The 72089-nt window shown below is 37.8% G+C and overlaps 4 protein-coding genes across 6 annotated transcripts; 1 reads left to right on the forward strand and 3 right to left on the reverse strand.

Annotated features, from left to right (window-relative positions):
- Positions 1 to 31566: 31566 nt before the first annotated feature.
- On the reverse strand, positions 31567 to 34449 carry LOC137749402 (WAT1-related protein At1g25270-like). The gene is made up of 7 exons (XM_068489495.1): positions 34241 to 34449; positions 34089 to 34151; positions 32877 to 32993; positions 32474 to 32735; positions 32166 to 32324; positions 31912 to 32063; positions 31567 to 31792 (listed from the first exon to the last, which is right to left on the reverse strand). Exons 1-7 carry the CDS (start codon positions 34447 to 34449, stop codon positions 31567 to 31569), a joined length of 1188 nt encoding a protein of 395 aa, XP_068345596.1.
- An 11712-nt stretch (positions 34450 to 46161) lies between these two features.
- On the forward strand, positions 46162 to 47600 carry LOC137708700 (F-box/kelch-repeat protein At3g06240-like). The gene has a single exon (XM_068447832.1). The coding sequence runs from the start codon at positions 46162 to 46164 to the stop codon at positions 47227 to 47229; it is 1068 nt and encodes a 355-aa protein (XP_068303933.1). The 3' UTR covers positions 47230 to 47600.
- A 551-nt stretch (positions 47601 to 48151) lies between these two features.
- LOC137708699 (probable sugar phosphate/phosphate translocator At1g06470) lies at positions 48152 to 57229 on the reverse strand. 3 transcript variants are annotated; one of them, XM_068447831.1, is made up of 13 exons: positions 57075 to 57229; positions 55775 to 56592; positions 55490 to 55659; positions 54243 to 54328; positions 54109 to 54158; positions 53318 to 53385; positions 52579 to 52679; positions 52429 to 52441; positions 50783 to 50967; positions 50212 to 50298; positions 49325 to 49419; positions 48836 to 48989; positions 48152 to 48406 (listed from the first exon to the last, which is right to left on the reverse strand). In XM_068447831.1, the coding sequence occupies exons 2-12, from the start codon at positions 56299 to 56301 to the stop codon at positions 48869 to 48871; spliced, it is 1503 nt and encodes a 500-aa protein (XP_068303932.1). In that variant the 5' UTR covers positions 56302 to 56592; positions 57075 to 57229; the 3' UTR covers positions 48152 to 48406; positions 48836 to 48868. The 3 variants fall into 3 exon arrangements, with proteins under 3 accessions (XP_068303932.1, XP_068303930.1, XP_068303931.1); XM_068447829.1 differs by having other exon boundaries at positions 48825 to 48989; XM_068447830.1 differs by having other exon boundaries at positions 48152 to 48533; positions 48825 to 48989.
- Positions 57230 to 61340: 4111 nt separating this feature from the next.
- LOC137708017 (heat stress transcription factor A-4c-like) lies at positions 61341 to 64911 on the reverse strand. Its single transcript, XM_068446978.1, has 3 exons — positions 64527 to 64911; positions 64173 to 64438; positions 61341 to 62653 (listed from the first exon to the last, which is right to left on the reverse strand). Exons 2-3 carry the CDS (start codon positions 64389 to 64391, stop codon positions 61550 to 61552), a joined length of 1323 nt encoding a protein of 440 aa, XP_068303079.1. The 5' UTR covers positions 64392 to 64438; positions 64527 to 64911; the 3' UTR covers positions 61341 to 61549.
- Positions 64912 to 72089: the final 7178 nt, after the last annotated feature.

Consider the following 72089-nt stretch of genomic DNA (forward strand, 5'->3'; position numbering starts at 1 on the left):
GAAGTTGAAGTTTATTGAGTTTCTTTGCTGTGTAGAAAATCTTGCAATGAAATCTTGTTTGTGTGATTACAAATCTTGAACATTTTCTGAGTTTTTGAATAGTTTGAAGTGATAAAATGGCATCTACAACTGTGAAAATTGATGGGTTATTAAGAATGTTAACAATCAAACTTGGTGATCAAAATTACACCAAATGGGCATTTCAGTTCAAGTCTATACTTAAAGGTTACAAACGGTATGATCATTTTGATGGAACTAATGTCTGTCCACCAAGATTTGTTCTGAATTCTAAAACTAGAGTAACCAAGGAAATGACTATATCATTTCAAGAATGGGAAGCAACAGATCTTGCACTTCTCAGTTTACTCATTACTACCCTAACTAATGATGTAATAGAGTATGTCATAGGATGTAAGACTGTTAACGAAGCCTGGATAAATCTTGAAGAGAGGTATGCTTCAGTATCTAAAACTGGAGTTAATCATTTGAAAACTGAACTTCACATAATACAGAAAGATGGTGATGCAACGAGCAAATACCTGTTAAGGCTGAAATCCTTGAGAGATTAATTAACTGCAGCTGGTGAATTCATTTCTGACAATGATGTAAACATTGCAGCTTTAGCTGGATTGCCTCGAGAGTATGCCACTATTACAGCTGTCATTCTTGCTAGGGACAACTCCATCTCTATGAAAGAATTCAAAGCATTACTATTAGGTGTTGAAAGAGAAAATAAAGTGTTGATTAATTCTTTGTCTCAAAGTATGTCTGCATTATATATGCAAGGTGCTGCAAGTTCTTCTATGGGATTTTAGAATCAAAATGGTGTTTCAAGCTCCTATTCTGTTGGAGTTGATTCTTTTACTAGAGGAAGGATTACAAGTGTGCCTCTTATGTCTAATGGTTCAAATCAAAATATTGATTTCTCACAGTCACAATCTTCATCACATGATTGTTATCTAATGGCACCTGCTAATAACTTTAGTTATGGTTTTGTGGGAAATATGGACCCTTCTTTAGATAACTTCTTTAAACAGATGTCTTCTACAAACTATAATGATGGTCAGTAGAGATATTATAATGGAGGTCAACAAAAAGGTAATGGTTCTTACAGGTCCAATTACAGAGGAAGAAACTCAAACAATTATAGATAGAATAATGGTTGGTCTAGTAATATTGAGTCTAGATGTGCTCCACAACCTGAGTGTCAAATATGTCAGCAAAGTGGACACACAACACCAAATTGCTATCACAGAAATGCTAATGGATCTTCATCTAGCCATATTACTGAATGTCAAATATGTGGAAAAAGAGGGGATATTGCTCTTGATTGCTATCATAGAGGCAACTATTCTTATCAAGCTCCAACACCTCCTGCGTCCTTGGCTTCTACACCTGCTCTATTCAATGCTCACTATTCTTGTCAAGTACCTCCACAAATGTACTAGATGCCAATGAATGTACCTGAAAATCAATATTAACATCCACTGACTGCATTGAATGCTCAAGGGTCTTCATCATACTCCAATCATACTCCCTGGATCATGGATACTGGTGCTTCTCACCACATGACATCAGATATCAACAATCTCAATCAAGTAACATCATTTGAAGGGTTTGACAAGATAAAATTGGCAATGGTCAAGGTTTGGATATTGCAAATGTTAGATCAATAACTATTAAAACTCACGACACTCTCTTATCTTAAAGAATGTTTTACGCCTTCCATTGCTGTGAATTTGTCATCAATGACTCAGTTGTGTAAGGATAATAGATGTTGGTTTATATGTGATGATACATTATTTTTTGTGCAAGACAAGGTGACAAAGGAGATTTTGTACAAAGGAAGGAGTAGGCTAGGCATATTATTTCAAATTCCAGTTTCTCTATTTCAGCATGCAAGAGCTTTTTTGGGATGGTTGGTGAAATCTTCTGTATGGCATCAAAGACTAGGACACCCGGCTAATGAAGTAAAGTCAGTAATATTAGCAAAGTCTCAAGTCTCTCATTCATTAGATGATACTTATAGAATATGTTCAAACTGTATTAATGGTAAAATGTCTAAGAGTCCTTTCCCTGTGGAAGCAAATAGATGTTTGTTACCATTTGATAGGATTCACATAGATGTATAGGGTCCATGTCTTGTAAAATCGATTGAGGATAACAGATATTATGTAATCTTTGTTGATTGTACTAGATTTGTATAGATATTCCCTTTATTCAATAATTCATAAGTATTCTCAATTTTTGTGAAGTTCTACAAGTTCACACAAGTTTAGTTTGGAATAAAGACTAAATGTTTACAATCTGATGATGGTGGAGAATTTATAAGTAAAGTAGGGCTGATTTGGTATTATTGTGCTTGGAAAAAAAACTGCTTCTGCTGTGCTGTGAGAATAAGTAGCTGTGAAATAAAGCAGCAGAGTGTTTGGTAAACTTTTTTGTAAAAGTGCTTTTGAAAAAAAAAAAACAGTATTATAGTGTTTGATAAATTTTTATGTAAAACAGATGTGAAAAAAAGTTGGGTTTTGCAGCTTTATGTTTTTGGCTTTTTTTCACCCAAAACTGTGAAAAAAAGCTGAAGCTGAATGTTTACCAAACATAAAAAAGCTCCCAGCTTTTTTTGATAGCCACTTTTTTCAGAATCATCTCAGTACCAAACTAGGGCTTAAAGAATTTTTGCAGATGAATGGAATGGTTCATATAATTTCCTGTCATTACACTCCACAATAAAATGGTTTGGTGAAGAGGAGACACAAACATATTGTAAAGACAGCAATTACATTGATGTCTGCAACTAGTTTATCACAGGAATTTTGGAATCATGTTTGCTCTCATGCAGTTTTTCTCATAAACAGAATGCCAAGTAGAATCCCACATTTGAACTCTCTATTTTTTTTTCTTATATGATAAAACTCTAACTCCATAAGATCTTAGGATATTTGGTTCAACTATATTTCCAAATCTGAGTTCTTATAACAACAATAAGTTGCAACACAGGTCATCAATGTGCATATTTCTAGGATATGCTTCAGGATACAAAGGAGCAATGTGTTATCACTTAGAGTCCAAAAGATTAATTTTGTCAAGGCATGTGTTACATGATGAATCTATCTTTCCTGCTAAGATTAATCCTCCATAGAGCTCAAAATAGTGAATACTAGTACATTTGCATCAAGTGCTCCAATAGTGGTAAGAATACAAAGCACACCATGTGGTACACATTTGAACTTTGGAAATAATCAACATGTGATTCTGATTATAGTTCAGTTCAAAATCAATCTTCATCTTTTGAGAATTCACAAGGGTCCTTATTAGCAATATCTCATAGTTTATCTCAAAGTTAAGCTCAAGAAAGAACAAGCTCTATAAATGAATTTGAAACAATGTTGCCTACCACTCAAGTACAAAATCAATCTCAACCTTTGTTTCCTGTCCTGGACCCTGCACAGCTTCAGGTAATACTTCATATTCCTCCATCTCAATCTCTAAGTGATGTTAATATGTCAACACCAATCAGAACTCACTCTATGACAATAAGATTACAATCTGGTGCCATTGATAAAAAATGGACAATGTTTATGTATCTGTGTTACCTGAACTCCAATCTTTGCAATTACATGATGATGAAGTTTACCATAGATGATAGGAGCATATTTAGGCGACTTACTTAGCTTGTTTTCGTGCATCTATGTTGTTAATTCATAGTTGTTTTAGTAGTTTAAGCCATTTTCGTGTGTTTTTAGGTTCATATGGCTAAGGAAGCAAAAAGATGCATTTTGGAGCATTTTGGAGCAAAATTGGGCTTGGAATGGATAGCATATGCTTGGAGCCAAAGTGTTGGACGAATTTGAAAGCCTTGTATGCACTTTGGACATAAAACAAAGGGCCTAGCCCAATCAAACAATCCTTTGAGCCATGCAAAACCTCTAGCCCAATCAACAACCCTTAGCCACATGCATTCACATGCATCACAACCCCAAAACCATCAAGAAACACCATTCACACACACATGCACTTACTCTTTCATCATTGCACCACCATTCACACACACATGCACTTATTCTTTCATCATTACACCACCATTCACACACACATGCACTTACTCTTTCACACACACATGCACTTACTCTTTCACACACACATGCACTTACTCTTTCATCATTGCACCACCATTCACACACACATGCACTTACTCTTTCATCATTGCACCACCAATTCAACACATGCATTCACACACCAACAACCTAGCTCTTTTTCCATCATTATTTCATCCACATGCACTCTCAATCATAACAACCACATTCACTCTTAAACAATCACCCACATATTCTCCCATTCCCCCTATAAATACCCTTGCATTCATTCATTCAAGCATCATCTCATTTCATACACAACACATTACAAACACATTCTCCCTTCCCTAGCCGTGAGCTTCCCATCTCTCCCCTTATAATCCAAACACCATTCCTCTTCCATTTCAATCATTCCCCAAACCATTCACACCATCAAACTATCCTTAGACCTTGTGCTACAACAACGAGGAAGAGAAGAGTGCCTAAACGTTCATACAATTCAAGTTTGAGTTGTTGGAATGTTTAGGTGTTTCTTTGATTTCAATGTTTAAATTCAATTCTCTTTGTTTGTACGTATGAGGAATGGAAGAGAAGAGTGCCTAAACGTTCATACAATTCAAGTTTGAGTTGTTGGAATGTTTAGGTATTTCTTTGATTTCAAAGTTATAATAAACTAAACCCCCTTTAGCTAGGGGGTGATTCGAAATATATGTTTATGCTTGCATTTTGATTTGATTAATTCTAATTGCGTTTCATAAGTTGTGGTTCAATTTGTTTAACCGTTTGATTGATAACATATTTATGTATGTTTATTGAGAGTGTACACTTAATTTTCATGCATGAATATGACGCTAGAATATAAGTGAGTTTCACCTAATAGTTACGAACTTATATTCACAAGTAGTGGAGGTTGCTTATAAACAATCGCGTTAAATGAATTCTTGGCATAAGTTTCATGCGTATTCCATAGTAAAGAATGCCTCGTCAACACTTAAAGTTTTCATGATGCTTAATGATCTTTGATTGTATCTTTATTGTGCTTTTCACGTAAAGGACTTTTGGAGAATGTTGTGAATTGCGTTGCGCTAACCCATCCAATTCATTAACTTAAGGAAAACTTGACGGTTAATTTAAGCGGACCTAATTGACCCGGGGCGTTGAGAATTAATGATTTGTTGAAATGCAATTGGAAATCGTTTTATTATGCAAATATAACATATGTGGAGATGAACCCCGTAGCTAACTTTCCATCCATTCAATTCCATCCATTTGTTCTTTCTTTTCTTGTTTTTGTTTTCATGTTTAATTTAACTTGTTGTTCAATTATGTTAAACATGTGAAACTAATTTCTTTTTAGTTAGAGGTGAATTTGAAGCCATGGACATATGTTGGTTATGATTTGATTTACTCCAGTTATGAATTCATGAACTTTAGATGTGGTTTACTTTTCTGTTTTGATTAAGAACTTGTTTATGTATGTGGGTTGAGGGTCGACACTTAATTTGCATGCCTAAAATTGATGCTAGGATATAAGGGAATTTCACCTAATCGTTATGAACTTATATTCATGAGTAGTAAAGATCGCTAGTCACGATTGTGTTTAGTAAACCCTAGGCTGGATTAACATGCGTATTCCATAGTTATGAATGCCTAGTCGATGTTTATGATTTCCATTGAACTTAATGATCCTTGTTGAATGTCTCTATCATGCGTATTCCATGGTTAGGGACTTTGATTAGGAATAATTTGGTTGTAATGCGTATTCCATTCAATCCAATGAATCTAGGGAAATCTGAAGGTTAGTTTAAGCGAACCTAATTAACTTAGAGCATTGTCATTCATCGTTTGTTGAAGTCATAACTGGGAGTCAATTTATATGCTTATGTTCATGTGTGGATAAGGAACCCTCTAACTAGTTTATCATCATTCAATTTCATTAATTTCGTTTTTAGAATCTGTTTTAATTCCAAGTTTCTGTTTTAGTTTAAATTCATCCAAAACCAATCCCCCATTTATTTTAAAAGTGTTAGATTAGTTAGAAATACATTCATATTGTTATTTTACGTTTTTGAGTCAAATCCAAGTGATTAACAATCCCTCCTAATCCCCGGTCCAGAACGATCCCTACTTATACATATACTACAATTTGACGAAAAGAGGGTTTAATTTGTGTGCGTATAAATATCGCATCAATAGACGTTTCTTTTTCATTGCTGATATTGTGGATAACGAGGAACCAAAGAATTTCAAAGCAGCTTCAATTCATACAACTTGGCAGCAAGCTATGCAAAATAAATTTGATGCACTTAAGTCATAAGGTACTTGGGAATTAGTGCCATAGCCTATTGATAGAACCATAATTGGAAGTAAATGGGTGTATAAGGTGAAGAAGAATCCAGATGGGAGTATAGCAAGATCTGAAGCAAGACTAGTGGCACAAGGATACACTCAAAAGTATGGTTTAGACTACTCAGAGACTTTTAGTCATGTGGTTAGGCATACCATCATCAGGTTAAAACTTGCTCTTGCAACTAATCACAATTGGGAATTAAGGCAGCTCTATATAAATAATGCATTCTGCATGGTGATATACAAGAAGATATATACATAAAGCATCCACAAGGCTTTGTAAATGCTACATATCCAAAGCATGTTTGCAGGTTGATTAAGTCATTGTATGGGCTTAAACAAGCTCTAAGGGCTTGGAACTCAAAGTTCATAGGGATATTGCCTTCACTGAGGTTCTCTGCATCACAATCATATACAAGTTTGTTTGTTAAGCAAGATGGTGTCATTATTCTACTCTTGTATATGGATGACATAATCCTTACTGGATCTAGCTCTGTGAAAGTTCAAGGTACTATCAATCCACTCAGTGAATGTTTTGAATTGAAAGATATGGGAAAGCTAACCTATTTTTAGGGCCTACATATCTAATATAAGTCAAATGAAGAACTCTTTGTTTCTTAAGCGAAATATGCAGAGAATTGATTAAAAAGGCTGGGATGGAAAACTGTAAACCATCTCAAACACCTTCAAAGCCATATACTCAATTACTTGTATTAAAAGGAACACCTCTTGCAGATCCTAGTTTCTATAGAAGCATGGTTGGAGCTCTTCAATACCTCACATTCACTAAACCTAACATTGCATATTCTGTCAATATAGTATGTCAGTTTCTGAACAGTCCTACTAATGGACATTTATGTCTAGTGAAAAAAATTCTCTGATATTTGCAGGGTACAATTGAGTGTGGACTCACTTATATGCCATTTATCACTATAATTCATGGATATTCGGATGTTGATTGGGCAGCTGATATTAACACAAGGTGTTCAATTACTATATATGTAGTTTTCATTGGTGATAATCCCATATCTTGGCAATCAAAGAAATAACCCTCAGTATCAAGAAGCTCAACTGAGGTTGAGTATCAGGCATTAGCTAATTGCACTGCTAATATATGTTAGATTCGCAATATTCTAAGAGATTTGCACGAATTCTTAGATTGTCCACCTTCACTACATTGTGACAATATCTCTGCATTAGCATTGAGTACAAATACTGTCTTCCATTCCAGGATTAAACATATGGACACAGATTATCATTTTGTCCGAGAACGAATGCAGAAGAAGGATGGTACAGTTCATTACATTCCTACAGAAAACCAGATAGCTGATGTGCTCACAAAAGGTTTACACAGTCCAGTCTTCATTAAACATTGCTGTAATTTCAGGCTTGGGCATCCTCGCTGAGATTACGGGGGAGTAACAACCATTAAAACTAAATATGCCATCTGTCACACTCTCATTGGATTAGTTAGAATTGGGTTGGTTGTGTAATGAGTTAGTTAGATTTGTGATGAGGTGTACTGCCACATCAGCCTAGGTTGTTACCATTAGCTATACATATATACCCCTTGTAATGATTCATTTCTCAATCAATGAAACATTTCAGATTCTCTTTCTCTCTCTCTTACTTCACATTCTCTCTCTAAAATCCTCTTTAATCTTTCTCTGTAATTTCTTAGTTGTTCATCAATGGCAGTATATCAGTACTGTTAGAATCCTCATCCTCCCTCCACTTTAAGCATCCAAATAACATAGGACTTGCAAATGAACTAGGAGCTTGATTAGTTAACATCCGCTTGGTTCAGATTTGGACAAAACTCTCGTTGGAAACAATCACAATTACATGTAAACTTTGGACAGTCCATCTATTCTGCAAGAAAGAAGGAATGGTGTAGACAGATCATACGAGAGGGAATAAGCTATGTACATAATTGTTCAAACTTTCAAACAAAAAAGAGAACAATGTGCATGAAGAAAATTTCCCTTCATTGATCAATTATCCGGTTTACAATCACACAATTACAGCTCATGAATAACTAATCCTCTTAACTAACTGCACCCTATAACTACAATTGAACAATGTTTACAACTATATATAAACAATGCCCTCCTTTTGAGATGTTTGCTTCTGATCTTTCTCTTTAACTGAGATTGTCTCTTGAATGCCTTGTTGTTGTTATTGGATGATAGGGTTAAAAGAGTCCTCTAGAGTCACAGTTCGCCATCCAGAGCATGCACTTGCACTTACAGTCTTCACGGCTCTGCTCTCGACGAACGTCTTGTCAATGTTGCCATTCTCTCATATATAGCAGAAAAGAACTTGGCGACCCAATTCCTGAAGGATGGTTCAGCGGTTCCACTGATATCCCAAACAATGATGTTTGTTGATCAGGGCCACGCTCTTCGAGTTTTTCATCTGTAAGTGTAAAAACATAAACTCATGTGGATGAAATTAACATATGAGCTGATCAAAGTTTTAATTATTATATATGAAGCATTAGCAAATTTATCACAGGTTTGTGAGAAAATTAAGATGAAGATCAAATTTTAATCAAACCGTGGATTCGATATGAAGAAATACATCTGCCTAGGATGAGATATGTTAGAATCCTACTAGCACCGTCATCCTCTTCATCTTGGTTTTCAGACGCTTCACAAACTTTCATCTCGCTCTCTGTGGAACCCTAAAACCTAATGAGTAATGAGTAATGAGGATCTCAATGGGGTCGGTTTTATAGGTGGAAAGGAGGCTGTAAATCGATGGGCTCATTTCGAATCTAGAGGCTGATGTCGCTGCTGGTATTAGGGTTTTGAAATCAGAATTGGATGTTGTAGTCAAATTTGGGAAATGCATTTTCTTTACCTTAAAAAGATCACAGATAATATTCCAACTTCTAGGTGCATTGTATAATTCTCGGCAGGAGTTGTGGAACAAATTAAATTTGGTATTTTCTCTAATAAAGTGGAAAATCGCAGCTAGAGACTAGAACTGAACTTATATGATAATAATTTGAACCGTTCGTGTTTGTCCAAAGTCATTTATGCGAACAAGGAATTAAATTCGAAATTATTTAGTGGATGACCATATAACAAAATGTTAAATAATTTAGGTTTCGCTAATCTTTTGCAAGGCCAATAATTGAATGAGAACATGATTGGTAAGGAATAAGGATATCATCATGAGAAGCGATTGTTAGATATATGCCCTAAAAGCAATCAAGATTAGTAGATTGCTCAAGGTAATGCATGGATTAGTCCATAATCTAACTATTGGGAAAGATCACTATAGGTAGATTACCACTGTAATCTGATTAGTGACGATTATGAACATATGTAAGAGGTAACTTATGAGATCATGTTAAGATACCTTTTCATATGTGTTTATCCTAAACGTTGTTTATGGTCGTTGGATTATTTGATTGGATATCTTATAATTCAGTACGACTGGTACACATTATGTCTGCACAATTGTAGGATGGGATGCATGACTAGTCTCAAGCCATTATTGAGAGTCGTTATGATAAGTACATAGGTGCTCAATAAAGATTAATTTAACTGAACGCTGTTGCATCAAGATCTTATATATGTATAGTAGATACATACTCATGTCAATAAGAACTCGATAGTTGCAGTAATGCAAATTAGTACTTGGACATGAGGCGCCACAATTATCTTTTAGTTAGGTCCTTAGTCTTAGATTATGTTAAGGGCACTCCAGTGTAACAGGGTGTTCACAACATCATTGAGGTTAAGCTAACTAATCATAGAGTCAAGTGAATGTACAACAAGGAATCTCTAACCTTCACAATTGAAGAATAATGCTCATCGACATGATTAAGAAATCTTTGGGCAAAGAATTGTGATTTGGAATGAAGTTCCAAACCTGTCGAGTAGAATTATGAGTTGATCACTTAGGCATTTGACATGATATAGCCTAAAAAATGTGACCGAGAGCATTATATTAAAGAAGGATTGTATTGCATTGTAATTGTAACAAAATAGGTTCTCCATATATAGTACATTGACTATGGGACCATACCATGGGCCTATGCACGTCTCTCATGGTCTATGAGATCCTCTAAAACGATCATAGTTGTCTTCACAAAAAAATAAATAAAATATGAGTTTTAAATCCAGCAAAAGAATTAGAAGAGTCTATTTCATCTCACAACCTCGTCAATGAGAACCTAAAAGATTGTGCGCACCTTCTTTATAGACATGCATGTGTAAGAGGTTGCCTCCCATTCATTCTTGAGAAGAGAGAGTTGTCTTCCACTCATCCTTATGAGAGATAGAAACTCTCATCCTCACATGCTTTCTCTCTAACTAAGAACAAAATGTGAGAGTTTTTCAAGTGTGAGTTTCTCTTTATGTCTCAACAAAGAGAAAACTGCAAGAGTGAAAACACCACCACAAACACCACAAAAGTCATCCTTCCCCTTTGAGCAAGAGTGTGTCCTAGTTTAATACTCTTGCTCCTCATCCATCCTCACCTTAGGTTTAGAGGTGAACTATGGCGGTTCGATCTTCGTTGGAAACGGATTACGTAGGCAACCTACTCATCCGATGACTTAGGTGCAACTAAAAAAGCTACAAAGGGTGTTCATCCTCATACAGCATGCAAAGGAGGAAGGCCATCCAAGACGTAAGAGTTTCCATCTCAAATAAGTGAATACCTCAACCCTAAAATTAAATTAAGATATTGAAGGAAGTTTGTACATATTTTGTTTTTCATCCTACAAACTCCAACTGTGAGACCATTTGCGTTGTAATGTGTATCATACTAGCTTATTAGTAAATGAGCTCATCTATAATTAAGACCTTCATGATTTTGATTCATAGTTCACTTTGTTTGAGAATATTAATCGTTCTACTTCTACCCATTCAATGACATGTTTACACCAAGATGATGGATAATAAATTAGTTATGAACTCGTGAGATTCAAACTGGTTTTGGTGTATTGATAAATGTTAAATGCACTCGAATTTGTGGGAGTCTTATCAACCACTTGATTGATAACATTGACCTCACAACTTCATCTATTATCGTACGCGAAACAGTTTTATGATAAAATTCATGCCCTTTGAAGACCTTTTATGTACTAAAGAGGACAGGAAAGACATTCCAACCGCACGTTTAGTCGTTGGCGACATTACGAAATCCTTGACCCTGGGACACAACCATTCGAAATAGATCTAAAAAATCCTAGTTAGTAAGTCATTCGAAATAGGTCTAATTGGGCGTCATAATTATGTCTCCACATGTCCTTGCCATTGTTATATTAATTCTCTCTCCCTCCTAAAGGTGGTAAGTGTGGAGCTTAAAATAATTCTAAAAATTATAGAGGCGACACGTGGATTTGTATTCAAGAAAAACAAGATTGCCTTCAATAAATGGGCACGCTTCTCAGATACTCTTATGCGCAGCTCACATCCTTGAAGGTCCAAGCAGTTGAATACGACTACCCACAGCTCACCTGCCATTGGTAAGGAAAAGTCAAAGTATTAAAGATAAGAATTAATTACACAAATCCTTACTTTAATACATTCCCAATTGAAAATTGACTCCAATCAAGTAAGTAATCCCAATTTAAATAAATTAAGAATGATTACACCATTATCTAAATATATTATTTCCAATTTAATATCTTGAGAATATTTCTCCATAACCACCTTGGCCAATAGGATGCCGCCACATGTAGGGGTAAAACCCTAACATTGTGGCCGGCCCTATCCCTATAAATACCCCATATTCTACCAAATTTTCAAAGCTTTTGCTACTCCTAAAAAGCCCTAAACACTTTACTCTCTCAGAGAAACTGACTTAGGCATCGGAGATACATTGGCCTAACCCCCTCCCACCTCGTGGGTGCGTCAGGCTTAGGCCTTTAATTAAAGGTGTTGATTGTTTTGCAGGTACATTTTCATCAAGACTGAAGACGACGGAAATTTGCATCGAAAAATTGGTGCTTACATTGAGAGCTGATTCAAATACTCGAAGAAGCCTCTTGCATTTGTTTCTTGAATTTTCTATTATGTTGAATTTCTCACAAGTTGTATCAATTAATTTTTCTTAGAAAAGTTTCTTGATCAATCCCTGGAGAAAGGATACGATGGTAGGAAATTTAGAAACTATGACGAACTGAACCCTGTACGTACAATGACTTGGACTAGAGAGTGAAGACAAGGACATAGCCCTCACGACGGCGATCCTCAAAGCTCAATGCGACAGCAAGAAGAGCCCTACCATCGCGGAGCCGCACCACCACCATTGTCGTGACCCAACAACCGCGGTAAGGTCATCAGGCCACGGCACCACTTTTACCGCCGTTGCATTTGCAGCGTCACACCTAACCAAACCCTAAGCATAAGGCCCAAGTCCACTTCCAAACCCATGGGCAAGAGGCCCAAAACTTGGCAGTTGCCACAACAGGCCTCACTACATAGCAGGCCCAAACCGAAGCCTAGAACACGGCAACTGCTGCCAGCCAGCATGCCACGATATGGCAACCCAACGGCCAAGAGGGCCTACAGCCATACGGGCCCAAGGCAAGTAGGCACCAGTCCAATGTGCCCCACGACCCGCTCTGGTAATCCAGCCCGTGACCCAATCCAATCCAAGGCCACCTTCGACGATCCAGATTCCAACCACGGGTCCCGAAATTGATTCAAGGGTACTTTCACCTCACTTTTTTCATAGGAATGTCCGCTTTGGGCTCAAGTTTTGTATCTACAGTCCACTATACTTCCACCACACATGGAGACGCTCATTATCCAAACTCTTCCAATCCAAATGGTGAACACTACATACCCCAACAGGTCACCAACTTGACAAGTGCCTTCGCGTAGCAAACCACTTTGGTGAACCAGCTCCTCGAGCGTATCGAGATGCAACGCGCCCCAAACAAGGTGTCCTAAAATAGGACAAGGGCATTAGAACGTATCTCATTCCAGCGACATCCTGGCAAAAAGCCGCTCAGCCCGGCACGAATCGTGTGTTCAGGTAGTGTGCACTCTTGCTTAGGCCCTCGAGAAAACGTCTTCTCCTGCCTAGATGCACAAAGAAACGTTCATTCTAGACTCGGCACACGAGTCAGTGTGCATTCAAGGTTGGGTCCACACTTCGACGAGCACCCAGAGTGTTCCAGAAGCAACTTCTACACGAGGCTAGGCCCACAAGGAGATCCTCTTACGAGGCAACAAAGTAGGCAACCATATGACGCCCAGAGGAGAACACAATAGCAATCCAGCTCAAGTTCCACTGGCAGCCCCCGCCAAGAGTTATGGGGAGCAGCACAGAATGAGCCATATGCACTGCAATTGTGGCACAAACGAGCAGGACATGCCGAAAAGCAACTTAGACCAGTATGACAGTACCAGAGACAGCTGGAAACTCCACTGCCCCTACTAGGAGGAAGTACAAAGGCTCGTAGTCGAGTAACTGCGTGGATTCCAGTGCATTGACACTACTGACGATGCCATTCGTAGAGATGTGGCCAACCTGAGTACGTCACCATTTACAGACGAGATCGAGTAAACATAACCACCATGAAAGTTTAGCTTGCCACATTTCACCTTGTTCAAATGAAATGAAAATCCAGGCAAGCACCTGATGCACTACCGAAGCGTCATAACCCTTTACACCAACAACGACGCCTTTGTATGCAAAATCTTTGCCACGACACTCCAAGGCGAAGCGCAAGATTGGTTCACACCCTGCCACCACGTTCAATCTGAAACTTTAGCGAACTTTCCTTGGTTTTCAATAAGGAGTATTCGTTCTACCGCTCGATCAAAAAGAAGTCTGACCACATCTTCAACATAAAGAAGGACCCGAATAAGTCACTTCATACATACGTTAAAATGTTCAAGGTGGAGAATACGAAAGATCATCGAATGCGATGATAGCATCGCATGCTCAACTTTCCTAAAAGGGCTCCCAGCAGGTCACCCACTTTTAGGAGAATTGATCATGGGTGAGAACTTGACCTTGGCAAACTCTTATGCTTTGGCAGAAAAGCACTCCCTCTAGGATGAGGAAAAACATTCCTAGAAGCCGCTTGAGCAATCATACAAAGATGCAGAGTTGACTCAGAAGAAGGCGAACGATAAACCACTCAAACATAAAAATAAGCCAGGGAGTAGACGCAGGGATCTATCCCCGACAAAGGGAGGCACGACATGCAAAACATACACCAGGTTCTCAGTCCTGATCAACTAGATCCTTCGAGACCTCAAGAACAAACCGTGGTTCAAGCCACCACCACCCATAAAGGACGACACCTCCAAGATGGACCAGATAAAGTATTGTGTATTCCATAAAGGTCCTGGGCACATAACCAACCATGTGGAAAAGGTACCTTGAACAGCTTGTGAAGAAAGGCAAGTGTGACCAATATATCGACTGACCAGCTACCTGGCCAAAGTGAGAAGCAGATGCCGATGTCGAACCCCTAACTAAGATAATCTGAATCAACATAATCTTTGCCGAATCCGAGCATCTGGGAGCCACCAACAACTCCAAGAAGAGGAAGATCCAGCAAAAGAGATCAGTTTATCAGGTTCAAGCCATAGATGTTGTACCTGGACCAATTATCGGCTTCACTGAGCAAGACGCTAAGGGAGTAGACTTTCCTCACGACGACGCTATGATGATTTCTATCCAACTAGCCCATACCATCATTGGCAGGATTTTGGTAGACAATGGCAGCTTAATCAACATCCTACAACTATCAGTCATCCAGAAGATGGGCCTGGAAAACACGATTCAACGCAAAGCAGAAGTCTTGATCGGATTCAACAGACTCACCTTAACTGCCATTGACACTATCACACTCGACGTAACCTGCCCACCAATCATCTCATTGCAGACCTTCATGATCGTCAGCGACCCATCTCCCCATAATAGAATATTAGTCCAACCTTGGCTAGTGAAGATTGGAGCTGTGACCTCCATCGAGTACCAAAAAATATGATTTCGCATCCTGGGATGAGCAGTCGAAAAGATCAAAGGCGATCAAGCCATGTCTCGGAGATGCATTATACAAGTTCTTAAGGAGTCAAAGAATAAGTCTTTCGCCCCAGTAATAGCAGCTGAAGTGCAGATGGATGACTCTACCTCTGCTAAATAGCAATTACAGCGGGCAAGTCAAGAAGATGGCGTCAAGCTTAACAATGCCCTAGAAGATGAATCAGGATGGAAACCCAAGGATGATGCCAAAGACATCATTCTTAACCCCCACCAGTTGAAAAAGATAGCTATAATTGTCTCATATATGAGCCCGATAAAGAAGCAGGAACTCACAGTTTTCCTTAGGGAAAATCGCCACATTTTCGTTTGGTCACCCTCTAACATGCCTGGTATTGATCCAGCGATAGCCTGCCACAAGCTGCACATCGATCCCACTACTAAATCTGCGATCCAGAAAATGCGATATTTCACACCTAAGCGAGTAACGATTATTGAGGCGAAGATTAACAAGTTATTGGAGGTCGGATTCATTAAGGAAGTGGCGCACTCAGCATGGCTAGCCAACGTCGTGCTAGTGATGAAAAAAGAGAAAGGCAAATGGAAAGTATGCGTGGATTACATCGACCTTAACAAGGCATACCCTAAAGACAACTAACTGGTTCCACGAATCAACTTACTCGTTGACTCAACATTTGGGAACCAGCTGCTCAACTTCTTGGACGCGTACATAGGCTACAATCAGATTGCCATGCATAAGCCTGACAAGGAGAATATCGCATTCGTGATCAAGCAAGGCATATACTACTACAAGGTCATGCCATTTGGCCTTAAAAACGCAGGAGCAACTTACCAATGACTTGTAAACACGATGTTCAAGAAGCAGAATCGGAGTCACTATGGAAATTTACATTGACGACATCATGGTGAAAGGCAAGCAGTGGTTAGACCACCTTTATAACTTGGCAGAAACTTTTGACATCATTAGATAGTACAATATGAAGCTCAACCTAGCCAAGTGCACTTTTGGCGTCCCCTCAAGTCAATTCTTAGGGTACTTATAACCCAACGAGCAATCGAGGCTCATCAGAGTGATCCTGGACATGAAACCGCCCACAGCTCTGTAAGAGATCCAAAGTCTAACCAGACAAGCAACCGCACTTAATCAATTTTTTTTCGCGATCTACTGACCAATGCAAGCCTTTCTTCATGGCAATCAAAAAGGCGCAGAAAGATAAATGGGACGCCAAGTGCAATAAAGTATTTCAAGACCAGAAGCAGTACCTGACATCACCTCTACTACTATCCAAGCCAGAAATATCGGAGAACCTGTACATCTATCTGGCAATATCAGAAGTAGCAGTAAGCTCTACCCTCATATGAGAAGAGTTGGGGGCCCAACTGCCTGTATTCTAATACATCCAAAGCTCTCCTCGATGAGGAAAGTAGATGCCTAAAGATTGAAAATCTAATTTTGGCGCCAGTTATTGCAGCACGGAAGCTTAGACCATACTTTCAAGGGTATCCAGTCATCATAATAACCCAATACCCACTGCGATCAATTTTGCATAGTCCAGACGTTTCTCAACGAGTGATGAAGTGTCAATGAAACTCGACCAATGCGTCCTAACATACCAACGCCGCACGACAATAATGGCCTAGGCATTGGCGGACTTCGTAGAAGAATTCACCCCAAGTCTGAATAATGCATCAACTCAGCCCAAAGGCACCACGGAGGCAGCCAAGCACGCCGTAGCTACACCAGCCCAGCCTATAGGAGATTTCTGGCGTTTGCACGTTGATGAATCGTCTAACTACCAATGATTGGAGGTAAGCCTAATTCTAACTACCGCAGACGGTTCCATGATCAAGCAGGCAATCATTCTAAGCTTCAAGGCATCAAACAATGAAGCAGAATATGAAACCTTACTAGCAGGTCTCTGATTGGCAAAAGACCTAGTAGTGAAAAAGCTCGCAATTTATTCCGTTTCCCAGTTGATCACCAGCCAAACTTCTGAGGAGTACGCAGTAAAGCATCCAAGGATGGCCCAATACCTCAAGACGGTACGAAAGGAGCTAGCGACGTTCCAGGCGTACACACTTATTCAGGTTCCACGAGCAGAAAATGCCCACGCAGACGTATTAACAAGCCTAGGCTCCGCACTAGATTATCAGCTTAAGCGCTCCATCCTAGTCGAGTATTTGGAAAAGCCAAGCATAGATAAGGAACCAGCAGTTGAGGTAGCGCAGATCAGCACAACCTTAAGTTGGTAAGATCCCATCATCGACTACATAGTCAATTGAACACTCTTTGCAGACAGACTGAAGTACAAGAAGTTTCAGATGAAGGAATTACGTTACTATATGTGGAACAACATGCTCGTTTGAAGATCTTTTTTAGGACCATATATCTACTGCCTATCGCCTCCCGACGAACTGAAGATTCTTAACTCAATCCACGAAGACGTCTAGAAACCACTCATGAGGCCACTCCCTAGCGCAAAAAGCCCTTAACACTAGCTATTACTGGTCAACCATCTATCAAGATGCCAAAGAGTATGTATAAAGGTGCGACAACTGCCTGCACTTCAAGCCCATGCCCGCACTACCTGCCAGCAAACTTTACCCGCAGACGAGCCATTGGCCATTCAAGCAATGGGCAATTGACCTAGTAAGACCAATGCTGCCTACTGCTAGGGGCAGAGACATGATGATCGTGGCGACCGACTACTTCACAAAATGAGTCGAAGTTGAACCCATGACTACAACAACCCAGACGAACATAAAGCGCTTCATATGGAAAAACATCATTTGCCGCTTTAGCATTCTACACTTCATTACATCTGCCGCGTTCGCAATTTGTGGGCAAAGACTTAGTGAAGTTCTTCAAAAAATATTACATCAAGCAGCACATGTCCATGCCCCGGTATTCGCAAGGAAACGGGCAGGTCGAGGTATCCAACAAGATCATCCTCGACTGCCTTAAGAAAACCCTCTCAGACAAGTAAGGCAAGTGGCCAGATGAGCTCCCTAGTGTTCTATGGGCATATTGCACCACCAAAAGATGACCAACTGGTGAAACTCCATTCTCCCTGGCTTATGGTTCTGAGGCGATCATTCTCCTAACATCGTGGTGCCAAGCATCAGCACTGTACTACCGAATTTTAAGCAGAACAAAAAGGATATGACCACAAACTTAAACCTGGCAAAGGATAAACGCGAGAATGTTATCATCTGCATTACGGCCTATCAGCAGCAACTCCTCTCTAGCTACAACAAGAGGGTGAAAATTCGCCAATTACAGTCGGGAGACTTAGTCCTTAAAAAGGCCTTCATCACCGCCCGACGGGAAAGCTAAAAAAAAAAGGCTCCTATCTGGGAAGGTCCATACAAGATCAGCCAAGTAAGCGAAAGAGGTAACTACACCTTCACCACCATGAGCGATAAAGAAATCAACAAGCAGTGGAATGCCTACAACCTGAGAAAGTACGACATGTGACCTCCCACTATTCCTTGAACCCCGTTCAAGACGTAAAAAGTTCGAAGACTCAAACAGCTTGACGAACAAAACCTCACATGTCGAGGATTATCCATTGTTATGCTATTACTGCCCATGAGCAAAGTTAATATAAACCTCTATTCTCAATGAAGATTGAAGGAATTATTCACAAGCCTGGGTCGAATGCATAAATAAACTGACCAACCCTGTGACAAGCAGAAGATGCATTCTGCCTTACAGACATGGCGTAAGCTTTCCAGAGCGAGAGGGTAAACTAATTCCTCAACCATTTATGTGGAAAGTAGAATACACCATCTTCCTTGCAAACATGACGTGTGCTCTCCAATAAGGAAAGGGTAAACTAATCCAGAATGTCCAGACATGGATGGGTGGCACGGTTACTCAGTTCCCCCTGAATGCAGCAACTACCTGAGCCGGACAACTCCCAGAATTAGCCAAGATAGTCATTCCCCTAGAATAGACTTAGCCGACTGAAGGATTCAATTCTGTGGGATCCCGGGTCTCCAACCGAAAGAGACGCTAAGTGTATGACACTTGCCCATGAAAGAGTTCGAGTAACAAGATGGTCCATCCTCGACATGCAAGTCTTTATGAACGTAGCTTGGTTTTAAAGTGTTGCAATACTAGTCAAGCGACCTGTGAAATCAAGTTGCAACTTGAAAAGATGTGGCCTCTAAGGTGCGATTCCGTCTACACCTCATGCTTAAGACGTCTCTGAGAGCCAGGGACGACACCTGAAATGGTCACGCGGGTCATCTTCTTTTGTAAGTAAGACGTTCGGCTGACGACTCAACGGCTAGCAGCCTAAGGCAATCCGTAAGCCGAGACTTACACCTGCTATGACTAGGTGAACCTATCTGTTTACTTAAAAACAGCACTTCCAACCAACGGTCTATGGTTTAAGTTTTGCTAGGACAAAGTCAAGTGTCATGACTATAGCAACTACATGGACCTCATATGCTTCCTATGAGAAGCATAAGTCTAGCTTACGACTCTATAAGTTAAAAATCTCGTAACATGCCCCGAGAATGCCAAGGCTCAAAAATCCACTAAAGTCAAATGTCAAAACTATAGCAGCTACACGGATCTCCTATGCTTCCTACGAAAAGCATGAGTTCGGCCGACAACTCTATAAGTTAAAAATCTCGCAACATGCCTCGGGAGGGCCAAGGCTCAAGAAGCCACTAAAGTTGAGTGTCGCGACTATAGCAGCTACACGGACCTCATTTGCTTCCTATGAGAAACAAGAGTCCAGCTGACGGCTCTATAAGTTAAAAATCTCGCAACATGCCCCGAGAGGGCCTAAGCTCAAGAAGCCACTAAAGTTGAGTGTCACGACTATAACAGCCACGCAGACCTTCTCTGCTTTCTACAATAAGCATGAGTCTAGCCGACGGCTTTATAAGTTAAAAATCTCACATTTTTCCTCTTGCAGGTAAAGCTTTAGAAGACCCTGAAGACAAAACTAAAACCTACGTGGTGACGTGGGATCGGCTGCTTTCTTAAGGCAGCTGACCAGACCGACCGTCTAGAATAAGGTTTTGCAAAAAACACGGCGAAATAAAAGGATGAAGCAAAACAAGGAAAACTGTTTATTAAATTTCTAGCAAATTGATAAACCGGCTTGAAGGCCAACAAAGTTCAAATAAAGCATAACAAAAAGGAAAAGAAGAAAATTCTTAAGTCTAAGCAAAAAGATTATTCCTTGGTAGCCTGCACAACCATTGGTTCCTCGACTACCACACCTTCAACAACTACACCGCTCCTAACAGCGAAAGCTTTCATTAACTCATCCTCAGCCATCTCTGCCTGGACTGCCTGACCATCAGCTGCTCTGCCAAAGGTAACCTCAAACAAGAAATCAAGTAGATCAACTGGAGAAATGGACAAAGTCTCAAAGTCCTTCTCGGAAAACTCATAATATGATGACATGCCCTGAAGATGGTCTACATAGCCAAGCTTGTAGAAATCAGTCTAATAAGAAGCAAGCACCATTTCGTGACCAACTTTCTCATTCTTCAGCTGTATATTTGCCTCAACAAGCCCAGTGTGAGCACCCTGCAACTCATTCAGTTCCTTTCTCAGGTTCTCGCTAACAGACAACGCACCTTGCAGATCCACTTTCTTGGACTCAAGCTTACTAGCAACCTCCTTGAGACAAGGCACTTCAACATGCATGAAGATAAGCTCCTCATCATTGGCAAAACAAGCAGATCGTAGCTTCGAATTGACAGACTCAAGGTCCTCGACCACTGAAGAAACACGACTGACTTCCTTCCTTGCAGCCTCCAACATCGCTTGAGTCGCACTAAGCCTAGTCTTCAAGTTGACGACCTCTTGATGAGTGATCTCCAGCTGCACAGAAGTGAAGGTAAAAACATCAGACCCCTTCAAACCGGCGAGTTTAGATTCAAGTTTCTCGATCTTTTGAGCAGGCGAGTAAAGCTGAGCCACCAACCCTACTTCGGCCTCCTTAGCACACTTGACAACATCTTGATCAATGCGCATAGACTCAGCTGCCAAAATCAAAGTCTTATCCATTGTGCCAATCAGGAATGACCTCATCAAGTAGGCAGGACGCTTCACAAAGAAGTCTGAGCAGATAACAACTTTCCCAACACTATCAACAAACTTGGCTCATACATCAACATCTTCAAGCAGGTCAGCCTTCAGCAGTGCACAAACCTCTGGAAACTCTCCAGTCTCAGACTTGTCAGATCTCTTACAAATGCCTGTGTGAGCAGATTTCCCCTTTTCAGCAGACGAGTCAGTCATGGCAGAAAGAGAAACAAGCCCAAGTGCCACTTTAGCAGCAGAATCCACATTTTCGGTCTTTATAGCGGCGAGCCTCTTAGACGCTGAACCAGACTTAACTCCCGACAGATACTTCGACACAAACCCAGACACCAGGGGCACCATCAAACCCTTCCGCTGGACAAGTCTCTCAACAATGGATGCGGTCACCTTCGGAGCAGCAGGTTTTACAGGCTCAGGCTCAACGGTCTTCTTCACCTCTTTGGGGGAAGTTAGAACAATTACCAGTTTCTCGATAGCAAACAAGCTCCCACGAGCAGCAAAATAAGTCATTGGCTTCTTCTCGACCGAAGGCTCACAAACAGGTGAAGAAGATCTCTTATTTTTACCCTTATTATCGGCAGGCTCTACAGCAGCGATCTGACAAGCCAACGCCTCGTCCTTTATCTGCTTTATCTCTTCCTCCGAGGACAGGCCATATTTCTCCCAACAAAGAAAGCTGAGCAGCTAGCGCCACTCACAGTACTCAGCAGGAATGCTCAAAGCGATGTGAACTTTCTTCATATCTTCCGAAGTGCTTAGAGTTAAGCCAAACTCAGAATCTACACAAAGTAAGAAGGACAATCAATAAATTAAAGTCATGGAATAGCTCAACAAAAATTCAAGCAAGACAAGAATGAAGCAATTCACTTACCACTGATAAAGGTAGTCGAGACATGCATCTTAGGAGAAGAGTCAGACTCCCACTCCCCACTTACCTCTAAGATGTCTCTCGCCCATTCATGATCACCTTTGCAAGAAGCATCGAGCAGCCTATGACGAGGCCTCAGCTGCCTTACACCTTCCTTGTGGCCAATCTTGAAAAAATACCATAATTCATTTATGGTCAAGCCAAGATCAAAGAACCTACTTAAGTTTAAGAATCCCACCATCGCACGAACTGCATTTGGGGAGCATTGAGTACGCGCACATTTCATGGAGCAAATCACCTCCTAGAAAAGACACGGCATGGAAAAAGTAAATCCTAACACCAAGTAGTACGGATGGAATTAGATGGCTCTTTTCCTCGCAGTGGTGCACTCACCACATGGTTTATGGCTGCTGTCATCTTTCACCCGCTTCACGTGAACCCCTAACGGAATCGCATGCTTAAACACCTCAAGAAAATCCTAAAATAGCTCGTCGAAATTGATCTTGACATGCACAACCTTGAAATAGCCCACCTTGCCGGAAGAACCAAGGATGGAGGATATTTGCCACTCTTGCGATCGGAGGAATACATCTAAAAATCTCTACAAAAAGTACGAGGAAAAATATTTAGAAGGCAGCTCATGAGAAAAGAATAAAAAAACAAAAACAAAAACAAAAAATAAACATAAAAGGACCTTGAGCCCAGCACCCCTACGCCAGGCCCCACGAGCCTCACCACTTTTCTCAGCCTAGGCCCCAGCTATAGGAGCTCGACCGCAAGCCAGGCCCCACAGCCTAAGACCCAATCTCTCATTCTGTCTCTCTCTTGTAAGCAACTCGGCCCAGTCCGGGGGGAGGCCCACGCCTCATCTCCCCTTCTATTTCATGCTCAGTTCGCATCGCAGAAAACCCAAGGCCTTTCGGCCAAGCGCATTAACCAGAGAGATACGGACTGTGCCAGTCTCTCTCTCTCGCCATCCACTTGCACGGGTCCCTACCTAGCAACCGTGAAAATCTGGCCCAAGCCAACCTTATTGTGCCCTAACGTAGCCAACACCTCGACCAAGCTGAGTTGACCTGTGTCGCCCCACCAAGCAGTCCCAAGACTCCCAAAAAAATTCAAGAATAAGAAAATTCAAATTTTTGTTACCCTGCTGCATCACGGAGAAGAAGAACAATGAGAGACAACTCTTTGCAAGGACAAGAGAAGGAAAACGCTAAGGGAGGGGGAAGAAAAATTTCATGTGGGTTATCTTCCTTGTTGGAATAATGATAACTCTCCAAATTTATTTAATCCCCTGCTTAAGGCATAATTAAATAGGTATTGGGGGTAATTGGTTTCCTTTTCTTGGAAGAAGTCTATCTCTAAAACAAAAAAGGATATTAACTTCAAATTGGGAAATAACTCTGCAAGCCTAAGCAGCTTGGGATTTCTACACCTACTATCATTTCCTGCGTGCAGCCAAGTAGGTGTGGGGGTATTTGTGAAGCCTAAAATGATCCCAAAAATTCTAGAGGTGACACGTGGATTTTTATTCAAGAAAGACAAGATTGCCCTTAATAAATGGGCAGGCTTCTTAGATACTCCCACGCGCAGCTCACATCCCTGAAGGTCCAAGCAACTGAATACGATTTCCCACAGCTCACCTCTCCTTGGCAAGGAAGTGTCAAAGCATTAAAGATAAGGATTCATTACCCAAATCCTATCTTTAATACATTCCCAATTGAAGATTAACTCCAATCAAGTAATCCCAATTTAAATAAATTATGAATAATTACACCATTATCTCAAGATATTATTTCCAATTTAATATCTTGAGAATATTTCTCCATAAACACCTTGGCCAATAAGATGCCGCCACGTGTAGGGTAAAACCCTAACATTGTGACTGGCCCTATCCTTATAAATACCCCATATTCTACCAAATTTTCAGAGCTTTTGCTACTCCTAAAAAAGTCCTAAACATTTTATTCTCTCAGAGAAACTGACTTAGGCATCGAAGATCCATTAGCCTAACCCCCATCTCCCACCTCGTGGGTGCGTGAGGCTTAGGTCTTTGATCAAAGGTGTTGATTATTTTGCAGGTGCATTCTCATCAAGATTGAGGACAGTGGAAATTTGCATTGACAACAATGACAAACCATTGTGCAGAAGGTGGAAAGAATTAAGAAAGAGCTAGGTAGTTCCTGGAATTGATATATGGAAGAATATATGGAGGAATAATATGGCTGAATATTTTCTATGTATTAAACAGAGGCTATTTAGCCCATATATACACAAATACAAATAGTAAAATCAAATCTTGATTCTAATCCTATGAAGCCGTGACCCGCAATACATGGAATAGCATTTCCTAGCTTAGACAAATACGATATCATACATTAATTACAATATTCTCTTAATACTCCCCTCAAGTTGGAGAGTGAAGATTACGAACACCCAACTTGTCTCACAACTTCGTAAATTGATCCTTCCCTAAAGCCTTTGTGAATATATCAGCTAACTAAAAAGTGTAGGCACATACGTAGGGCGAATTATACCAGCTTGTAATTTTTCTCGAACTATATGACAATCTATCTCAATGTGCTTGGTATGTTTGTGAAAAACAGGATTTGATGCGATGTACAAGGCTGCCTGATTATCACAAAACAATGAAGCAGGAGTTTTCTGGGGAATTCGTGAATCTTGTAATATGTACCGTGGCCAAGTTATTTCCAGGCCAGTATTTGCCGTAACATAATATTATTCCTCAGCTGATGACCTAGACACATTATCTTGCTTCTTGAACTTCCACGAAATGAATGAATTACTAAGAAAAACATAATATCCCTTAACTGATCTTCTTGGGGCACGACATCTTCCCCAGTTAGAATCACAAAAAGCTTTCAAGTCTAGATTGTTGTTGGTAGAAAATAGTAAACCTTGACTAGAAGTCCTTTTGATATATCTAAGGATTCACAAAGCTGCATCCCAATGCAGTTTCCCTGGCTCGTGCATAAATTGACTCAAAGTACGAACAGGATAAACGATGTCCGGTCTAGCAACAATGAGATATATCAATCTCCCAACTAACCTTCTATATTTAGTTGGGCCATTCAACAGTGCTCCATTTGTGGATATAAGTGCCAATTTTTGTTCCATTGGAAAAGGATATGGCCATGCACCAAGTAACCCTAAGTCTTGTAGAATATCAAGTGCATATTTTCTTTGTGACATAAAAATTCCCTTTTCTGAGCGGGCAAACTCAATACCCAGAAAATACTTTAGATAGCCAAGATCTTAGACGCGGAAGCATTTGAGAAGAAATTCTTTGAGTTGTTCCATCTCTTGGATATTATTTCCTGTGACAAGTATATCATCTACATAAATAAGAATGACAGTGATTAAAGTACCTTGATCCTTGGTGAACAAAGAATAATCCACTTTCGATTGATGATATCTGGCTTTCTAAATAGCGTTCGAGAAAGTGGTGAACCAAGTTCTGGATACCTGTTTGAGTCTATAAAGAGACTTTTTGAGTCGATGTACAAGATTCTCTCCTGGTTGGTGAAGACCCATAAGGGGATCCATGTAGTCCTCTTCATGGAGAGTGCCATCAAGAACAACATTTTGATCAAATTCTGTTTAAATAGCTTGCTGCCAATTCTGTTTGCATCTAATTATGTTTGCTAGCTTGTTGCCAATTCGGATCAAGGATAGCTTCAGCATATGTGGTGGGCTCAGATAGACCTGTAATGTTAGCTAAAAAATAGCAATTAGCAGAACAAAAATGAGAGTTGGAAAGAAAAGTAGATATAGGATAACAGGTACCTTTTGCAGAATGTGGTGCCAAAGAAGAGTGAGTGACTTGGTTAGACATATGGTAGTCTTTAGTCTATACCCGTGGCTGTTTGGGACGAGTGGACTGCATGAGAGAAAGGATAATAGGTGGTGAAGAGGTGGGAATATTAGGGTCGGGATGGAAGGCATTAAGATGGTTAGGAGAAGGTGTGGGGGGTTCATGAGGGGTGGGGACGTCTAGTAATGGAGGAGAGGTGGGCATGGGTTGGGGAAGGATATCGCGTAGAAGGGAAATATGTAGGATATTTTGAGTGGGAGTGTCAGCCTGTGAGAGGGCAGGGGTGGGGTTAGCACTATGTGGTTAATGGGTTAAGGCATGCAATTGATCGATGATGGTGTCAGATGCATGAAGCGGTGGAGTTAAATGGGAAATGGGAGAAAGAGAGGTGGGGTCCTGATTTATGAGGTTAAGGGCAAGGGAATGAGAATCATGAGATGAAAGATTAGAAAATGGGAATGAAGTTTCATGAAATTTTACATCACAATTGATAAAAAACTGTTTAGTTTCCAAGCTATAAAGTATATACCTTTTGTGACCTATGGGATAGCCAACGAAAATACACTGGTGAGCTTTAGGTTCAAATTTGTGGGTAGGATGGACAACGGTAGCATAACTGAGACATCCAAGAACTCTTAGATGCTCAAGGGATGGTGGACGTTTGTATAATAGTTCAAAAGGTGATTTGTTGGAAAGTAGGGGTGAAGGTAAACAGTTGGTGAGATAGACGGTAGTGAGTACGCAATCACCCCAAAAGATGATGGGTATGTTTGACTGAAAACGTAAAGCACGTGCCATTTTAAGCATAAGGCCATGTTTGCGTTCAATGACCCCATTCTGTTGAGAGGTGTAAACAAAAGTGGTTGAAGTTCAATACCATTAGATTGAAAATAATCCATCATTGATAGGAATTCAGACCCATTGTCTACTCGATGTTTTTAATTGTGGCATGGAACTGAGTGTGAGCAAAGGTGATAAAAGACTTCAAGAGATTTTGTGTTTCAAATTTTTTAGACATTAAAAACACCCCAAGTGCATCGACTAAAATCGTCCACAATTGTAAGGAAGAAACGAGCCTTAGAGTGAGTGGGAATTTTGTAAGGACCTCATATGTCACAATGTAATAAAACAAACGGTGCATGAGTTGATATTGAACTTAAAGAAAATAGAAGTCTTGTCTATTTGGCCAAATGACAGACATTACAGTTATTGTCAAGGGAAACAGCCTTAGAAATTAACAAAGAGAAAGCTAATTTAAGACGAGAAGGGGATGGATGCCCAAGTCGTTAGTGCCATAAATTGGAAGGATGAGAGACTTGATGAGAGGCATGTGTCTGGTGGATAGGTGACATGTAGTAAAGACCACCACGCATTTTACCTGAACCAATCATCTTCCCTGAAGCCAAGTCCTGCAAAACACAAAAAGTGGGAAACAAAATGGCACAACAATTGAGAAAGTCAGTGACTTTGCTGGCAAACATGAGATTGAGATTAAAAGGCAAAACACACAAGACATTGGCTAAAGTTATATCATAATTAAATGGTATTGTACCAGTGCAAGTGATTGGGATTGAAGAATCAGTGGGCAAATTAACAATGGGTATAGACAAAGGTTTGGTGTTAGTAAATAAAGTGGAATCACAAACGATATGATATGTAGCTCCGCTATCCAAGATCCATGGCTTAGTAAACACAAAATTAATGGAAGTAACAAAAAAAGAATTCGGACATGCGACATTTGCATAAGTGTTCCCATTACCAGAAGAAAGCAAAGAGAAAGCATGAGTTAACTATTGAATTTGATCTGCAGAGAGTGCACTCAACAGATTGGTGAGGGTAGGAGGATATGTTGGCTGCAGCATGGATAACCCTTGAGAGTTTGAAGTTGTTTCCGCTGCATGGGCAGCAGGAAAAAGACGTGAAGAAGAGCCTCCTTGATGGCATTGCTTTCGACCATTTTTGTTGACATGGCCTCCATTGGGATTGGGCACCCATGTTCCATTTTTAATTTTGCACCTGTCCTCTGTATATCCTATTTTGTCACAAAAGTTGCAATGGTATTTTAGAGTGCAACAATTGTCGATGGTGTGTCCCTCTCGGTTGCAATGATCACAGCACTGGTCATAGAAGGTTTGTGTTGCGGCAGCAAGGGAAAAATTATCGTATGGCAATTATTGGTGTTGTTCCGACAACAACTGGCGTTGTTGCTCATGATTGCTGACAAATGAATAAGCTTGATGAATATTGGGCAATGGTGTCATCATGAAAATGTCGATGCGAACGATGTCATGAACATCGTTAAGGCTTATAAGAAATTGCATAATTCGGTATTTTTCTCGTTGCTCATGATGCTTATCCATTAGGTTACGAATGATGGGGTCTTCATACGCATCGAGTTGAGTCCAGAGATGCTTGAGTTCTGTAAAGTACGCTGAGACGGTCATGGAGCCTTGTGATAGAGAAGCAATCTGTTTCTGGATTTGGTAAACTGTTGGTGTGTTTTGCTGTGAAAATTGATGCTTGAAATCCTGCCAAATCTTGTATGCAAATTGGGCATGGACAACTCCTTTAGAGAGATGAGACTCTACCGAATTCGAAATCCATAATAGGATCATGATGTTGCATTGTGCCCATAGGGCATAGTCACTTGGTTTTTCGTCTTCTGAAGGGGGTTTTATGAATCCATCGATGAACCCAATTTTATTTTTGGCTCGTAGGGCATGAAGAATAAATTTGCTCCAAGATGAATAACTAGTGCCATTCAGTTTTTTTAGAAACAAGGACACGGCCAGGGTGATCTGAAGGATGAACATAGTATGGAATTGATAAATTCATACTAGGGTTGCTGGAATTGTTTGTGTTGGGATTGGATGTTTGGTTGTCTGCCATGGTATTTGTATTTTGCTAGGGTTTGATGACGTGGATCGAAGAGCCTATGTTGATACCAAATTAAGAAAGAGCTAGTTAATTCCTAGGATTGATATATGGAAGAATATATGGAGGAATAATATGGCTGAATATTTTCTATGTATTAAACAGAGGCTATGTAGCCCATATATATATACAAATACAAATAGTAAAATCAAATCCTGATTCTAATCCTATGAAGCCGTGACCCGCAATATATGGAATAGCCATTCCTAGCTTAGACAAATACGATATCATACTTTAATTACAATATGTTCTTAATAGAAAGTTAGTAGTGTCTCATATGGAGTCATGTTCTTCATTTATATTAATTCTTGTATAGACCATATGACACCCAATTAGAGTGTGTTAAGTGGATTGCGAGCTAAATATGACGGAATTACCACTAACGGGGTGAGCAGACCACTTGGCCCACACGTAGGCATCACGACCTTCCCCGAAGGAGTTGTCACCTCTTGCAGCCCTACCCACAGGCACCTCAGTAAGCAGTGGAACATTCTACAGAACCTCCATCAAGGTCAAAGCTCTTACTTGCCCTACTCCATGTCCAAGATTAGGTCGATCGACCACCAGATGCCATCAACCAATGCATCTTTCAGAGAGATATATCCTCCACCCATTTAGGGAATTGCTCTACCAATCGGCTTGCCTAGCCTTGCCCTGCTATCAGACGACTTACATACTTTGTCCCCATAAATATCCACGACAATGAAGTAAATTGGTAATGAAAAATGCTATATATGCAATACTCACTCTCTTTAAAAAAAACTAATAAAGTAGGTCGTTTGGCAAATTTTCCGTTTGATTATTTTTTTTGTTAATTTCTTTCGTAATATATATAATTTAGACTTTGATAAATTTTGCCAAGATTGCCTTGGTTGGTAAGGTCCTTATCTTGTGTGTCACCCACTACTATTCGAGTCTCGTTGCCAGTAGTCCTCATTGACATGCAATTTGTAAGTTTTCATGTAAATTCATACCAGTAGCGACGGACAGTTAAGTGTCACACATAAGTCTGGCAATTAGGTGTCACACATAAGTCTTTCTAGCTTAAGATTGTGGGTATGCCCTGGCGCTGGTGGAGAGAGCAATCATTCTCTCCCTAAACTTTTGTTCATTAGAGACTTTGATAAAAAAATTTCAAACTCATGCTTTGTATCGCTACGCCCAACTTAAATAACAGAAATTATCTTTTCTACTATATTATACAGTTAATGCAATTAAAATATAAATTCATGAATACACCCTAGTAACGAAACCCTCACGTAAGTGGCAACAAGGCCCTTCTCATGTGCTCCTTTAACACTACAAACCACTACATTGATCTTGATCAACAGGTTCTATTTCCTTTGGTCCTCTGATACTACAAGAAAACGAATATTGTTATTACATAAGTATATCTCCTGCGACAAAATATTGCTGAAAGCATGCCATAAGGCAAATTTCATTGTAATTATTTGTGGAATTAATTCATGTGTTCAGACAATGTGGAATTAATTCTACGATAATTAGTCCAAAAAAATATGAGTCAAATATTTCGAGGTTGTAAATCTTGTAATTGGAATTTTTCATACCTTTTCGAATAATCAATTCGGTTGAATAACATGTCTCAAGTTATTGCGTGTTATCTCTAAAACATGTCGCATGTGCTTATTAAAGAATCTGCAAATGATACTTACACACACATAAGAGATGTTTATGTTCATTTCAGTAAGAGGCATTACAGTTGGCTTGTAAGTAGTTGTTGATCTTCATGATTATACGCTATATATCTTCCAAGAGGCTTGTTCCTCTTTTAGTTTGAGTCTTTGGGTTACTTACAGAGTCAAGAATGTACAATATAGGATATTCGACCATCATAATGCAAGGAATTTGTACTTCTAGATTAGCAGTCTCGGGTCATAGCATTTAGTGGTTACAAACAAAGTTCTAAATCACAAATAAAGAATCATTATTGTATCACATGAGCACTTGACATGCAATAGCTCAATCCACTGTAGAACAGAATACATTGTAATTTCAACTGAGTAGATTATTCGACCGTTCTATCTTATCTTGGGTGCTATGATACAAAGTTAGGTGTCACTCCTAGTTTGTGAGATCTTATGTGAATTATATCATATTCACTTGGGTGGATTGAAAAGAGGTTTCAATCGTACTTCACAGAGATCTAATTATAGATCTCACTGCCTCGTCAATTGAAAGGTAATATGGATCACACGCTATTCTAATTAAGTATCAAGTGAATAGTCAAATGAAGAAGAGATCAGTGAGAAGAATAGACACTCTGGTTTTTACTTCTAATTATTATTATTTTCTTCTCAATATTGTTTATTAATGGATATAGGTACGTAGTACACATTTGGAAAGGAGTCTTCTTCCGATCCTCTTATTAAGTCTTAAATCCCATTACTTATCATTATTCTTTTGAACTAGCTAGTTAATGCTCAATGTTTTCTTTGAGATTGTTCATTGGAGCATTTGAGATTGGTCGTGCATTGCTATCGCAAGTAGTAGTGTGAACTGCAGATGTTGCCATGTCAATGGAATGGGAGTACTGATCTTGAAGTGGTGGTTGTGGCAGTTGAGTCATCATCTTCATCTCCTTGCTTTTACCCCAAAGCACCGTGTATAATCCACATACAACTAGAAGCCCTCCTAACATGCTGCAGTTTGAATACATAGAAACGTTAAAAGAACTTCCGTTATTAATTTTCTCCTATACAGTTAACCAGCGTAATATATATTAAGCGTTTTTAGTGAAACCTCACTAGGTAGTTGGTACCTTCCTAGGTATAACTTTTCATTCAGCAAAAAGGGCGCAGCAAAGGTTATCAGCAAAAGGCAAAGTGGGTTGAAAATTGACACAAACAACGGCCCTCGCGTTCGTACGCACCATGCAGTTAGAGTCACTACGAGTCCAGTCGTCACCACTCCCTACATCACACAAACCAAGCATAGAAGAACACAATTTATTTGCCTTGACAAATTAGTTATTCCTCGATCAAGGCGAACTGTGTATATAGATCTCGCGTATACCGTATACAGAGCAGCAAGAAGTCTGATATCCCAACCCAACTTCCATTGATTCCAATCCCTCTCCTTGCAAAGCGCAAATATGACAGACTGAATTGATGCCATGAGAGACATTAGAGCAGTGCTTGAGTAATGGCAAGGGTATCTCTTCGTCATTTTCGTCTGAATATAGACACGAAATTACTAAAACACAATATTAAGCGAAACACATGCATGCAGTATGCAAGGTTACTCAATATCCCACACACGCACACATACATATATACACACATTTACAGATATGATGAGGACTGTGTTGTGTGAAATGGAACCTGAAATATCAACCAACACGCAAATGAGGTGCTACTGCAGAGTGCCAGAAAGGAGCCCAACAACTGAGTGTGAGTGTTTTTATGCAGTGATGCCACGTGGCTTTTTTCATGCAAATGGTTACGTAAAAGGTTAAAGTGTGTTGACCACATGGCAATAGGCTTCCCTTTGTAGAACGTGAAGAGCATGGTCCCTCCTATACATACTAGTGTCCCGGCAACCTTCGCCCTTCCTGCATGTGTTCCAAGTGCTAAGCTCTCCAGCCTGATATTTAATTATAATATTACCAGCATATTTTCCAAACTAATCAGTTAAATTAAATGAGTTTAATCTCAGAAATTTATTAATAAAACTACATTACATTAAACCTGAAAACGTGGTTTAATTACTTCTGTGTGCAAGTACCTAAAACATACTGCTATGATGAGGGTGATGACTGGAACAAGATTATTGCAGGCTGCAACATATGTTGTTGATGTTAAGGCTAAGCTCTCTATGTAAAAATTTTGTGCCATTGTTGCCCTGCAATAATTCAACACAAACGTATTTATACATTTGTTTGAAATAAATGTCAAAAAAAAAAAAAAAAAAAAAAAAAACTCAAATACATCAAATTAATTAAACTCATCACACTAATGTTTTAGTTCGTGTCCATTCGGGAGGAAATTATACAAGAACAAAATAAATTTAAAGGAAACTTTGTCACATCTTGGCCCGAGACCCCACCACATCCCGGGCTAGACTTCACTGTAGCACGATATTGTCCACTTTGGACCCTGACCACGCCTCACGATTTTGTTTCTGGGAACTCACACGAGAACTTCCCAATGGGTCACCCATCATAGGAGGTTCTCTCGCACGCTACTCGCTTAACTTCGGAGTTCCGATGGAACCCGAAGTCAATGAGCTCCTAAAAGGCCTCATGCTAGGTAGAGATAGGAATATATATATATATAAAGCTTACAAGATCCACTCCCCTGGGCGATGTGGGATGTCACAATCCACCCCCCTAGGGGCCAGACATCCTCGTCGGCACACTCGCGGCCAGGGTTAGGCTCTGATACCAAATTGTCACATCTTGGCTCGTGAACCCACCACATCCCGGGCTCGACTCCACCGTAGCACGATATTGTCCGCTTTGGGCCCCGACCACGCCCTTAGGGTTTTGTTTCTAGGAACTCATACAAGAATTTCCCAATGGGTCACCCATCATGGGAGGTTCTCTCACGCGCTACTCACTTAACTTTGGAGTTCTGATGGAACCTGAAGCTAGTGAGCTCCCAAAAGGTCAAATGCTAGGTAGAGATGGGAATATACATATAAGGCTTACAGGATCCACTCCCCTAAGCGATGTGGAATGTCACAAACTTTGGTTACGATCTTGGTTTACCTATATCTTAAATTGAAACCTTATTAGTTTGAAAATTGAAAGATTAAAAATAAATAAGATTTCAGTCGAAAAACAAACATCTTAATTTCCTCTAAATCCATTGTGATTACGTGAAAAAACAATATATGTGATAAAGAAACACAGGTAAGGTTAGGATATAAATCCAAATCCTAAGAAATGGGGAAAGTAATAAATAAATAATTTTGAATATGTTTTAGCACTCTTACCCCAATAATCCGGAGAGAAAACCTTGAAGCAGTATATCTAAGGTAAGTTTGGGCCTGCTCTTCCTGTTAGTTTATAATTAATTAAGGACCACGATCATTAGATAAATGAAAGGGGGAAAAATAGAAAGAGAGAGAGATCGTGATTGATGAACCTTTCACATATAAGAGCAAGAGGAAGCATAAGGGCTGCCGAAAACATGTTACGGTAGGCAACGAGGACAGTTAAACTCATGCCAACCTCCGCTACCAGTTTGTAAAATATATTCATCCCTGTATATGCCGTCTGAACCATCAACATCATCAGCATTGGCTTCAACCCTTGTACTACACTGGTACTACAACACATCTGTTTCCGCGCCATCTCTCTGTATCTCTCTCTAGATCTACCTGTCAATGCATGCAATTGGAATTGAGAGAGAGAGTATTAAAAATCTCAAACAGCAACAAATTAATAATAGCAATGCGAGAGATTTTTGACGAGCATTGAACTGACCTCAATTTTGAATGTTATTTTTGCCACAGAGAGAGAGAAAGAGAGAGAGAGAGAGAGAGAGAGAGAGAGAGAGAGAGTATAATTGGAGTTGTGAGAACCAGCTATCTAGTTATTGCTCTGTTGTTATCGTTTGTCTTATAAGTACGAATACCTGACAGATATATGCCAATATCCATCCCACTTGTACGGTTGAGAGAACCATGCAAATTGAACTCCTTCTCAACGATTACGCGTGTATTCTACTACTCTACTACTGATGGTCAGCAATATTTCTACTTGTTAGGTAGGACAGATTTTTTTGAAGTACTCATACTGCACTGCATTTCATAATATAAAACTAGGGACACATAAATACATATTTTCTCTCCAATTATATTATGATACATGGTGTATCCGTTCGTATTCTTAATACTTGGAAAAAATCTCTCATTACGTAGGAGAATAACTTACATGACATGTTGGAGTTTTTGAGCTCCTTTAGTCCCACATCGGGGAACTCAAGGGAAATTAAGGTCCTTATATTAAGTCAGTCACCTTCATTAGTGATTAGGTGTTGGACCATTTGGAATGAGGATTGAAGTTTGGGCCACTAATTGTGTGGATTAGACTTGATGATTATACCATAATATTAATATAATTTAATATTAATTAATCAAGACAAGGGCCTTGGGGTATCATGGGGCCTAAGAATTAAAATTAATCAGATCATTAATTTTAAATTCGAATTAAGTTTTTAATTAAAATTAATTAAAAATATTTTGATTAATAGACACAACTCTTTAATACATCCAAAAGGTATTTGAAGAGGTATGAAAGAGCCTATATAACTGGAGTCTCAGTTCCATCGTAGATCATCTTTTCTTCCTCCTTCACTTCCATACAAACTTTCCGGGGAGTAAACACACAAAAAAAATTCGCTAGAATTCTATAATCCAGTGCAGGTTGTAGAATTAGGTAGTTGTATCCTGGTCGAGTAGACGTTGTAGAACCACAAGCACAAGAGTGGGACGGAAATACTGTTCGAAGGACATAGCTTATGTGCTAGCCTCTACCTTTGATTCATTCAAGTTAGTATCATTATAATTTCTGTATTTATTGTGTAATTTCATTCTGTATTGCAAGTATGTTTTTCGTAATAAAGTATAAGTATTTCAAGTTATGTATTTCTGTTATTTTGTTTCTAAATTATTCTCCAATATGACACGCGTACATTGCCAAGTCCCGTGCCAATAGAATAAGAATACGTGGACAAAAACTTACACATTCCTTTCTTTATCGATAATGCTAAGAAGACTAAATTTGTAAGAGTAATGTTAGGGAGACTAAATTTATAGAATTTTTTTAAACCAAATTTGCAAAGCAAAAGATGTGTCACCAATATGAAATAAGCATGTTAATCAACACTTAAGTAATAATCCAATCATCAACATTCACATCATTTGATTTACAAAGTTTGATTTAGAAATTTGGTCTCCTTAATTAGCATTACCCTTTCTTTACCATATTAGTAGCATTACCCTTTCTTTACCATATTAGTATGGAACACCACCATAACTGTGTCCCTGTTTCGTATAAAAGTTGTTCTCCTTACGTTGGGTAACAATTCTCTAGTTTTTAGTAGTAAGATATTAAAGCCTACCATAGATTCTTGTGAGGGTTTCTGAACTTAATAATCTTTGAAAGGTTTCGTAATTTGTAAATTTACTTTGCAAAACCTTTCCAGACAAAAAGAGACCCCCAAAGAATATTTCTATTGCCCGTTTTGAAAATTTGGAAGGTTGTATACTGCACTCAAAGTTCCATCTATAGGATTCAATTTAAACTAGTGAATGCCAATAATTTGAAATTTTGGTTTTCCTTTCTTTTTCACGTCTGGTGTCTGTATAAAGCTAGCTTTTGGAGTTAATATAATCTGGGAGACGTGCATCATTAGGTATATTGCGTATCGTCCTCAATTTTTCCTTAATCTTGTTATCTAATGTGTTATAAAAGTAATTCATATAAATGTATAATGCTACAAATGCAGAGAGAGAGAAGTGGCCATTACAGCTAGGTGGAAAGTATTTATAGTTTGAGGGCATGTTTACATTTTTTTTTAGGTCAATGAGGGCATGTTTACATAATTATATGATATAAGGATGAGAAAAAATGATTATGAGATGAACAAACCCTTAGTACGATTTTTTATTGTAGGTAAACACATGAATAAGGGGCAGTTTGGACTTTGGAAATATGTTGCTTGTTTTCTTTTAAGTAAAAATATTTCGATTGTGCTTAAAGAATAATCAACTATAAAATAAAGTAATTGAGTGTTTAATAAGTTGTATTTTTTTTTATAAAGTGATTTGGTATGAATTTATAAAGTGATTTGGTATGAAAAACCGTATAAGAGAGCTTATGGTAGTGGAGTGGTGGCGGCGACAATAGTGATGGCTACAATGATAATGATGGTAGTGGCAATGGTGGGGGTATGGCAGTTATTTCAATAGTAGGGTGTGGTGGTTGGGATAGAGGATGATTTGGAATTTTGAACGCCTAAAATGGAAGATTCAAAATACCCAAATTAAATTACTCACAAGTGCACAAATCAATAGTAATATAACTATGCAAGCACGAGATCGTATCCACTAGAATTGTTTTAAAACTAATTTAAAAAATTAATTACGCATAATTTAGTTAAAGTACAAAAGTTGGTTTGATTTGAAAGATCTGATTTTTTTTTTTTTTATAACAAACAATGTTATCTATATTAAAGAAAAAGAGGTGGACTTAACCTCATAATGGGCTAGCAATAATATAGTTCGTCTTTGAGAATAATTGAACCTAAGATCTCTCACTTATAAGTGAAGATAAATATCATTAGATCTTAGTACTAAGTGGCATTTGAAATATCTGATTTAAGAAAACTTAAAAAGAATGATTATGTAGAAAACGAATGAGATTTTGAGAAGTATTATGATAATGATGTGAGCGGTAGGATATCGAGTCCACCATCTAATACTCCTAACCGTTATCGTAATTACCGTTTATTGAATCATTACACAAGTCTTATTGGTCATGGTCATGTGTCATGGTTACGAAAGTGAATTCAAACTTATTGGTCCCATGGGGACTCGTGTAACCCTACCAACTCCTACTTCATTTTTTTTTTGTCTGGTTCAAGCAAAACCTATAAAATTCCACTATTAGCATAGAGAACAGGAAACATGCAAATAAGAATATCCACTTCTTTCATGCTTTTACGTGTCCTAAGTTTACAATCCTTAATCACGTATGGCACTTGGGAAAACTTCTACTCCTAAGTAAAGCACTAAGCAATTTTATCAAATACTCTACTTACTAAGCTCCGAAGATTATGAAAGTAGATTTATAAAATGGTGATTAAGAATTTAACAAAAAACCAAAACTATATAGGTTAGCAATTAAAATTAAAAGATATTCATGTTGGGGGCTTCATCAATGCCCTAGCAAAAGAAATTAGGTTCCACAGTCATAAAAGTAGAAGAATGATAAAACATGGAATCTATGGGAATGCTATCCCAGGCTCTTCTTCTCTCCGCCAGTATTGTGTATAAAGAGTCTTTTTATTAATTATTTATTTATTATTATTTTTTGTGGACAACTTAGGCTTGCCTTATATAGTAGAGAATAATAAAAAATGAGATTTTGGATGCAGTTTTTAACCACTAATACTCATTGATTAAAACCTTAGTAGTTTTCAATTTTTGATCAAAGTCCTTTAACTTTGTACACCTCAACATATTAATATTAATATATTTCCATGTCAACGATAAAACTTGAAATTTTATGGTATTTAAAATCTCACATCTAATGAGCTATAAAAAAAAAATAAAAAAAATAAAAAAAGGGCCAACAAAAAATATGGAAATTTTTTCAAAATTTTGATTGAATAAAAAATCAATATAACAATATAATTCCTTTTGAAAATGTATATTAATAGATGTTAAGTATATGTTCGCATATATACGTATCAATCAATTGGAAATGGTGTTAAAAAAAGTGCCAAAAGAATGTATCCAACATTGTTATGAATGATAAAATAGTTGTCACATGTCAAAAGAATGTACCCGTACATTTGCCATATATAATTATCTATGGGGTACAATTTCAACATTGTTCCAAAAGTAAAATGCTATAACATGTAACCCATAAAAATGTTTAAAAAAAAAATGTACCCGTATAATTATATGAGTAATGGTGCACGTAATTATAAATTTTAAAAATGTGGGTTAATTTTCTACAAAAAAATGGGGAAGTTTTATATTTAAAAAATAGGTACATCTTATATAGAAAACAATGCGTACATTTTATACAAACAACAATGGATACATTTTAGATTAAAAAAATAAATAGATTTACATTAAAAAATTGGTAAATTTTACGCATAACAAGTGGTACATTTTTAAAGATACATGAGTACATTATAAATAAATTATGTGTAAGATCCTACGTCGCCCAGGGGTGAGGATCCTGTAAGCATTATATGTATATTCTCATCTCTACCTAGCACGAGACCTTTTGGGAGCTCATTGGCTTCGGGTTTCGTAGGAACTCCGAAGTTAAGCGAGTTCGCCGGAGAGCAATCCCAGGATGGATGACCCACTGGGAAGTTCTCGTGTGAGTTCCCAGAAACAAAACCGTGAGGGCGTGGTCGGGGCCCAAAGCGGACAATATCGTGATATGGTGGAGTCGAGCCCGGGATATGGTGGGGGCCCAGGCCGGGATGTGACATTATGGGCACAAATAAAATGGGAAAAAATTATGAGTTCAAATAAAATTTTAAAAAAATATGGGAACAAAAAAATTAATATATGGGTACAATTTAAAACTGTAAAGAAAAATGGTACAAATTAAAAAAAAAGGTTGCAAGTTAAAAATGGGCACAAACTAAAAATAGAAATATATGATACAAAGTTTAGTCATAAATATAAATACTAACGTTTCTAATACTAAATGAATATATTACTACATGAATATATGTAATAATAAAATTTAATTATCTTGACATATAGTCACTCAGTACTACGGTCTGTTGGTATTTCTCTTCACTTAGAAGTGAGAGATCTTAGGTTTGAATCTTGTAGATAGTGAATTCAATACCAAATTAGGCTGCTCATTTGTGTGACCTAGCCAAACTCCCCCTCCCCTTACTGTAAAAATATCGATGTATTCAAAAAAATTATCTTGACATATAAATATTTTGTTATTGAAGTAATGACATTCATTAAAACCTAAGGACCTTGATCAAAAGTTGAAAAGGAATAAAGTTTTAATCAATGGAGTAGGAAAAAATGAATAGGACCCTAATTTCTCCTAATAAAAACCTAATAAATCATTCTTCACTTGCAAAACACGTCTTCCGTGTTGCACTCATGTTTTGGGGTTGTTAATTCCCTTCTAGAAAAGTTTGAAAAAAATACGGAAAACATGGCTCTAACTCTTAGATTTTCAGGCATATATCACACATCACTAAAAGAAATCCATTTTTTATGGTGTTCGTCAATAAGACTAACTGTGTTATTTGTTTTGTAGGTGTGAATTCGTTAATTCAATCTTGTATGAAATTTACATTCACATGAATCGTATTTTATAAGGGTTTTTGTAGTTTCCTAAAATAGTAAATAACAAGTACCTATAAAATCCAACCGTCATCCAGTTGGGTAGGGAAGTCCGAACTACATCATCCGTTCTTTGAGACACACAAAACGAATCTCTTGTATTTGGTTTCACTGAAATGTGCCCATATAACACCTGAATAAAGAAATTCGTCAATGTGTGTCTTTTGTGGACCTGTGACGTGGCACAAGCTTTCTTACTCAACAATCTCTCATTAGAGAACAATTAGTGTGGCACGGATTTACCGTCACGATAACGTATTGTGCCAATAACACAAAGATATTTGGAAAAATCTAACATATTGTTAGCGTGAGTCAATATTAGGAAAAAAAGGGAATGTAAATAACAGGAGTCCTTTATTAAGTAGGTTTGTGTATATGTTTTTTGTTTCCTTGTAAAGCTATGATAGCACATGTATATATTTCTAAACAAGTAATAGAAGAATTAATTCCCGTAAAAGTTCTATTTGGTATCAAGAGCCAGAGTGGCCGAAACCCTAGTTTTTCCGCTGTGCTTGGTTGACTGTTTTTTCTGCAAATCTTCTGCAGAAAACAGTGGTGCAATTTTTCTGCAATCTTGTTGCGTGTGCAGCAGTGGGTGGTGCAGAAAAGTGCAGTTTTTCTGTGCAGCAGTGGGTGGTGCAGTTTTTTCTGCAATTTTGCTGCGTGTGCAGCAGTGGGTGGTGCAGAAAAGTGCAGTTTTTCTATGCAGCAGTGGGTGGTGCAGTTTTTCTGCAATTTTGCTGCGTGTGCAGCAGTGTGGGTGGTGCTGTGTCTGCACAGTGCTGCCGTGTGTGTGGTATTGCTGTGTGTATTACTGGTAGTGCCGTGTGCGTGTGGTATTGCTGTGTGTATTACTGGCAGTGCCGTGTGCGTGTGGTATTGCTGCGTGTGCTTTGTATTTTTTTGTGGGTAAAGTCGAATGGCATCAGAAGGAGGCAGTGGCATGTTGAAGTTAGAGGGCAGTAATTCAACCAATAATCAAGTAGTGAATCCTGTCGTTATTCAGAGTGATGCGTCTGCTGTACCAAATACCGTGAAATTAAATGGATCGAATTATCCTTTTTGGTCCAAGGTTTTGGAGATGCACATCACTAGACGCGGTAGGAAGGGCTTTGTGACTGGGAGTACCAAGGAGCCTGCTGAGGCTAGTGCTGAGTATGAGGCGTGGGAGACAGGGAATGCAATAGTAAAAGGGTGGTTGATCAATTCCATGGAACCTGCTATCATGGGATTTTTTATTCACCTACGTACTGCTAAAGAAGTTTGGGAAGAGGTGGCTCAAACTTATTATGATGGTTCAGATATTTCTCAGATTTATGAATTGAAGGTTAAATCGTTCAGACTCCGTCAAGAGGGTCGGCCAGTTGCTGTGTATTATGCTGATCTCAAGTCCGTTTGGCAGGAGTTAGATCAATGGAGACCAATCAAGATGGTATGTGCTGTGGATTTCAAGACACTTCGAGAAGAAATTCAAGTTGATCGTGTGTATGCTTTTTTGGCGGGTTTGGATGATGTGTTTGATAAAGTACGTAGTGATATACTCAGCCCTTACCTTCTGTTAAGGAGGTGTTTTCTGTTGTTCGGCGTGAAGCTCAACGACATGCTACCATGATGGGTGGGAGTAACAATCAAGGAGGGTTGCTGTCCATGGCAATGATCTCTCGGCCAGCTGGTACTCATCGTGCTAGTAATTTTTCTAATCAATCTTTAAATTCTCGATCTTTCAATCGAGAAAATAAAGATGATTTGAAGTGTACTTTCTGTGGACAAACCCGTCCTACTGAGGATACATGCTTTACTAAGCATGGGGTGCCTGATTGGTTTCCAGAGTTAAAGAAAAAATTGCGTGCCAAGGAGCGTGGAGCAGCCGGATCCAGTGGAGATCGTGCCTCCCTTACTGCGGCTACACCCACAGTCCAGGAAGCCGTGCCTAGTTCTCGTGACTCTAGTCAGAATTTGTTGCTTGGTACTCGGGGTGACTCGTCTTCTGACACAGGTACCGTGGGACGTGTTCTCTTAGCCTCCAAAAATCAGCACCATACAGGTTAGATTCTGGACTCTGGGGCAACGGATCATATGACATATGATAAAAATATGTTTCAATACATGACCACATCTCACAGGAAAAATATATCAACTGCCAATGGTACTTTGGCACCCGTGTGTGGTGCCGGCACTGTGCATCTTACCCCTACACTTCCCCTACATCATTGCTTGCTTGTTCCTTCTTTATCCCATCATTTTTTATCCATACCACAGGTTACTGAACAATTGGATTGTGTTGTTCTAATGTATCCATCATTTTGTCTCCCTCAGGATATTCAGACCAAGGAGATAATTGGGCGTGGCACTAAGAGAGAGGGGTTGTACTATGTGGACGACGTCGTTTCTGACAGAGCTAATGCGGTTCGAGCGTCCCGGTCTAGTAATTTACAAGAAGTGTGGTTGTTGCATCGTCGGTTAGGGCATGCATCTTTTGGGTATTTACGGCATATGTTACCTAGTCTATTTAGTGGAATAAATGAATCAAACTTACATTGTGAAGTATATATTCCTGCTAAAAGCCATCGGGCTTCGTTTCCTCCTAGTATGAATAAAAGAGTTTTACCGTTTGAACTTGTGCACTCTGATGTTTGGGGACCATCTCCTGTTGTTACCTCTTCTGGGATTAAGTGGTTTGTTACGTTTGTTGATGATTGCACTCGTATGACGTGGTTATATGTGTTAAAAAGTAAGAGTGATGTTGGTATGGTATTCCGAACCTTTTCTCAAATGATTCGGACACAATACTTATCTGTAATTAAAGTTCTTCGTTCTGATAATGGTGGTGAGTATCTTAATTGTGAGTTGTCGGAGTTTCTTTGTGATCAAGGCATTCTCCATGAAACAACTTGTCCCTATACTCCACAGCAAAATGGAGTGGCTGAACGGAAAAATCGCCATATCTTAGAAACGGCACGTGCTCTACTTCTGGGCGCGTCTGTTCCTAAGATTTTTTGGCCTGAAGCAGTTACTTATGTTGTCTACGTGATTAATCGTATGCCCTCTCGGGTGATTGACTTTCGAACTCCTCTTCAAGTCCTCACTCAACATGTTCAGGTGATGTCTACTCATACTCTCAAGCCCCGGGTATTTAGTTGTGTGGCTTATGTGCATATTCCGAAAATTCATCGCACTAAGTTGGATCCGTGTGCCCTTCGATGTGTGTTTGTTGGTTTCTCATCTCACCAAAAAGGATATAAATGTTATCACCATGAGACTCGGCATATGTATGTTACTATGGATGTGACCTTTTCTGAATCGGAGTTTTTTTATGCCCCCGTATCTTCATCTTCAGATCACCAGGGGGAGAGCTCTAATGGTGATCTGGAATGGTTGGACTTGGGAGAAAATACTGTGGTTGATGCTGAGGCCGTGCATGCTGATGCCGTACCTAATGCGGCAGTGATCATACATGCCGTGCCAGATGCTGCTGAAATACCAAACATGCCACGGCATAAGTCAGAAGTTGATGCCGAGAGCAACATGCAGTCAGAAACAAAAGATGCCGAGAGTGATCTGCAGTCAGGACAGTTCATTGTCGAGCCTACTTGTGTAACCCCTTCTCTCTCTAGCTCCACGGTGATGCCCAATGATTCTTCTCTGGATAAACCTGAGGTAAGTATTGTGGATGATTATGTAACTAATGCAAGTACTGATGTAAATACATATAAGCTGCCACCGAGACAAAATCGGGGTGTGCCACCTGACAGGTTTTCTCCGGAAGGCAAAGTGAAGTATCCGATAGCCAACTATGTCTCATGCAATGGTCTTGCACCAGAGCATAAGACCTTGATAGACAATATGGAAGCTATTCGAGTACCAACTCGTGTGGATGAGGCTCCAAAGGATCCAAAGTGGGCAAACGCAATGGATGAAGAAATGTTGGCGTTACAGAAGAATAATACCTGGGAGGTGACGTCCTTGGCAGAGGGAAAAAAAATAGTTGGATGCCGGTGGGTGTTTACCGTCAAATACAAAGCCGATGGATCAATAGACAGGTACAAAGCAAGGTTGGTAACTAAAGGATACACCCAAACATATGGTGTACATTATCAAGAGACGTTCTCTCCGGTTGCCAAGATGAATACGGTACGTGTTCTGATATCTTTAGCCGCTAATATGGACTGGCCATTAAAACAGTTTGATGTGAAAAACGCTTTTCTCCATGGGAACTTGGAGGAAGAAGTATATATGGATTTTCCTCCTGGGTACAGTGCTGGTAGAAGTACCGAAGTATGCCAGTTGCGTAAGTCTATTTATGGGCTGAAGCAATCGCCTCGTGCATGGTTTGATAGGTTTACTCAAGTTATGAAAAAGATTGGGTATTATTAGAGTCATTCTGATCATACATTGTTCGTTAAACGGAGACAGGAAAAAGTGACATCCTTAATCATATATGTAGATGACATGATTATTACTGGAGATGATTGTGATGAGATTTCAAGGTTACAGAAGAATCTTGCGGCTGAGTTTGAAATGAAGAACCTGGGGGATTTGAAATATTTTCTTGGAGTTGAAGTTGCTCGATCTTCGAAAGGTATTTTCTTGTCACAACGTAAGTATGTTTTGGATTTGCTAAAAGAAACTGGTATGCTGGGATGCAAGCCAGTAGATACACCTATTGTTGAAAAACATCATCTATGTGTGGATCCGAATCAGAAATCAGTTGATAAGGGGAGATATCAAAGACTTGTAGGGAGACTAATTTATTTGGCTCATACACGGCCTGATATTGCCTATGCAGTAAGTGTAGTAAGTCAATTTATGCATTCACCAAGTCTAGATCATATGGCTGCTGTTATGCGTATCTTAGCATATTTAAAGTCTGCACCTGGGAAAGGAGTTCTATATCGGAAGTATGGACATTTGAGGATTGAGGGGTTCACGGATGCTGATTGGGCAGGAAGTGTAGGTGACAGACGGTCTACTTCGGGATACTTTACTTTTGTAGGAGGAAATTTGGTTACATGGAGAAGTAAAAAACAGAAGGTAGTATCAAGATCCTCGGCTGAGGCCGAGTATCGAGGGATGGCTCACGGCATTTGTGAGATTCTCTGGCTTCGAAAGCTTCTTGAGGGGCTTGGGTTCAAGCCAAAGGAAACCATGAGACTATACTGTGATAATAAGTCAGCAAGAGATATAGCTGATAATCCGGTACAGCATGATAGGACAAAACATGTAGAAGTTGATCGACATTTTATTAAAGAGAAGCTTGAAAGGAAGATTGTGTCAATACCTTTTGTGAAGTCAGAGGAGCAACTTGCAGACGTTCTAACTCATGCAGTATGTAGTCGAAGGTTTGATGACTCACTTGTCAAGTTGGGCATGTGTGATATCTATGCACCAACTTGAGGGGGAGTGTTAGCGTGAGTCAATATTAGGAAAAAAAGGGAATGTAAATAATAGGAGTCATTTATTAAGTAGGTTTGTGTATATGTTTTTTGTTTCCTTGTAAAGCTATGATAGCACATGTATATATTTCTAAACAAGTAATAGAAGAATTAATTCCCGTAAAAGTTCTATTCATATATCATTTTATTATTGGCACGAAACGTCACATCACATGGCACATAGTCAGGCAACTTCAAGTTCTGAAGAACAGGATGGCTTCAGTTTTTTTCTATTTTTAACGGATGGTATTATCTATACTAAAAAAAGTAGGCGAGTAGCATAAGCTTCATAATAAACTAACAATAATATGGTTTAAATTCGTATTGAGCGAGAATCAAATATAAGATTTTTCATTTAAAAGTGAATAACAATATCACTAAACTACGTGACAGGTTGACGTCATAAATGCCAGAAAAGAAACGGATGGCTTTCTGTTCCGGGCTGTGCGGCTTTTCTTTATACCCAAAAGCCCTTTACAAAAGAAGCGATAGAAGCAAGCTGTCAAAATATGGCCTTTCCTGCGAACCTGATGCTCCACATTCTCTCCAGATTGCCCGTCAAATCTCTGGTTCGATTCGCCTCGGTGCGGAAAGCATGGGATGCTCTGATCAGGGACTCCCATTTCATTTCTCAGCACCTCCGTCTCAACATTTCGAAAACCGGATGCCTTGTCAAATATCGTTCACAAATTACTCGTAAGCATGTCATTTCTCTGCTGCTTTTAGATGGTTATGTGTTATCAGATTTGGAGATACCATCTGTGATGGATTCCAATCACTTGAAATTCGTGGGATCTTGCAATGGTTTACTTTGTTTAGCTCATGATACTTTTCCTAATCTTGGGTCGCCTATAATTTTGTGGAATCCTGCCATGGCGGAATTTAGGGTCCTCCCAGACAGTCTTTTCGGTAGTGCCAATGTACATAATGCGCAGGTCTCCGGTGTTGCTCTTGGATTCGGGTACCACCCGCTTATTGATGACTATAAGTTGGTGAGGATTGTCTCTTTGTCTCGCTCGAAAACACCTTGCATCCGCGCTGAGGTGTATTCACTGAAAACGAACTATTGGCTGGAGATTGATACGTTTTACTTCGACATTTATGAACCTTCGTGCACTGCTGTGAATGGTTTCCTTTATTGGATTGCATACGGCAGGGTTGAGTCTGAACTGATCTTATCGTTTGACATGCGTAATGAGGCGTTTGGGCAGTTACAGTTGCCGGATTTAAACGTTTTTGGAAGTCCAATGTGCAAAAAACTCGCGGCTTCGAAGGAGTCTCTTTATTTGATGGCTTATACTTTCAGTGGAAGGCAAAAGGAGTTTTATGTGTGGCAAATGGTTGAGCAGAATGCTGAGGTGTTATGGAAAATGGAATGCACAATTGGACCCCTGCTCGGAGTTGAGAGGCCGCTCGGCTGCAGTTTATATGGCGAAATATACATCGAAAGTAGCAGAAGCGAGCTGGTTTTGTATGATCCAACTACTCAGGAAACTAAAAACGTTCCAACTCGTGGCCTTCGTTTTTCCTTAGAAGTCCATTTTTATGTGGAGAGCCTAGTTTCGACTAATGGATAAGATGAAAGTCGTACAAGAGACTAAGAAGAAGACCGCGTAGTTCTGGTTCTGCTGCTGTGTACCGAAAACATTGTCTGAAGTTGTACAAGAGGCCGACGAAGTCTAGTCCTCCTGTGACTCGTAATTTGAAGTTGAACAAGTGGCTAACGAAGTTCTCGCATTTAGTTCGCGCCGTCACTCTACGCTGAAAACAAGGGCAGAAATGCTTGGGAAATTGCAGCACTCTTAGATGCCATGTCTTTATGTTCTATGAAATGCTGAGGTTTGTTTAGGTATGTTAATGTTGATGATGTTATTACCAGAGTGAGTCATACTGGTTGGGACATAAGATTTCGGATTTCTTGTTGCAAGGTGGTAGTTGATGATATTGGAATGCATTTGCTCTAAAAACGCTTTCAATCATATAAAAATACTTCCCGAATGAGCCTTATGGCTCCATAGCAAAGACGACCATAAAAATGCAGATGATGCTTTACTATAATGACGGAAAGCAATCATGCCTATTCACTCTGGTGCGGGTTCGTTTCCTACCGATCCCCCTCCCCCCTAAAAAAATAGAAGAACATAAAGGTTCAACTATAGTAAATTATTTAAAACTAAAATTCTCACTTTGTCACCTAATTAAGGGGCTCCGTAAGACCAAAGTAACATAATTTGGTTCTCTTTACAAAGAATCTAATCTAAAACTGAACCGATTCGGTTTTCTTTAATTTGCTTCTTGAGATTGGTAAATGAACGGGGCCACAAAATCACTTAACGAAGCGAAATCACCTATGTATGCAAGGCATCATCATCAAGCAAAGGTTTTGCCAATACTCTCTCTCTCTCTCTCTCTCTCTCTCTCTCTCTCTCTCTCTCTAGATTTCTCTCTCATGAATCAAGATATGAAATTCAATAAAGAAAAAAAAATCAATTTGTAACATACAGAAAGGGCAATGACAGTCCTTCGTGAATGATAAAATTACAAGAATCTGGGAGCTTGCAGTTGCAAACAACACCCTCTATTTTAACAAAAAATAATCCGGACCAAAAAAGAGAAGCATTATTGAATTTGACATCGTGACGCTCATATCCAAATTCCTAACCAACAACACTCCATTTATACTAATTCCTAATACTGTTCTGATTTTTGGGCAGCAGCTGGAGAATCTCGCCACACGTTGATTCTTGGGCAAAGCTTGAAGAAGATAAGAGGAAACATGAGAAATGCTGAAAAGTGTGACAATCAAACATGCTTCTTGCCAAAAGCTTCACCAAGATGCATGAAGATGAACTTTTCCCGACTACATGATAATGTCAATAGCCTATTGTACAAATGAGATTGCAGGAGAATTCAACAATGCGTATCAGTTCACAGAGAACCAAGCAGAGATAAGTACAGAAGTAAAAAAAAGGCCCCATCTAAGCAGTAGATTCATAAACGTAATAGGAGTAACGACAAACAGCCACATTTGAGCATGACAAGTTTCTCTGGTATGCATATATCCCAAAGAATTGCAAAACAGAGTATATTTGGATGCATGGATTTGGCATCCCAAGCAAGCAACATACATTTAGTGTAAGTTTCAAATGATTTAAGTAGTTCATGAACTTACAATTGGCTTGCTTCAAAATTAGATGCATGGACTCGGTACAGCTTTCATCTGCCATCATCTTGTTCATCCATTTCCTCAAGAATAACATATTTTGCAGCATTATTTGTCGTGACTGGTTCCTCCATGTCATCTTCCCTTGTATGACGCGCCTTAAGCTTATCGTATCTATAAGATAAGATGCATAAATAATCATGAGTGATACTTTGCATATTTACTATTTCTGTGTTTTACTTCATCCCACTTCCATCCAAGCAGAAACTACTTCACTACTCACTTCCTATCTTCTCCTTTTCTCCCCAAATATATATATCGACAAAACCAGAACTCACCCAACTTAATTTTTCAGCCCCTCCTGCCTATTTTTTTATTCTCTCACTTGTATTAAACAAATTGCAATGTAATGGATGATCACAATGTTCAAATGAATGCTTCACTGTTGAAGATGCTACAACATAAGCAAAGAGCAAATGATTCTCCCCAACCGAAAGAGGATGACTTACTTGTACCAGTTGAATAAACTAACACCAAGCATAATTATAAAGAGTCCAGCTCCTTTCAACCTGGTAAATTCATCGTGGAAGTAAATGACTGCAACCTGAGTAAGAAATATGATAGGATTAGAAATCAACACAAAATTTTGGCAGCCTCATATATGGACAAGTACGGAATCCTGATCAGCATCAAAAGAAGACAAGAAAGAAATATGATAACACAATTTTTCAACTTCTATCCACTAAAATCCTTAAGACACTCAAATCAGACCATGTGGGATTGTTCGCAAAATTTCCCATGGCATATGTCCAGCAAATCCTGAATTGTAAAGATTGTGCATAGAAAAAGTAATCTAAATGGGAATTAATTCAGGTAGCACCGCAGGTCTGCAACTAGTTCATCCTCAATTAATTTATGGTGTAAGAGATAAAGCTATAAAACATGACAATATCGTATTAAACCAAGTAGATTAATTGCGCCTCTCATCATGCAATCAGTGGCAAGAGGAAGTCTTTCCTTTGTTGCCGCTTGATAGTTTATTGTTCTTCAAATCACAAGGTAGGAAAGAAGAAATCAATGACCACACGTCAACCATAGAGTCCAAACATATTCCAAGCCTTGGCTTTCAAGTTCCAGACCACTCAAGACAACTAAATTCATATCCGAAAACAAAAAGATAGGCCAGATAATTAACTGTTATTTGAGGTGGAAAGAACAATAGTGATACATGAATATTGTTCTTACTCTGATATACACAGTTCAGGCATACAGACAGTAGGACTACAACAGAATTACAAGAGTAAATAACTATGAGATTGTACAGCTTAGGACAAGTAGGCCCCGAAGGTAAAACAACCTAAAAATTACACTTAGGTCTGTAGAGAACAGAACATACCAATATAGTGAGAGCCTCCTTAACAACACCTGCTATTGTTACTGTGACGGCACTGGTTACTGAGACAAGAATGAATTCTGTTAATACCTGCAGCAAAAGTACAGCTTTCTCAGACTAAACCCTGATTGATGATTTTACAGTGTTTATATAACTATTCTCTTTGGGATGCCAAAGTACAGCTTTCTCAGACAAGAATGAACTGTGTATATAACTATTCTCTTAAAAGATCGTAAAAGCACCTTTGCTACAACCATTCGGTTATATATAAACAGCTGAGATGAATTGACTGTATCTCAACCCCTATGTGTCTCAGCCATCAATATCCAATCTAACCGCTAACAGGAAAAAAAAAAAAAAAAAAAAAATCTCTACTGAAGGACCTTGATACGCGCATACTTAAGTGTTTAAAATCGAAGCAGAACTTAAACCAGGAACTAGTCAACACAAATCCTGGTAACTCCTCAGCCCTCACCTAATACCCTAATTTAAAGTCAACAACAAAAGTCTTAAGTACACAAAACATAAGAAAAACAAAACATGTGTGATAAGAAAAGTTTGAATATTCTCCTACCATAAAAAAGGCAAGGGTTCCACCAAAAAGCATCAGCAACAAACTTCGACCAACATGCCCTGGATTATTGAAGTAATTGTTTTCTCTAAGTTCATCCCACGGATCAAAGACAAGAGAGAGAATGGCAGTTAATACTGCCATCACTGGGGTCACAAAGCTCATCAAAGTAAGCGGATTTCTCAAACCTAGAACAATGGAATCGAACTACTGTTAGTGTATGTTCTGCAAACTTGCACAATTTAAATATATTGAAAAAAATAAGATAGTATGATACTGTCCCGATTCTTAAAGAAATGCTCTTATCTACATGAAATTGACGCAAGGAATTAGCCTGGTGCAAATTGCATCCAACTGGAATAGATGCAGTAACACGTTTCAGACAACCCCAAGTCATGGAAAAGTTACCTTTTAGTGTTAGGAAACCAAAGGACCCAAAGTATTTATATTACTAATCTAGTCAAACGTGTATCAAGGCCTCTGATGGTTCCATGAAGTGGCATGAATCCACCACTTACGGGATAAGTTTTCAAATTAGACAATGAATTAAATCTCCAAAAATAGTAGTTGTAAGATTGATTAGCGTACTCCTCCTTCACTTCTATCAATTTATTAAGAATTTTTAATAAAATAGAACAGTGAAACCTGATTTTGTGTAACTGTATCTTATTACAAATTTCTAATAAAATGCAATTCTTCTAAAATAGAAAGTTTCAGAAGGTCCTGAATTTTTGACACTGATTTTAAATGTCTCGGTTGCTTATAGGACAGCCAGTGAAACCAGATTTTGCATAACCTCCTAAATCAGTTTCCAGTATCAAGGTACCACACTGTATCTTTGTATCTACCTTATTTTCTGACCCCTGTTCCAGTGCCAAACTCTAAACCAGCCACCTATCCCAATCTCTCAACTTGGTCCAGTTCAGTCGGGTGACATCGTTGGAAAATAAGGTGGAGTTTCTTTAAGCCAAGTATAAATTTTGTGCTATAATGTAGTGAAAACATTTTCGAACACTAAATTAAAGTCACACAGAAAACAAACTCAACAAGTTCGTCTTCTTTTATTATGATATTAGTAATATCTCAAAATCACTATAAACTACAGATATTGGATAGAATGTGAATATTGTTAGATTAAAAAATAAAAATGGCACCATAAACTACATATATTTAGGACATAATCATGACACCATCGAACTACTTGAGGACTTATAATTATAGGCAGCAAGCATGCAAAGCCAAATGCACAATGGTTGGGGAAAAATTTTAATACACCAACACAATCTTGTAGTATATAATATGAAAATATAATAAAATCTCACTGCATAGAATGTTATTGCTTTTGTATGCATTGGCATTCTTATTTCAAAGAATGATTAGAATTTACAAATCAAATTATTTGTTTAAATTATTAGAAGATGGAAAAGTCTTGCACTTGCCAACTACGACAAATTACTTAATAAGTTGCAACTCTAGCAGGGACTGACCACATTGACATGTTATTTACATTACTCGTAAAGATGTCACCATAGTGGCAACTGATGACCCTATAAAAGGAGCACGATCGCTTTTGCAGACAACAGTGCAAATTATAGTAAATGAAAAATTGCAAAAATGTTGAGATTGCAATAACATCAAATAGCGCTTACCATAATCTTCTTTCTTTATTTCGATTTTGGGAAAACGTTCACAATCGTTGTGCATAACAAAGCAACCAATAAAAATATGTAAGAGCAAGTAATTATTAAAACTGAAAAAATCAAAAATGGTAGAAAACCAGAAGCATATAGAAAACACACCTGCAAAAGAATTTGAGTCATGCACCAACGGAAGCCGGACATTACAGCAGCAAGCATGACAAAAATGAATCCCCAAAAGTCAAATTCTGTCTCTTTTGCAACTGCACAATATTCAATATGGAAAGATAAGAAAATATTAACATTGGCAGTATCATAAATGCTTAAGTTTGCCCAAAATTTTTTTCTTAAGAACCTAATTAAAGCAAGGGCTAGTCGCATAAAAAACAACAACAATGCTAAGGGATTAAATTGAGGTTTCAGTTGAGATATTTTAAATATCAAAGGACCTTTATATGTTCAAATACTTAGTGATCAATCTTCACTAAAACAAACCATAAGTTTCAAAAAGCTCCTATAAGTTCCTGGTATGTGATCACAAAGAGATCTTAAGATATGGAACCTGATGAAGGCCTTGGTTATTCCCGTAAATAATGGCCAAATCCAACAATAACAAGACTTTAGGACAGATTTAAATTTAACAAAGAGATGGCAGGAAAGCCTAATGATAAGTTCATGAAAATTAGAAGTATAAAATGTCCTGTTCAACTTTCTTTCAAGCAAACAAAATTTTATTGAAAAGATTGATGAGAGAGAATGAAACAGAGATAAATGAAAGGAGAAGCAAGAAAGGGGCAGGAAGGGAAAGAATCTTTCATCGTGAGAATTGAAAGATAAAAATTTATAAAATGAAAAGAAAATAAGTGAATATTGAAATAAACCATATGCTCAAGCTTGTTACCTGTTAATAGTATTCCGAGGGAGATAATTAATATGATCCCCGAAAGTCTAACGCTTGGTGACTCCAATCTTTGAAGCAGAGAATTTGCAGTGCACATCAGGACAAGAGTCACAATCAGTGAGAAAATGAAGGTGGTGAAAACCAAACAATAAGCACTAACTTAGAGGGTTACTAGACGACAATGTGTAACACCCATTCTCAAATTTACTACTTAATTAAGGTAATATTTAAGAGGCCACATAGATTCTTAGGGATGGAGTCAAAGTAAATAAAGCTTACAAATACAAAATGGGAGACTAGATTCTTGGGGGATGAATTCAAAGTAAATGCTCATAACTATAAAATTGGGGCCGTAACCTAAAGATTGACTTTAAGCATGCAAGAATCACTTAAATGAATAACTTTCATTATTCTATATCTTAGATTGGTCCACTTACAGAAGATAAAGAGATGTTTAATTCATTTATGGGAGGAAAGCCATGCAAGGCTGGAAAACAAGAAAAGAGAGATTATTTATTTAGTTTTCTTTTTAGTCATGTCTCGAGGCTTGGGGTGTGACACAATGACATGCATGATATAATTCATAATTCACTTCAACACTAACATTGACCCAGAATACATTTATTACTATAGTATAAAAAATGAGGGAGAAGAGGCGCTTCAGACACCAATAGGATACAAGAAGAGCACTGGATTACATAAATAGCAGAGACTGGATAGCATTCAGGTATGGATATTTATGCACATGATTAGGGAAACTGGGTACAGAACTCTACAGGCAAGAAATTTACCTGAAAGCAAAAGCAAATAGGAGGAGAAATATAGGAGCAGCGGATTTACACTGCAAAAGTAAAAGGGAAGTCAGTGGTTGACTGATAAAATTTGAAAAATGATAGTATGTGAATGTGCAAAGAAGGTAACCAACCATTGTGGCAAACGTGACAGATATAAAAACAAGGGATGCGTTGCTTAGATTAACATCCATTGCTGTTCCAATAGCCGTGGGTACAACTGTGAAAGGCAAAGTCCATCTGTAGCATTAGTTGATAGAAAAGTTAATTTATTAAATAACAAAAAAGTAGCAAGTATATGACCACAAACTTATAAGAATGGAAGGATATTTTGTAAACACTAACATCAGACAGTAAAGAAAATGTATGGATTTTTTTTTATAAAATGTATGAAAAATTAAATTTCACGCAAAGAATTCTGATTTTGACGTAAAACGTTAGCAACTGTATTTCCTTTTACAAAAATTCTAATTTGCGACAATAATAAAGGAGCTGATAAATGAAATTAATTCATCACTGATGCAAGTAAAAGTCGCAAGTATTACACTTAATCCAAATCTAAACAACAACCCGATTTCTAAACGATGAAAAAAATGCAAATTCAGTTCCAGCAGGGAAGCAGAAAAAGTAAAGCATGTCATCTGCAATTTAAATTTAAGAAAATAAAAATTTCACACTTCTCTACTTAATAAAGAAACTCAACCATTTGATGTTATAGGACACACACATATGTATCTATCTGTAAATAAGCATGAATGCTCTTAATATTAAAGATTATATCTAATACATATAATTTCAAGTTTCTCAAAGTTATTCTGATCCTGTCATTTGATATCTAGCAAGATTATAAAGTCACCACAGGGACACAACCCAGGTACACAAAAAGGTTTCCTTAAAAGAATAAAAAAATGGCATGGACCTAAAACGTAGACGTAGAGTCTGATTCATATAACTTAAAGATTGTTATGAACACAGCAGCAAAGGAAATATATTTAAGAATGAGAAGGAAGATTATCCACAGATCATCCTTCTTATTTCAGACAGTATGGTATAAATTTTACATTTTGAAATCTCCTTGCCGGCCACAATTATTAGAGTTATAGATGGTATAGTATAAATTTTACATTTTGCACAACAAGATACCACTTGAATCTTCAAAAGAAGATAAGAGATAAAAATATTTTGGGGGGAACCTCATCCACAATAACTGTTCCTATTTATAAGAAAAAAATGAAAATATTGATCCTGACAAACAATAAAACATGGAAACTCCAAACCAACCAGCATCTGAACTAAAAGCTGAAAGCACTAGGTTATTCGGCAAAGAACTTAACTCACTTTATCAAATTGGCATAACAAAGCACAAGGAATATGACTTTACCTTTCACAAAGTAATCTCTCCATGACATAACAACACCAGTTTGGAATCTATTAGACCAATACCACGTGATTGCCTTCGACAAAACAGCTTGCATTGTGAAATGAACTGTATTCATCATAAAGGGAGCAGGAAACTTCCCCAAATGATCTCCTAACAGACTTTTATTGTACCTAAACAAACCATAGAACAATAAAAGCCATATAAAAACTTTACATCAGTAAGTAACTTGAATATTTGATTAACTATATACATATGATGAAAAAATAGAGAAGAGAGGAAACTTACAAGGTCAACATCAGGCTGAAAGTGTACCATACAAGTACAAAGAACAATGTCTTCAACACATTTGGAAGAGTAATAGGGTTCTCTGAATTGGACGGTAATGTTTTATGGTTATGCATAGAATTGGAGCTATCTACACCCTGTACCTCCCTTGCAGACCCATTCTCAATATCAAAGGGCAGATACTCCTCGTTTCCATTCCCACCAATCTGGTTAGAAGCATCATCCATGGCATCACCACCGTTCAAGTGCATATTTCTCTTCTGAGATTTTGTACTGAGGTATCTGTCCTTATCTAAAATACTGTTTTCTAGCTCACCCTGTTGGAGCTTGGGCAATTCAAAGTCAGACTCTTCTTCTGCAGTAGCATCCGTATTTCCTACTAGACGATCAAAATGCACTGTCCCATCTTCATCGCACCAGCGAGAGAATGAAGGCTCCCTGCGAAGACCTGACACTTTTCTTCCACTCTGAGCATAGTTGGCTCCCGTGTACTCAACCCTTTCTATGGTCAAATCACTCTCTACCATCTCCTATCAATATCTAAATTAGAGCCATCTATACCCTCCAACACAGTCCAATCTACCAAATTGCCTATGAATATGTCTGGTTTTTGTAAAATCAGTCCGAAGCATTGTTGCACACTAGATTATCTAGCGCATAGACTAAATCATTCTGAGCACGAGTTTCTTGGCCTAAATTCAAGACTCCTTTGAAGCTCCTCTAAAATTTCCAACAAATAACATCAAGTAATAGCAATAAAACTCTCCAGCAGGTGCTCCACTACGCTTGGACAAATCTGAAGACTCCTCCAGCAGTTCCTATAGAGATTAAAATTTCCATCAACAAAAAGCGAAAAATGTCCAATATCGGTAATCTGAAATCAACAAGACCAAGGGGGCGGGAACGAAAATTCTGAAGGAAAACAACGAAACAAAAATAACCCACTGCTCAGTACATAAATGTATTAGTTGAGCTCTTCTAAGTCTTCCCGTGAAAATTTTGGGTCGATCATACAATTTCTTAGCAACCAAACAGAGGTTGAACCCAATGAAATAAATGGCATAAAGCATTACAGCTGGAGAGCAGTTACCAAACCCAAAAACCCAATTTTGGGTCTGTTCCTTTAAAGCGTTGAGATCAAATTAAACACGAATGGAATGCATAAATGGATACACAAAGTAGCTCATCAGATTATAATCACGACCCACAAACTCCAAAGCTACAATCTTTAGCTTAATTCTATCAGATTACACATAAATATACAGATTGGATATGAAAGCGAGAGGAGCATTGAACTGACCTCGAATGTTTCGTGTTTGCCACAGAGAGAGAGATGTACAGAACTGAGAAGGAGGAGAGAGAGATGTATAGAGCTGAGAAGGAGGTGAGAGAGAGATCCAAACTGGGATTTGTTTGGTAATCTGTTTTAATTAAATTTGATGTGAGATTAATTGGTATTTGTTGTTTGTGGGTGCAAAGTCTCATGATGCACTCATGTTTGCCTTAATTTGTCACAAAAGCGTTTTTAATTTTAATATATTATGGAAACATTTTTTTTGTTATTAATATAGTATTTTATTTTCCGTAAAAAAATAGTATTGTTGTGAAATTGAAGATGTGTGTGCAACAGAATATAGAGTAAATAAGGCACAATATTTACAAGGTTCGGCAAATGTGCCTACATGACACACCCAGACCGAAATCAAGGCGTGCTGGGCCATGATGTGATGGCCCCCGGACCAGAATGTAACACTACATCATCATCAGGCAGCAATAATATTTTCTTTCATTATCTAAAATATTTCCTTCTCTAATCGTATGATCTCCTCTCTTGCTTGGATGATTGTTTTATAGGCAAAGTATTTTTCAACCTAACAAACTTATCAATACACTTTTTTCGACAATTTTGTAAAGGGTCATACGTAGTTGCTCACATTTACAATGGACGTTCACACCATTTGCAACAACTATTTTGTTTTTATTTTGAGCTTGGAAAGTTTATATTTTTGGTAGGATTTTGCTTATTAGGTGGGTTTTTTTTTTTTTTTGGGCATGCATGAATTTAAAATTGAAATATTTGAATTGTAGGTCAATGACTTGGAGCCTTATTAAATTATTAATATTGCTTTATTTCTAAGATAAAATTTGTACCCCTCTAATAGTTTGGTGGCCGCGGATGTAATTTTGACCAAACTTTAAGGCTTGTTTGGAAATATATTTAAAATTACTGAAAACGTTTTTGATAAAAATACTTTTAGAACCAATTTTTAACTAAAAGGCAAGTGAATTCTGAAAAAATATATTGTATTACTTCATGCAAGAAGCAAGAAGCAAGAAACACATAATTAATGTCTTTTCTGGAATCCAAAAATATTTTCTTTAAAAACACTTTCATTTATTTTAAAACCAGTTCCAAACAAAGCTCTTTGATGTTTAAACAAACACTTTTTTTGAAATAGTTGTTTATACAATTTATCTACTAATAAAAATACATTAGGATTTGGCGAACATTTTTTTATAACGACATTTTTACACTAAATGATTGGAGAATATATTTTGATATTAAATTGGCAATCACGAGATTTAAACTTAAGACATTTCATTTAAAATGAAGAAGAACTATTATATTGAAGTACTAAGTGGTAGAATTCGAAAATTTGTTTGTTCATAATTAGTCTAAAAAAAAATTTTGATTTAGATATTTGTATCCATATATTTCATATTTTTATGTTATGAATTGTAATTGGAAAGAAAGAAATAGGTCACCAATCAACATGTATGATGGTATTGATGCAAAACTAACTTGTAAATGAAACAGTGATGGGAAACGGTTAGCATTCAAAAGTTCGGTACGAAATTGAAAAGTGTGTTTCAAGTAAAGCTCAATCATCACAAACACAGGGACTTTATTCTTCGTCATTGCCCATGAGAAAGTGGTATTAAAAATTTGAAAGGACATTGTTCACCGACTTGGATACAAGGCCATCTGCAGTCACGGAGTACTAAACGTAATATTTGGTTATGTTTTAGTCTTCTAAAAATTGATATTTTAAAGACTATTTTAGGGCTTAGTTTTTCAATCTTCAGCTAAGCAGGGTATTTATTTTCCTTCATATTTTATTACTTTTGGGGCCAAACTTGGGCTGGTTTGGTATTACTGTGTTTTGAAAAAAAAAATTGTTTCTGCTGCTGTGAAATAAAGTAGCAGAGTGTTTAGTAAACTTTTTTGTAAAAGCAGAGTGTTTAGTAAACTTTTTTGTAAAACTGATTTTGAAAAAGAAAAAAAAAACAGTATTATAGTGTTTAATAAGTTTTTATGTAAAACAGATGTGAAAAAAAAAGCTGGTCTTTCAAAGCTGGATTTTGCAGCTTTGTGTTTTTGGCTTTTTTTCACAGTTTTTTCACCCAAAACTGTGAAAAAAAGCTAAAGTTAAATGTTTACCAAACATAAAAAAACTCCCAGTTTTTTTTTATAGCCACTTTTTTTTTCAGAATCACCTCAGTACCAAACTAGGGCTTAACTTGCTATGGAGCTATACGTTGCATGTCCTAGGCAAAACTTAGACTTATTTTTTTGGGTGAACTATTAATTTAGTCCTTAAATTATATCTTAAGTGAAAATTAGGTTTTGAAATTATTTTTCAGAAAAATCAGTTATTGAATTATAAAAATCGGTCAATTACACCCCTTATAGTATATTTGAAACTACTATACTCAATTTTTTGTCAATTTAAATCACGTTATTTGCATGTGATACACATTGAATGATAGATTGGTAATTTTTCATATAAAAATAGTGTATGGAGTTAACTTTGAAGGGTAAATTAGACGTTAGATTTGCAACTTCTATGAAATGTTAAGGGCTTTTAGGCGAGAAAATGACGGTATTATCTCTAAAGTATGTCAAGTGACTTAAGTTGACAAAAATTGAATATAATAATAGGGATGAAATTAGCAATTTTTAATGAATTTAGAGACTTATTTTATTGAAGAAATAATTCAAAGATCTAATTTTCATTGAGATGATAATTTAAGGACTAAATAACCCTATTCTTTTAGTCCGGTTCCCTTTTTAATGTTTGATTGAAGACTGATTTTGTCCATTTAATGCGGCCTATAACCACTTGGCTGGGATGGCGTATGGACTTACTCCTTGCCAAAAACTAGTTTTTGTTTTAGACTTGGACGAATGACTTAGTAAACATCTAGAAGGCAGTGTCAATAAGTTTGACCACTTAACTAGTCAAGGCTAATTTTTCTAAGGTTCTAAATTCTCACATAAATATTGAAACTAGTTTTCACCACTCGTTATTTTTGGAGCATTAAATTGTTCCATTTTACTTTAAATATTTTTAGTTCGAAGGAATTGGTCGGGAGATATCATCACTTAATGCTAGAGATGTAACAGATGTTAAGTGGCTATTTCAAATTTTTCGTAAGGTTTACACCAATTTTAAATTATTTAAAGAAATGTTTGGTGGTCCAGACATGATAAGATACGTTAGACTGATTAGGCTAAGATTAGATTTGATCAATCGGGTTTTTTTTGTCTACTTTTAGTGTAGACTAACTCAACTAGGATTAGAATTAGATGATAATAGAGAAAATGGACCACTCACAACCATGATGCTGCTCGCGACGAGATCTAGAGAGAGAGACGACGACATAAAGAGGAGCAAAAGATGATGACAAAGAGAGAAGAGAAAGATGAATATGACACTACGCATCTCGTCTCGTGCAGATGGACTTGTAATTGTGTGTGAGGTTGGGTTACATAACTCACCCAATTTCTGATTCATACTTATCTTGTCCAAGTTTCATTTATCGTGCATTTCTATTTTGAATCAGAAACATTTTATTGATGAAATAAACCGAAGAAAATCATCAATAAATATTACAATTTCAGGATTATAAACACAATGCGAAGACAATACAAAACCTCAGTTATGTAATCAAATGCAACCAAACAGAAAGATAATGCTCATGAGGACGAAACATTGCATTACTTTTTGTTTAACTTGCCAAAAACGATTATCCTTCAACATAGAAGCCCTGTTATGTGACATTATGAAAAACTCGTCATAGTCCTTTGTTAGGCCAACAGACAACAAACAACAAACAAAAAAACACAACAAATCAAACAGCTTCATCCCCAACACCTGAACCTTGAAGATATCCAACCCCAAACTTGTGCACTCAATATTATCAGATACAATGCATAATTAATTATGCAAGTAAAACTATGTTGGAACACATTTTGGACTGAAATAAACACTCTTTGGCAACTTCTTTCATGGGATGGACTGTAAAGTATATATGTTCATACTTATACGTAAAGTGTTGCTAGTTTAGACCCAAAGTTGAGACATAGTTGCAATTTCAGACCTCTGTTTTTTAATCCATCAAATTTACTGAAGAATCAATATAACAAAATTGAAGATCAGGCAAAGTTGCCTGTATAAATTGCATGCGGTCAAGTTGCATCAAATTTATATTTAAACAAAAAATAGATAAATTCAAATAATAAAACAAGGAAATTAAGGTAGGTATATAAGCAATAGAAAACTACCTGAAACCTCATATTATTTACTTACAAAAACTAAACTAATGGATGTCTCTAATTCCACACTACATCAGAAAGAATCAAATATGCTCCACAAGAAAGAGCTCGAAAAATTGGAATGTCTAGAAATACTTGACTAAGTAAATCAACCTTAAAGTAAACAGTACACATCCGAACATCGAAACCCCGAAGAGTTTACGGTTCAACTAAGATTATGTAGCTGGAGTAGGGCACCCTATTTGGTTCGTGAAGTTATCTACGTTATCCGTGTTCCACCAATGCTTCTTCAGGATAGCTGGATTGGCATCCCTCGCTTTGCCATCGTCATCCCTTCTTTCTGACAGTACTTCCGGCGCATCAGCTAAACCAGGGGTCTCTGTTAGGCACTGTTCCCAAAATACATCATTTGCCTTGGTAGGCGCGGCATTTTTCACTTCCAGTTCCACTACCATTTCTTTGGCAAGTGCAGGGGCACTGTCAGGCTTAGAGTTCATATCGATTCGTGAAGATTTAGACCTGAAATCAACAGTGGGGCACATTGATGTTATAGCAAGGATGTCAAGAATATTTGCAGACCCAGCCGCCACCTCTGGGAATGAATGAGCATTCATTGAATTCGGTGAAGATAAATGTGATCTAGGTGAGCAAGGCCTGCTATTCATGCTGGTGTCTTGTATTTCGGTAACAATGATAGGAGAGGCCTGAGACAACGGGCAAATATCATTTACATCTTCGGGCATTGCTTCCCCAATCCCATGGACAAAATCTTCCCAAAAGTTTAAGGAAGACTCCATCTTCTCAAGCTGGTCCAACTTTATTATGGGAGTTGAAATTGATCCCAAATTTTCTTTCTGCGGATTCAAATTCAAACCTTCCATACCAAAGTCATCAGGAAAGTGGTTAGAATTCAGTAATCTTCTCTTTTTGCTATGGATTTCTGACTGCTGCACAAGTACAGAAGCAAATCCCGGTTTCTGCACTAGTTGAGCCAAGAAGGCCGTATATTGCTTCTGCCGATTCTCCATGTTCTGCAGTTGTTCTCGTAATATCTGTACTTGAAATTCAAACTCCTGATTCTCTCTTTGATGCCGCTGTAGCTCCAACTCAAGCAAGCTTTTATCATGATTTAGTCTACTGATTTTCTTCTCATATTCTTCTCTCTCTGTATCACGTAAAGCAACTGTATACTCGTGATTCTGCATGGAATGACTATGAATTGGCTTGCGGCGGTGAATATTCTTCAGCAGATGTCTTCCTCCTCTTAAAAATTCCTCATTTGCAAACTCCCACTGTTCAGGATCAATCTTTCTAAACCCCTGTGCATACAGAACACAGATGTTTAACAACTACAAATCATAAGTACTCAGATTAACAACTCAAAAGGAAATAGAAATTTCATGATGCTAGGTTAAACAAATATTGTACTAAAGTAGCACATGCTATATTAATCAAGCACACTCATTACAAATTATTTCAAGCTTTCTAATCTCCTGAGGAATACTCTAAATCCTCCTTACAGCAGATTTCTGATCTCCAAACCGTAAAGTAGCACTACTAAAACAACAACAACAACAACAAAGCCTTTTCCCACTAGGTGGAGTCTGCTGTTTGAATCCTAGAACGCCATTGCGCTCGGTTTTGTGCCAAGTCTTCCTTTAGCTCTAAGTACTCCATATCTTTCTTAGAGCCTCTTTACAAGTCTTCCCAGGTCTTCCTCTACCGTAATGTAGCACTAGCCCAATAAAATGCAACTAAGACCTTTTGCCTCTCTTTTAAAAAAAAATTAAGGCCGGTTCTGGTTACCGTTTTGGGAATGCAATCAATGGTTTAGTTTTTCATCAGCACAGTGAAAGTGAAAAAAAGTCCAGGAAGTAGCAATTATAAATCTCAGCACTAAGAGCAAAAGTCTATAATTCGACTTCAGGAGTGACCTGCTCTTTTGGATGAAAAATAACTTAATTATGACCTTTCTTCAGATTTCCCTCCCCACAAAAAACAGTTACTAGTGAACTGCACTTTCTTCAGATTTCCCTCATCACTGCTTTGTCATTCCAAATAAAATGAAACATTTCTTGTTTCCTCCATCATTTTTAGAAGTTTTTCCACGACCAGGTTTCTTAATTTGGAAGCTTTATACGCAGGTACTTCTTTTCTTGATCAACAACTTGTATGTGTTTGGAACCTAGAGGAAAAGCATCTATGGCTCGTAACTATAGGCGCTTCATGGTCTTGGCCATATTCAAGTCCTCTCATCACCAAACAGTTTTCCATTTTGATTCTATAGAGCCAGCTAATTTCTGAGGAGGGACCACCTCCTTCTCAATTGGTTCAATGAGAGAAACAATCTACAAGAATCCTCAAAATTTTGATCACCTTTGGGGCAAAGGACCAAATTGGACTAGCGCACTCGCAAGCTACAGAAAACTAGAAGCGAAAAAAAATGAAGACACAATTGTGAACAGAAAAATTATGAAAAAAAAATTGAGATCAGCATCATAATGCTTGCAATTGCTTATGAAATAGATTACAAATACTCCAACAGATGATAAAAAGATCAGATTGACTTAGGAACACAAACAATTCCTACTTCAGAGGGCAATAAAGCACGTACAAGCGCAAAGTAGAACAAAAAAACTGCGAACAAACTAACCAGTTTTGAAGTTTATAATGCCACTAAGTTAATCATTCATTTAAATTTAGTTTATCACAACAAAATTAAACACATAAACATCACGCAGTGAATTGTATCGAAATACTATGATTTCCATGCTAAGAACCACTGTATTCAAGATAAATCAAATGCTTCAAAAGTGAAGGAAATACCAAAGAACTTACATATGTATTAAGCTGCCTCACGAAACTCGAAAAATTGTTGTGCTTGAAATACATGGGAAGCATTTCCTTGGCGAACTCGGTGGGATCCCAAACTACGAAACTAGAACCACTCTCACTCCAGGACACCATGTGGTTGGAAGAAGGATCATCCACCAAGTCGTATGTTTTGGTCAGAAAAGGCGCCGGTGCGCCACCAGAACCACCCTGAGACCCCTCCATGATTCACAAACGCTCTTGACCACTTGAGCTACAACTCACTCGCCAATCTAAAGTGGAGTTAGTGAAAACACAGAACTCTGGAACCAAAAATTCAAAACCCCAGAATTCATAGGTTGGCAAAGCAATGAAATTTACCTCAACTTTCAATCAAGTAGCAGCAAGTAAACCAGTTGAGCATCCAAACCAAAGAATCTGAAAGATGGGTTTCAATTTAGAAGCTGGAAAATTGGCATCCAATCAAGTTTTGGGGAGATTTGAGAAAAAAAAAAAAAAACCAAGAAAAATCCAAGCCAATCAAAGGGAGTTTATTTTTTTGCTGAAGCCGAGCTGGGATTGCTTCAAATGAACCCAAAAAAGCAAACAAAGGAAGAAGATGAAAGATTTACAGCCAATCCCAGAAACTGTATGATCGAATGATGCAAATGGAGGAGAGCAGAGAATGTGACAAAGGAAGGAACTTGGTTTTTGTATGCGCACAATCTTTGACTTTTCCGAATCAATCTAAACGCGCAACTTGGAGAGAAAGCAAGAGAGAGGGAGAAAGTGTTTGATTTTTGTGGTATTTTATTCTTTAATCGGCATTTGCATTTGAAATATTTTGATTTATTTATTTGTTTTAATTTATTTTTTCTTTTAAACGATATTTTATCTTAATCTACACTGAAAAAAGATAAGATTTGAATCCAATGTTGAATAAAAAGTCACTTTACAATTTTTTTAAACAAATAAAATCATTTCAAATGGAACACCTCTAAATTTTATAAGTGAAGTATGCCTCCTCGTGGGTTTGAAAATTTCCGCGTAATAAATTTTTCAATATACTTAAAACACGTAGTAGCCAGTACTTCATATATTATAATATAAATCGAATCAAGTATATTATTCAAGTATCTTTATGCCTGTATAATGACGTATGCATGTACGTAAAAATTCTGAGGACACGAACTTTGAAGTTGGAGAGTGGAATGGTCATACACGAATAAAAAGAGATAAAATATTAGAGAAAATATTTGTTTTTTTTAATATTATTTGTTATAATTTGTAGGAGAAATTATGCGAAGCAGATTGTTTACCATTCTCATCCTCTCTTATTTTGTGCGGTTACAGTTAAGCCACGTTAATATTTTATATTAATTTTTTTTATAGAGATAATAAGACAAAAAGCAATAAGAATATAAAATGTTGATTTAACTGTGAACGCACAAATAGGAGGGGATGGAAATGACACCCAAACAGGAGGGCAGACAATATGCCTCCAAAATTATGAGGCAAATAGGCAGCACAGAACCTTGGTGCTTTACCATCTCCAAAGGAGATGTCAAATTTTAAACTTAAAATTTAAATTTGAAGACTTACGTGGCACTTTGGCATTTTTTAAACTTTTGATCTTCAACCGATATGTCAAATTTTAAACATAAAATAATAAGAGAATTGTTATTAGCACTCCAAAAATCTCATTCTACACTCCAAACTTTCTATATTTGTAAAGAAAAATACACTTGTGAGGAGTGTAGAATGAGATTTTTGAAGTGCCAATAAAACTTCCTAATAATAATTCATATGTATTTTCTTGCATTGGGAATGGAAAAAAAATAAAAGGATAGTGATTTAAACCAATAAAAACCTAATAAAAAGCATTTAATAATTAATTAAAAAAATATGAAGGTGCTGTCAAATTTGGCAGCAAGGAGGAGAAATCTCAATCTATATCATGCCACATCAAATTTGACTTCTCGGTTGGAAAATATTAATGCTGTTTTTTTTTACTGTTATTGATAATTTAGATATTTTAATATTTCTTTTGAAAATGCTCTTATATTCAGAAAGCAGACCGGCGTTGACTGGAGGCACCAGAGGTCCAGAGCATCCTTTTATTCAACTGTGAACCTTTCGACTTTCAAACTTGCAACAGAGAAGTGGAAGAGAAACGGTCTTTAGTCTTTGCTCTTGACATCACTTCACCACCTACGCCACCATTTTTTCTATTTATTTTCATTTTTTTACTACAATTTGTATCTTGTCTAATCACACCTGCAAATCACAAAACACTTGTTAATAGTATCAATATCCCCAAGATTCCTTCCAATTACAGGCAGACTTAGAAACACATGTAAGATTAATATGAATAAAGTCAGCGGAATAGAATAATCACAGTATCAAAGTAACCACTAACCTGAAGTAGACATCTCTTGGAAACTAGGGATCTTCTGCAGCTCTCCTCTCTGGATGCAATCGCTCAATGAATGGGATCTGAGTATCCTTTTGTTTGCGTGATCGAGTGAGCGCAGGACCCCTTGTTTTTATACCGTACACGATGATGATTGATAAGGACTCTTCCCATTATGCAATCCTAATCAATCTAACCTTATCACCGACAAAACCTCACATTCACATCTATTATAAGTGTTTCAACACTATCGTGACTGTTATTGCTGAGACCCCTATTATACAAAATCCTTATCAGCTTACAACCTTAGTTAATTCTAATCTCTTATATCCTCACGTCTCCAAACTAAAGATAATCAAGTGTTCAGCTCTCATTAGAACTTACATTCTCCCACTAGAGCTAACACTTGATTCAACAGTAGCTGGCCTTATGTGAAGCTATTCTTAAATGGCCACGAGATCAGTACCAACTTGAATCACGAATACAAGTTCAGGTCATTAATCAGTATTCCTGAAGAACTAAAGGGTAACATGTTCAATTTGTCGAACAATATCCCCATAATTACATTCACAAAACTAACAAACACATTGAACTCCCACAAGATGCAAAAATTTGTGTAAAATGTGTCTGTAGATGTATAGTTTGTCACATTCTGCACTTGGTCCCCTTAAGAATCGATAGATCAATTCATCTTAATGTTTCATATTGAAACCCTTTGGTTGTTTGTCCTACTGACAATCATCATATTGTCAAAACCATTATGCATAATAAAATATACACAAATTGTCATAACTAAAGCTGTGCATCTAGAGGGAAAACTTTGAAACAACCTCACAACTTTAAGACTTCAGTAGTGGGGAAACCTTATCAATGAAGAAAACTTTATTAATACTTACTCATAAATACCAGTCAAGTGAACTAGTGACTGATAATAAAGCACGTTCAAAAAATTTACTTGCTCCCACTAATTAACATCATCAAAACTAGCTAACAGACCCATCTTTGCAACATGCTTCTTGAAAACCACAACTGGAACTGCTTTGTTTAAAGGATCTGCAATCATAGAACCGGTCTCTAAGTAATCAATCTTCACCAATCCTGCCATTACTTTCTCTCGAGCAATCAAATATTTGATATCTAAATTCCTTGTTGCAGACGATCTTTTATTGTTCTTGCTGAAGAAAATAGCTGCATTATTATCACAATAAATTTGAATTGGTCTCGAAATAGAATCCACTACACTAAGTCCTGCAATGAAAATTTTCAACCATATAGCTTGATTGACAGTTTCACAACATGAGAGATATTCAGCCACCATGGTAGAGGCTGCCACTGTTGCCTGCTTCACACTTCTCCACGAAACTGCACCACATGCCATAGTGAAAACATAACCCGAAGTAGACTTAAGGTCATCTAGACATCCGGCAAAATCTGAATCATTATACCCTTCTAACACAAGCTCATCAGTTTTCCTATAAATAAGCATATGTTCCTTGGTTCTTTGAAGGTACCTTAATACCCTCTTGGCTGCATTCCAGTGAGCCTCCCCTGCATCTGATTGAAACCTCCCAAAAACACTGATAGTGAAAGCAAGATCAGGTCTTGTGCACACTTGTGCATACATCAAGCTTCCAACAAGAGAGGCATATGGTTTGCCTTCCATGTTTCTTCTTTCCAACTCACTCTTGGGACACTGCTCTTTGCTTAATTTGTCACCCTTTGAAATTGGCATTTCAGTAGTGCCACAAGAAGCCATGTTGAACCTTTTTAAAACCTTGTCGATGTAGCCCTTTTGCAATAACCCCAGTAATCCATTCTTCCTATCTCTTTTAATTTCAATACCAAGAACATACAAAGCTTCTCCAAGATCTTTCATTTCAAAGCTTTGTTGCAGCAATTTCTTGGTTTCATCCAATAAGCTAGTTGTGTTTGTTGCAAGTAGTATGTCATCCACATAAAGGACCAATATTATGAAGCTACTCCCACTGATCCTCAAGTATATGCAGTTATCCGAAGGATTCTCAACAAAGCCATTCTCTTTAACAATTCTATGAAATTTGAGATACCATTGTCTCGATGCTTGTTTTAACCCATATATTGACTTTTTCAATCTACAAACTGAATTTTCATTCCCTTCTTCTATAAATCCCTCTGGTTGCTTCATGTAGATGCATTCTTCCAAGTCACCACCATTTAAGAATGCCGTCTTGACGTCCATTTGGTGCAAGATTAGATCAAAATGTGCAACGATAGCCATAATAACTCTAAATGCATCTTTTGTTGAAACAGGACTGAAGGTCTCCTTATAATCCATTCCCTCTCTCTGAGTAAACCCTTTTGCCACAAGTCTCGCTTTGTGCCTCTCTACGTTTCCCTTCGAATCTCTTTTGGTCTTGAATACCCATTTGCAACCTATTGGCTTCATATCTTCTGTTTTCTCTACAAGCTCCCAGACTTCGTTATTTTTCATCGATCCCAGTTCACTTTCCATTGCTTCTATCCATTTGGTAGCATTTATACTTGAGACTGCTTCTTTAAAACTTTTGGGATCATCAAATTCTGACAAATCAATGTCGTTGGCTGCTGCTTCAGTCATATACACAAAATCTTCTAAGGCGGTTGATTTCCTTACCCTAGTTGATTTCCTCAGGACCACCGGTTGATTTTCAACTATGCCACCGTCTTGTCCTTGCTGTGTTTGCATGTTTAGTGCTTCGGTGTCCATAGGCTCGATATTAACATCATTATCAATCGGTGGTGTGGCTCCCACATTATTTCCTTGCTCAGAATTCATGTTCCCTTCAACTTCATTTGTGTCATCATGCATGTGCATTGGAAATTCAATTGCTTCCGTGTCATTATGCATGTGCATTGGAATTTCACTTGCCATTGTTGGTGTCTCGAGATAAGAAGCCTTTGCATGTTCTATAGTAGTGTCAATGTCTCTTTCCTCTTCAAACAAAAAATCATTATCATTTGTCCCAGAATCAACGTCCAGATTATGTTCCATAAATATTGCTTTATGTGTCTCAACAATTTTAGGACCTTGATTGCTAGAACAATAGAATCTAAACCCTTTTGATCTCTCGGCATAACCAATAAAGTAACAACTAGTTGTCTTGGGATCAAGTTTAACACTACTAGGATTGTAAATTTTGGCTTCTGCTTTACATCCCCAGACGTGTAAATGATTCAAGCTCGGTCTCCTACCGGTCCATAATTCAAATGGAGTGTTTTCAACTGCTTTTGAAGGCACTCTATTCAACAAATAATTTGCAGTTTTTACTGCATCTCCCCATAAATATTTAGGCAAGTGAACCCTACAAATCATGCTTCTTACCATATCCATTAGGGTTCTATTCCTTCTCTCTGCAACCCCATTTTGCTCGGGTGTACCTGGGGTGGTGTATTGAGCCACTATTCCATTGTCTTGTAAATACAAGGCAAATGGACCTGGATGCCTGCCATTTTGTGTATATCTGCCATAGTATTCTCCATCTCTATCAGACCTTACGATTTTAATTTTCTTTTCCAATTGATTCTCAACTTCAGTTTTATAAATTTTAAACACTTCCACGGCTTTTGATTTTTCTGGGATCAAATATATGTAGCAGTATCTAGAATAATCGTCAATGAAAGTAATGAAATATTTATTTCCTTCGATTGTTTGTGTAGGGAATGGACCACATATGTCTGTATGGATTATTTCTAGGAGCTGCTTACTCCTAGTTGAACCCTCTTTACGTTTATTAACCATTTTCCCCTTAACACATTCAATGCAAAAATCAAAATCATTGAAATTCAATGGAGGCAAGATGTTATTTTTAACCAAAAGTTCCATTCTTTGTTTTGATATGTGGCCAAGCCTCCTATGCCAAAGATTTGAAGAATTTTTCGAATTTTTGACTTCTTTTTCAACATTAAAGACACTTTCAATCAAATTGGTTTTGAATTTAAACATACCATCACATAGAAATCCAGTGCCAATATGAGAAGATTTATAAAAAACATTGAAGCCAATATTATTTAAAGTAAAATAAAATCCCAATAATACTAACTTAGAAACGGAAACTAATTTCCTTCTCATGGAAGGTACATAGACTACATTTTCTAGTTCCAAGCAAAAACCAAAATCTAATTTTAATCTAACAGTCCCTAGTGCCTTGACTTCAACTCTTCTTCCATTGCCAACTGAAACCTTGTCTTCATCCTTATTTGGTGTTCTCTTTGTTATGAAGTCCTGCAATGAATTTGTAACGTGAATAGAAGAGCCGGAATCAAGCCACCAAGCACTGCTAGGTGTATCAATCAAATTCGATTCAAAACAAGCAAAAACATTTGAAAATTTATTTTTACCTTTCTTTGCCTCTTGCTTGGCAAGCCATGACTTGTACTTAGGACAATTTCTCTTCATATGGCCTGTCTTTTTGCAAAAATAACACTTAAAAATTGATGAGTTATTAACTTTGAAGGTCTTTTTAGAGGGAGGAATGTTTCTGGCAAAATTCCTTTTGGCAGTATCCGAGTTGTTGTTATTGGTATTCTTTGCATAACCTTGAACAAAGTTCACCGACTCACCCTTTTCCTTTTCAGCCCTTTCCTTCTTAATCCTCACTTCCTCACCCACACATATAGATATTAATTAATTGACATCCCACTTTGCTTGCAGTGCATTATAGGATAGTTTCAACTGAGTATAAGAACTAGGCAAGGAATTCATGATGACATGGACCAAAAATGTTTCAGAAATAGGTACCTCGAGGATTCTAAGCTTCCTAGCAATGTCCATAACCTTGAGAATGTATTCACGGACACTCCATTCACCATCGTATCTGATAGTTGTCAGCAAGTTCATCAAATTCCCAGTTTCTGTTTTTTCAGATTCTTTGTACTTCTCTTCGATCGATTTCATGAACTCCTTTGCATTAGTTGCCTCTGGGAAGCCTTCACGAACTACATCAGTCATGGACCTTTTGATTATCATGAGGCATATTCTGTTTGATTTCTCCCATTTTTCATGCTTGGATCTTTGGCTCGAAGTGCATCCTTCATTTGGCGTTGGTGGTTTTTCAGTTCTTAGCGCCAAATCCATATCCATGACACCCAAAAGTATCTCCAAATCCTGTTTCCACTTCTTATAGTTGACACCCATGAGAGGTTCAACTGTGTTGAGATTCATGGAACTTGGGTTCATGGCTGTATTCATATAGAATGAAAGTATTAATCTTTAATCCCCATCTTTATTTCACAGACTTAACAATTTTGTATTGAGAAGCATGCAAGTAATTCTCTTAATAATACCACCTTCATATCCAACGTATGAGTTTTCTGTAGTCATGAATAAAAACCTTTATGATTTGTAAACTGACTGGACTCACACGTTGATATATGAAGTGTTATGCCACTTTGAATCCAAGACATAAACAACTGAACTTCTTTAGATGATCAGTGTCAATGTTTCGAATCCTAGTGCCATTACTGATGTATATATATATTGGTATTGATAACACCTTCGTCAACACAGACAGCTT

Source organism: Pyrus communis, chromosome 11 (genome assembly GCF_963583255.1).
Source record: "Pyrus communis chromosome 11, drPyrComm1.1, whole genome shotgun sequence".
Classification (NCBI taxonomy): domain Eukaryota; kingdom Viridiplantae; phylum Streptophyta; class Magnoliopsida; order Rosales; family Rosaceae; genus Pyrus; species Pyrus communis.

Excerpts from the sequence above, each read along its gene's own strand:
- LOC137749402 (XM_068489495.1), bottom strand. The coding sequence starts at position 34,449 with ATGGCGCGGAAACAGATGTGTTGTAGTACCAGTGTAGTACAAGGGTTG. Across the intron at positions 34,152-34,240 it reads CTTGCTCTTATATGTGAAAG|GAAGAGCAGGCCCAAACTTA; the intron begins GTTCATCAATCA and ends ATAAACTAACAG. Across the intron at positions 32,736-32,876 it reads ATCATAGCAGTATGTTTTAG|GCTGGAGAGCTTAGCACTTG; the intron begins GTACTTGCACAC and ends ATTAAATATCAG.
- LOC137708700 (XM_068447832.1), top strand. The coding sequence starts at position 46,162 with ATGGCCTTTCCTGCGAACCTGATGCTCCACATTCTCTCCAGATTGCCC.
- LOC137708699 (XM_068447831.1), bottom strand. The coding sequence starts at position 56,301 with ATGGTAGAGAGTGATTTGACCATAGAAAGGGTTGAGTACACGGGAGCC. Across the intron at positions 54,329-55,489 it reads GAGAGATTACTTTGTGAAAG|TTGTACCCACGGCTATTGGA; the intron begins GTAAAGTCATAT and ends TGCCTTTCACAG. Across the intron at positions 49,420-50,211 it reads AGGAGGCTCTCACTATATTG|GTTGCAGTCATTTACTTCCA; the intron begins GTATGTTCTGTT and ends TTTCTTACTCAG.
- LOC137708017 (XM_068446978.1), bottom strand. The coding sequence starts at position 64,391 with ATGGAGGGGTCTCAGGGTGGTTCTGGTGGCGCACCGGCGCCTTTTCTG. Across the intron at positions 62,654-64,172 it reads TGAGGCAGCTTAATACATAT|GGGTTTAGAAAGATTGATCC; the intron begins GTAAGTTCTTTG and ends CTGTATGCACAG.